The sequence below is a fragment of the Mobula birostris genome, chromosome 29, assembly GCF_030028105.1.
Source record: "Mobula birostris isolate sMobBir1 chromosome 29, sMobBir1.hap1, whole genome shotgun sequence".
NCBI lineage: Eukaryota > Metazoa > Chordata > Chondrichthyes > Myliobatiformes > Myliobatidae > Mobula > Mobula birostris.
This window is the reverse complement of record NC_092398.1, coordinates 29,954,656-30,025,574: the sequence shown is the minus strand read 5'-3', so window position 1 is coordinate 30,025,574 and position 70,919 is coordinate 29,954,656. Positions and strand designations below refer to the sequence as shown.

At 47.0% G+C, this 70,919-nt stretch overlaps 1 protein-coding gene across 2 annotated transcripts; it reads right to left on the bottom strand.

Moving 5' to 3' along the window:
- Positions 1–12,375: 12,375 nt before the first annotated feature.
- rhoaa (ras homolog gene family, member Aa) lies at positions 12,376–39,958 on the bottom strand. Of its 2 annotated transcripts, none has more exons than XM_072246742.1 (5): positions 39,850–39,958; positions 36,124–36,286; positions 17,770–17,890; positions 15,708–15,838; positions 12,376–14,755 (listed from the first exon to the last, which is right to left on the bottom strand). In XM_072246742.1, exons 2-5 carry the CDS (start codon positions 36,277–36,279, stop codon positions 14,582–14,584), a joined length of 582 nt encoding a protein of 193 aa, XP_072102843.1. In that variant the 5' UTR covers positions 36,280–36,286; positions 39,850–39,958; the 3' UTR covers positions 12,376–14,581. The 2 variants fall into 2 exon arrangements, with proteins under 2 accessions (XP_072102843.1, XP_072102844.1); XM_072246743.1 differs by having other exon boundaries at positions 36,124–36,281; positions 39,850–39,957.
- Positions 39,959–70,919: the final 30,961 nt, after the last annotated feature.

Below are 70,919 nucleotides of genomic sequence, written 5' to 3'. Positions count from 1 at the left end.
ATCTCCGGAGGGGAAGGCCCCGAGTCCTCGGCTTTACTTGTTGTTCGGCGTCCGGGGCAGGGTCGAAGCGCTCAGCAGAGGATGGTGCTCAAAGAGGCTGTATCGGAGGGGCTGGTCAGAGGCTTGAAGTTTTCAGACGGACTCAGGGTCCACTGTGGTCGGGTGCTTCCAATGGTGCTGCATCAGCAAGTTGGCAGCGCTTGGAGGTTCATAGCGGGGAAAGTTCCTCCCTTCTGCCACCTGCGTGGGATGATGAGTCTATCGGGACTTTGAGACTTTTTTTTACCGTGCCCATAGTCTGCTCTTTATCAAATTATGGTATTGATTTGCACTGTTGTAACTATATGTTATAATTATGTGGTTTTGTCAGTTTTAGTCTTGGTTTGTCCTGTTTTTTTTGTGATATCATTCTGGAGGAACATTGTATCATTTTTAATGCATGCATTTCTAAATGACATTAAATGAGGACTGAGTGTCCTCATAATCTAATCTAATCTAATACCCTTTGATACCCTGGCTAATCAAGAACCTATCTATCTCTACCTTGAATACACCCAATAACTTGGCCTCCACAGCCACTCATGGCAACAAATTCCACAGATTTACCACCCTTTGACAATTTCTCTGCATCTCGGTTCTAAATTGATGTCTTTCAGTCCTGAATTCATGCCCTCTTGTCCTAGAATCCCCTACCATGGGAAATAACTTTGCCATATCTAATCTGTTCAGGCCTTTTAATATTTAGAATGTTTCTTTGATATCCCCCCTCATTCTCCAGAACTCCAGGGAATACAGCCCAAGAGTTGCCAGACGTTCCTCATACGGCAACCCTTTCATTCCTGGAATCATTGTTGTGATTCTTCTCTGAACCCTCTCCAATGGCAGTATATCCTTTCTAAAATAAGAAGCCCAAAACTGCACACAATACTCCAAGTGTGGTCTCATGAGTGCCTTATAGAGCTTCAACATCACATCCCTGCTCTTATATTCTATACCTCTAGAAATGAATGCCAACATTGCATTCGCCTTCTTCACCACCAACTCAACTTGGTGGTTAACCTTTAGGGTATCCTGCACAAGGACTCCCAAATCCCTTTCCATCTCTGCATTTTGAATTCTCTCCCCATCTAAATAATAATCTGCCCGTTTATTTCTTCCACCAAAGTGCATGGCCATACACTTTCCAACATTGTATTTCATTTGCCACTTCTTTTGCCCATTCCCCTAAACTATCTAAATCTCTCTGCAGGCTGTTCATTTCTTCAACACTACCCGCTCCTCCACCTATCTTTGTATCATCAGTAAACTTAGCCACAAATCCATTAATCCAAATCATTGACATACATCGTAAAAAGCAGCGGTCAAAACACCGTCCCCTGTGGAACTCCGCTGGTAACTGGCAGCCAGCCAGAATAGGATCCCTTTATTCCCACACTCTGTTTTCTGCCGACCAGCCAATGCTCCACCCATGCTAGTAACTCCTCTGTAATTCCATGCATTCTTATATTGTTAAGCAGCCTCATGTGCGGCACCTTGTCAAGGGCCTTCTGAAAATCCAAGTACACCACGTCTACTGCATCTCCTTTGTCTACCCTGCTTGTATTTTCCTCAAAAAATTACAGTAGGTATGTCAGGCAGGATCTTCCTTCCAGGAAAACATGCTGGCTTTGGCCTATCTTGTCATGTGCCTCCAGGTATTCTGTAATCTCATCCCTAACTATCGATTCCAACAACCTCCCAACCACTGATGTCAGGCTAACAGGTCTATAGTTTCCTTTCTGTTGTCTCCCACTCTTCTTAAATAGCGGAGTAACATTTGCAATTTTCCAGTCATCCAGTACAATGCCAGAATCTATCGATTCTTGAAAGATCATTACTAATGCCTCTGCAATCTCTCCAGCTACTTCCTTCAGAACCCAAGGGTGCATTCCATCAGGTCCAGAAGATTTCTCCACCCTCAGACCATTAAGCTTACTGAGCGCCTTCTCAGTCGTAATTCTTGAATGTCCAGGAAACTGCAGACATCTTCCACTGTGAAGACCGATGCAAAATATGCATTCAGTTCTTCTGCCATCTCTGCGTCTCTCATTACAATATCTCCAGCGTCATTTTCTATTGGTCCTATATCTACCCTCAACTCTCTTTCACCCTTTATATACTTAACAAAGCTTTTAGTATCTTCTTTGATATTAGTTGCCAGCTTCCTTTCATAATTCATCTTTTCCTTCCTAATGTCCCTCTTAGTTTCCTTCTGCAAGTTTTAAAAGCTTCCCAATCCTCTATCTTCCCACGAGCTTTGGCTTCCTTGTATGCCCTCTCTTTTATTTTGGCTCTGACTTCACTTGTCAGCCACAATAGTGTTCTTCTTCCACTCGAAAATTTCTTCTTATTTGGAATATAGCTGTCCCTTTCCAGTCAACCTTGGCCAGTTCCCCTCTTATGCCATTGTAATTTCCTTTATTCCACTGAAATACGGACACATTGGAATTTAGTTTCTCCTTCTCAAATTTCAAAGTGAAATCGATCATATTGTGATCACTGTTCCTTAAGCTCCCTTATCATCTCCGGATCATTGCACAACACATAATCCAGCACAGTCAATTCCCTAATGGGCTCAACAACAAGCTGTACTAAAAAGCCATCCCTTAGACATTCTACAAATTCTCTCTCTTAAGGTCCAGTACTGACCTGCTTTTTCCCAATCCACTTTCATGTTAAAATCCCCAACGATTATCATGCCATTGCCCTTCTGACACACCATTTTCTGCTGTAATTTGTAATCCACATCCCAGTTGCTGTTTGGAGGCCTGTATACAACTGCCATTAGGGTCTGTACACCCTTGCCATTTCTTAATTCAACCCATAGAGACTCTACACCTTCCAATCCTATGTCATCCTTTTCTAATGATTTAATATTATTTCTTATACACAGAGCCACACCACCTCCTCTACCGACTAACCTATCTTTCCGATACATCGTATATCCTTGGACGTTCAGCTCCCAATGGCAGCCATCCTTTCGCCAAGTTTCAGAGATGGCCACAATGTCATGCTTGCCAATCTGTAGCTGAACTTCGAGATCGTCCATTTTATTTCTTATGCTGCGTGCATTTAAATACAACACCTTCAGTCCAATGACTTGGCCTCCACAGCTATCTGTGGCAAAGAATTCCACAGATTCACTTCCCTTTAGCTAAAGGATTTCTTCCTAATTTCTGCTCTAAATGGATGTCCTTGTATTCTGAGGCTAAGCTCTCTGGTCCTAGACACTACCCCACTATTGGAAACATAATCTCCACGTCCACTCTATCTACGCTTTTCAACATTCAATAGGTTTCAATGAGACCCCGCCCCCAATCTTCTAAACACCAGCAAGTACAGGCCCAGAGTCAGCAAACATTCCTCATATATTAATCCTTTCGTTTCTGATCATCATTGAGCAGGAACTCACGAGAGCACCACTTCAGATGCCATGGCTACAGCTGAAAGATTAGGTGTTTTGTGTCGAGTGCCTCAACTCCCAATATCTCAGAGCCAATCAACCATCTACAAGGTATAAGTCAAGTGTGTGATGGGACTCTGCCCACTTGCCCAGGTGGAGTTAGTCCATACACTCCACATCCACCACATTATCTTCCCCCTGTCTACGTCATGAGAATTGACAGGAAACTCCCACTTTCCCAGGTGGGGTTAGTCCATACACTCCACATCTGCCACATTACCTCTCCCCATTCTACAAGTCAGGTGTGTAATGGGACTCTCCCCACTTGTCCAGGTGCAGTTAATCCATACACTCCACATCCGCCTCATTACCTTCCCACTGTCTACGTCAGGAGAGTGACAGGAAACTCCCCACTTGTCCAGGTGGAGATAGCCCATACACTCTACATCCACCATCTATAAATCAGGAGAGTGATGGGACACACCCCACTTGTCTGGATGAATGCAGCCCTCAAGGACGCCCAAGAATCTCGACAGCATCCTGGACAAAACAGACTGTCATGTTGCCACCCCATTGTTCAAACCACCGATAGCCTGGCAGGCTCAGATACAGCATGGTATCAGGTCTCTCCGGCCCAATTACACCCACGTCACTCATTAACCTAATAACCCATACATCTTTGTAATGTGGCCACATGGAAAGCGTACAAACTCCTTACAGACAGCAATTGAACTGAACCCAAGTTACTTGTGCTGTAATGCTATGTGGCACCCCTATGTGCCAGTATCTGTCGGCAGGAGAAGATGGCAGCGCGACACATCCCGCGGCAGCCACTCCAGTGGTGATGTCTGTTATTTGTCAAGCAGGGTGCTGTGCACAATCCTGATTTGATGGAGATGGACGTGAGAGTACGGAGGAACATCTGGTGAAACTTCTGAAATACCTGCTTCGCTGCTGCTGCTACTGTGTGATCCAGAACCTCCAGAGGAGAAGGCACCAAGTCCTCGGCTTTGCTTGTTGCTTGGCGGCCGGGGTGGGGTCAAAGCGCTCGGCAGAGGATGGTGCTCAGAGAGGCTGTGTCAGAGGGGTTGGTCGGAGGCTCGAAATTTTTGGACAGACTCAGAGTCCGCTATGGTCGGGGGCTTCCAACGGTGCTGCATCGGCAAGTTGGCGGCACTTGGAGGTTCATGGCAGGGAGAGCTTCTCCCTTCTGCCGCCTGTGTGGGGTGATGAGTATTTTTTTACCGTGCCCATGGTCTGCTCTTTATCAAATTATGGTATTGCTTTGGACTGTTGTAACTATATGTTATAATTATATGGTTTTGTCAGTTTTAGTCTTGCTTTGCCCTGTGTTTTCTTGTGATATCATTCTGGAGGGACGTTGCATCATTTTTTAATGCATACATTTCTAAATGACAATAAACGAGGACTGAATGTCCTCATAATCTAATCCAATCTAATCTCTGTTTAGAAGTTTAAAGAGATTTGGTAGGTTGTCAAGGACTCTGACAAACTTCTACAGATTGTACGGTGGAAAGTATTTTACTGGTGTATCACGGCCTGGTACGGAACCTCCAACACAAGAGGCCATGGAGAGCTGCAGACTCAGAACTATCACCGTCCCCACCATCAACATCTACATGAGGCAAGGAGGAAGGCAAAGTCCAGCATCGGGGACTCCCACTTCCTATGGAGCAAGAAGACGGGACAATGTCCTAGTCAATATGCCAGGATAGCTATCCACGGGTCCTGTAGACAGGCAGCAGAGTGTTCCACCCCGGCTGATGGCCGGGTGACGTTCCAGGGGCCCGGTAACAGAGGAGAAGGAAATACACATACCAGGATCGTCGGGCTCCACAGGAATTCCCAGAGAGGAATGGGAAAGTATTAATCACTGTTATTGCCTCTCGGCTTGTTGTACTGCAGAATTATAATTTACACTAAAAGTGTTTTGTAATTTCAAAAACAATCAGGCTGTGCTCTCTTCTTGCTGTTGCCATTAGGGAAGAGGCACAGACCCCTTTAAGTCCCACACCACCAAGTTCAGGAACAGTTCTTCAACAATCAGGCTCCTGAACCAGTGTGGATAACTTCATTCAGCTCAACACTGAACTGATTCCACAACCTTTCAACAGCTCAAAGTCTCAATATTAGTTACAATTTATTTATTATTTTAATCTTTTTTTTTTGTATTTGCAGTTTGTCGTTTGCACATCAGTTGTTTGTGTGTGTGTGTGTGTGTGTGTGTGTGTGTGTGTTGTCTTTCATTAATCCTATATCTTTTCTGCTGCGAATGCCTGCAAGGAAATGAATCTCAGGGTAGTACATGGTGACCAACTCGTACTTTGACAATAAATTTACTTCGGAGTGATTTGAACTTTGAAACATCAACACATACAGTGAAATGCATAGTTTGCATCAATGGCCAACACCGTTGAGCTGGGAGGCAGCCCATGGACTTCTGACCCACTTTCAAGGACTCCTTACAACTCTCATTCTCAGCACTATGTTTTATTTGCAGTTTGCCCTCTTTTTCACATTGGTTGTCTGTCAGCCCTCGTCCTTTTATCTATTCTGATATCGTCATGGCGGTGAGCAAGAGGCAGGTAATTAGCGGCAAACACTCAGTGCCCTCCGCATTCGCCTTGATGTTTCAGCCTTCCTCAATGTCTTAATTGGCAAGAAATGGAGTCAATCGTGGCCCTGCACCCCTTCTCTGAGCTTCTTCGCCTTGAAGCACTTTGTGCTCGCACTCCCCTCCTGGAATCTCCTCGGAATCAGCAAAGTGCCAGATCACTCAACTGATCTCCAAACTGTAAGTCACATGTTCCAACAGTTCCAGAAGCACATTGAAGAGAAGAAGACGACGTAGAAAGAGTGAAATAAAGTTTTGTGGACTATCTGGCAGGCGTCACCTGAGGAAGCACTGAGCACTTGCGCTGTCTTGACCGGAGTCTCCCCAACTTGTTGAGAACTGACAGGATAACGTGACAGTCAGCGTAACACTGTTACAGCGACAGTGCCCGTGATTCCATTCCTGCTGCTCTCAGTAAGGAGTTTGTACGTTCTCCCCATGACCACGTAGGTTTCCCCCGGGTGCTCCGGTTTCCACCCACAGTCCAAAGACATACTGGTTGGGGTTAGTAAGTTGTAAGCATGCTGTGTTGGTGCTGGATAAGTGGCAACACTTGCGGGCATCTCCGGACTGTGTTGGCCATTGATGGCAAACAACTCATTTTACTGTGTAACCCTCTCTCTGTAGGCTTGTAATCATGAGCCATTATTGTGAATGCACACTAACTGTAACATAATTCCACAAAGCATTGAAATAATGATGAAAAGGCCATTACCAGTACATAAACAGGTCTAGGATGGATATGGATTTGGAAAACCACAAAAACATAAAAGTTTGAATGTTTCTTCTAAGGGAAAAGTAAAACAATTTACTGCACGAATACTGACACACCCATGCAAATTTACTGTTTGCCTGGAAGCAATGATTCAATTCATACCAGTCTCAACTTAGATTGAAATTGTATTGACAAAATATTTTAAACTATTACAAACTTACAAAAAGGGCTCATCACCTATACTGTACATCAGCCCATAGACCACACACAATAGTTGGAGATCATTGTTGCGTAATCAATCCAGTGTGCTTCACTTTGTTTACTCACAATACCGAAACAGTTCAGCCCAAAAAAAAAATGCAAGTGAAACCTAAATAAGTGTCCAAGCAACACCTACAGAAAGGCGCCAATCATCCTCCAATGGCGTGTGCTATCTGGCTAACCAAAAGTTATCTGCACACTCTCCACGCCAAAGTCTGCATGAGGATATTCCGACATCTGCACCTGTCTTTCCAAATTGGGTTCTTCCACTATATTCTTTCCTTCATCTTGCTCCTTCTTTCTAGAAACTTAGTTGACCCCTTGCTCTCTAGAAAATGGCATCATATTGGCCAAAATGTTAACTAAACAAATCCTATTAGCTAATGCAGAGATCCTAACTCACTAACCAATCGTTTTTTTTAATTTTAGGCTTAAATTTTACTTTAAAGAGCACAGGAAAAAGTTTGGAATACTTCCTTCCAATATTTTTCAAGATTTGGGCATATCCAAAACATATGAATAAATGAAGCTTCTCCATTGTTACACCAATCACAGTAGGGAGATATAGCCATATAAAAACAAGATAACTTATCCTTGGTCATATAAGCCCTATGGACCACTTTAAATTGTAGGAGGGAATGGCGATGACATAACGATGAAGTATTAACCAACTTAAAAATTTAATTCCAAGTTTCTTCAGAAATTGAAGTCTGTAAATCTTGTTCCCAAAGGTTTTTGATTTTGTCTAAAGAATCATTTCTCATTCCCATCAACATATCATAAGTATTGGATATTGAACCATTATAAAAAGATTTCATATTAAGAATTTCATCTCATAAATTCTTATCAGGACTATTAGAAAATGTATATAATTGAGATTGCAGAAAGTCTCTAATTTGTAAGTACCGAAAAAAATGGGTTTTTGGTAAACTATATTCAGTTGACAGTTGTTCGAAGGAAGAAAGACTTCCTCCTACAAACAGATCCTGGAAACATGTAATACCCATGTATTTCTTGTATTTTCTCAATGTATTTCAATGTATTACAATGTATTCATTGTACTTCAATGAAGAAATAGCCGAGGCTGTACGCTCACTGCATTCAGGGAAAGCTCCAGGTCCTGATGGATTTTCTGGAGAATTTTATAAGGCTTTTTCTTCTTTGCTTGTACCTCGTTTATATTCAGTTTTTTTTTTCAGATTCTTTTAAGTCAGGTAGGTTGCCACAATCTTTTTATGAAGCTTCTATTTCACTTATCCTTAAAAAAAATAAGAACCCAATTGAATGTTCTTCATATAGACCAATTTCCTTACTTAATGTTGATGCTAAAATCCTATCTAAAGTTCTGGTCCATAGGATTGAAAATATCTTACCATTTATAATTTCTGACAATGAGACTGGTTTTATTAAAAATCAATATTCCTATTTTAGTATTTGCCGGTTATTAAATGTTATCTATTCTCCTTCTAAAGAGATATCAGAATGTGTGATATCCTTAGAAGCTGAAAAGGCTTTTGATTTTGTTGAATGGCATTATTTATTTAAAATTCTAGAAAAATTTAATTTTGAGTCCAACTTTATTCAATGGATTAAATTACTGTATTTATCTCCTTCTGCTGGGGTTCTTACTAATTCTCAGAATTTTAAACCATTTAAACTTCAACCTGGAACCAGACAAGGTTGCCCTTTGAGTCCTTTGCTCTTTGACCTGACCTTAGAACCTTTAGCTATTGCTTTTCGAGAACCTAATGATATCATTGGTATTTTACGGAAGGGTACTACCCGCAATGTTTCACTGTATGTGGATGACTTATTGCATTACATTTCTAATGTCGAAACTTCTTTACCTTCTGTCCTTTCTTTACTCTCTTGTTTTAGTCAGATTTCTGGATATAAATTGAACCTACACAAGAGTGAACTTTTTCCTTTGAATAATTTGGTATTAACCTTCCTTTTAAAATTGTAAGAAACCAATTTTTTATTTAAACAAAATAAAATACCCAATGAAATTGTTTATTATGAGGTATACAGTGTAATTAAAGGAAAACTCTATATATATATATAGATTTGCATTTTGAGGAGATCTGCAAAAACAAAATTGTGTTAATAAAATAACACATGGTCTTAAACCAGGGTATTAATACAGTCTGCGGCAATGTTTCAAAGTTCAAAAGTTCAAAATACTTCAAAGTAAATTTATTGTCAAAGTAGATATGTGTCACCATACACGACCCTGAGATTCATTTTCTTGTGGGCATTTACAGTAGAAAGATGTATGTTCAAAGAAAAGCTACACACAAAGCTGGACAAATAACAAATGTGTGAAAAAGACAAACCGTGCAAATTCAAAAGCAAATAAAAATAATAAATTAATTAATTATAAATAATTAACTGAGAAGATGGGTAGTTCAGTCCTTGAGAGTGAGTCCACAGGTTGTGGAACCAGTTCAGTGTTGAGGTGAGTGACGCTATCCTCACTGGTTCAGGAGCCTGATGGTTGAAGGGTAATAACTGTTCCTGAACCCAGTGGGGTGGGACCCGAGACTCTTGGACCTCCCACCCATAGGAGCAGCAAGAAGAGAACATGGTCTGGATGGTGGGAATTCTTGATAATGGATGGAACTTTCTTGTGGCACTGCTTTGTGTAGGTGTGCTCAATAGTGCTTCTCCTGTGATAGACTGGGTTGTATCCACAACTTCTGTTCATGGGCATCGGGTGTTTCTATGTCGATGTACGTGAGACAAATGCAGTTAATCTTCCTACTTGTGGATATGATAATAAACTCGACTTTGACTCCGTAACACCCTGGTGCCTCCCAGCACACATGCCCAAAATGTTGACTTCACTCTTTTTCCATAGATGCTGCCTGGCCTGCTGGTCACTTTGCATCTTCTGTTGCTGCGGTTTCACCTATTTATCCCACGGCCTATTTCATTATAATTAGTGCCAGTAACATGATGGCTCTTAAGGATGTCCTAGCCGGAAAGGGTGGAGGAGGGGTGGTGGTTAGTGGCGATAAGCTCTTACTACCTATTAAATGCTCCCACTGGCTTATGTCTCGAATGGCCTCTAACTACCAAGTTCAGCTCTTGATCTTCACGCGTGGCTTCGTTACTAAGCACGACAGAACTGTTTCTGCTGACAGAAGAGGCAAAGGCATGTTACTAGCACCTTAAAACCAGCGGCTTCCCGCGGATGGGGCTCATCATCTGTGAGAAGGAAACAGCCACTGCCTTGCAGCTATATCCACTCATGAAAAGGGTTTCAGGAGTAAACCAAGGGAAAAATCCAAAGCCAGATTCCCTAAGGCAGTCCTATGTTGAGTTTAAAGTTGACCGGCAACTCCTGCAACAGGGCTGGTGCCAAACTGAATTGGTTTCTGTCATTTGTCAGCTGTGTGGAGAGGGGAAGCCTCCTACATGGGCACCAGCTTGCTCTCTATATCGTACTGCCCTGGCTTGCATATCACATTAACAGCAGGATGCAACATCCATGGGCAATCTTGACCAATGGAGGACATCTCTCAGTGACATTATGCTGTCTCAGATAAACATACACCTTGCACTTGATGCTAACCTCTCAATCTTTAGGCCATGTCACTCACCAACTTCTGCTAATGTTAGTTTGTGCTGTGTATGACTATATGTATTGCGTTTTGTACCTTTGTCTCAGAAGAACAATGTTTAGTTTAGCCTTATACAATTGAACAACTAAACTTGAACATAGACTACCCCCAGCAGTTTGTTCTTTGGCCCAAGTTCCAGGATCCACAGCCCCTCGAGATTCCCACCTCACCAACAGTACAGAACCTGCTCTGAAGGTAGCGCCATTGGTGGAAACATACTAATTCACAACCAGCGACATTGAGTTGTGGTTTCGCTTTAAGAGGCTGGTTCGACCTGATGATATAATTACATGCGTTTTTTAAAACCACTCTTTGTGTTCAGTACTTGAGTAGAAAAATGAGTTCTGATGGCTTTCCTTAAAGATAAAATGCTTCTACCATTTCTTATTTCCCATCCCTAGCCCCAAACAATCTTCCTAGAGAATGAGTCAGACACCAATATAATGAAAGTGATTTCTGATCTGTTGGATCCAAATGTTTGCTATTTTATTTGCAGTTTAACAATTGTCTATTTGTATTTGAGGTACTTTTTATATACAAGTAAATGCGTAGTATGCTTTCTAGTGGTCAGTGTGTATATACAGGTGTTTAGTGTGCCCCCTAGTGGTTACACTGGTATGGTTCAGGAGACTTCTCTTGGTACTGTCTTATCTGAATAGGAGCTTTCTGGCCGGGTCAGCCTTATCCACAAATTTGAATAGAATTACTCTTACTACAGTGTTGTGCAAAAGTCTTAGGCTCATGGCCTTTTACTGCAGTATAGTGCATTTTATGTATTGTACTTTACTGCTGTCACACAGAAAAAACAAATTTCATGACTTATGTGGGTGATGATCTATCGTGGACTGAGATTAGGAAGGGGGCAGACAGAGGGGAATCATGGTTGGGCAAAGGGGGAGAGTAGAGGGAGCTGGAAAACACCAAAGAGACATTCTGTGCTGATCAATAAACCAAATCTTAGGAATCAAGTGACCTCAGCTGGTGTCTCAGGGCTGGGTATGTCTGCACACTCACCACCTGTCCCACACCCCTCCCACTACACTCCACCTCCCATTCCCAAAATCCTTCACTCCCATCAGATTTACAAATTCATTCTGGTCCACATTGACAAATACAATACTCTGCAGAAGCCTTAGGGACCCTAACTGTACATATGTGAGCCTAAGACTTTTGCAAAGTACTGTAAACTCCGTAGACAGCGACAGGAATTGAACCCAGAACTTCTGATTAGTGGTGCTGTAGACCTTGCGCCTGTGCAAGGCCCTGGCAGAGTGTGAGGTCAAGAATATGTTAATACATCAGTACATTGCAGTAGAGCAAAAGGAAAACTGATTGCAGAATAAAGTAGAACAGCTGCAGAGAAAGTGCAGTGCAGGCAGAGAATAAGGTAACAAGAGTCCACCTAGTCGTACTATGAAACCGTTCAATAACTGCAGGGAAGAAGTTATCCTTGGGCCTAGTGCTACGTGCTTTAGGGCTTTTGTACCCGAGCTTTTGTGTCTGAGAGTTACACACAGTACAGTACTGAATAAAAAGAGTCGCCCCATGCTGGGCACCATCTTTAAGTCTTTCTTCTGCCTTTCACTCCTTACTGTCTGTTTTCAATTTGCTTTGTTCTATCAACGGCTAATAAAACTCTTCCCTAACTCCTGAAAGAACTAGGTTTAAAACATCAGAATCCAACAAATCTGTCCTGTTTAGTATACTGCCATCTCTTTTATTTCTGTAATAATACAAATGCACACACACTTCTCCTTCTGAAATTTACAAAGATATTCCAAATGATACTTCTTTTTATTAAATGAATAAATTACAGTTCAGTAACAATTGAATGAGAGTATAAACATTGGGAAAGAGGACAGGTAGCTCTCCCTGGACTGCTACACCGAGTTGCTGGTGGTAGAGCTGGTGGGGGGAGGGATAGGGGGTAAAGGGGTTCACCTCCTTCGTGCAAGGGAAGGGACAATCCGCCCTCTCAGGCGTCATACAGCGTCCGCTTCCCGCAGGCGGGCATTGTGTTTCCGCGTGGCGCTAACTGTGGAGGAGGGGTAAGGGGTGGGAAAGAGCTGCCAGTCCTGGAAAGGGAGGAGACAAGTGTTGGCATTGCCTGAGGGACAGAATAAAACAAAGCAACTAATACTGAGAGTAAACATTTCGAATAGAAAGCTCCAGGTGCACCCACACAAACACACACCCCCAAAAGTATCCCCTCCCCTTTCAGAAACTGGGATCCCACAGACCAGGCACAAGAACTTTTACTTCACTTTTGTAGTGGGGGGTGGATGTGAAACACTTTGAAGTGCAAAAGTACACAGGTTTAAAACTTTACCAGTGAATATTAAACCAGCCCCTGTCTCTCCCCCAGCTCAGTAAGATCTGGCAGGGATTTGAAGCCCTGAAACAGTAAGGACTGATCCTTAGCTGGCCTCCCTCCCCACCGTCCCATCACACACTCCTGAGATCAGACACAGAGTGAAGCTCCCTCCACACTGTGCCATCACACACTCCCAGGGTCAGACACAGAGAGAAGCTCCCTCCACACTGTGCCATCACACACTCCCGGGGTCAGACACAGAGTGAAACTCCCTCTACGCTGTCCCATCACCCAGGGATGTTTCCCTCTTCACGGGCAGTGTAGGTTTAATACCATTCCCTAAACAATCCAGGGTGGCTGTGGGGTGGGGCGGGGCGGGGCAATGGCTACTCTTAAGGCAGGTTCTGATAGACTGGTATAAAAAGGCAGTGGTCAGGCACTGGGGCTTCAATTATCTCCCATTACGCTGGGCGTACACCGACCACCCTGTGACTGCCTGCTATGGAGTGTGGCACACGTGGAGTGAAAGGGCCCTGTCTTTGTCACATCATGGAGGTGACAGAAAGGGAGCCAGACACACTCCTTTCAACTCCTAGCCTGTCCGTGCACAAGGGCTACAAAGCTCTGGTGGGTGGGGGAAGTGGGGAGTGACAGGCGTCCCAGACGCACAGGCAAACTGGGAGGGAAGGATCTTGGTTCCAAACCTGCTCTGGTGGGGGGGGGGGGGGTGTATTGGAGCCCGAGCGAGAAGACAGGCATTTGGCGAGGCACCATACGGTGAGTGGCACACTGCAATCCCAGCCGGGAACTGTGGGAGCCCAGCAGGGCACAGGGAACCTGCCAGCAGTCCTGAGGACTTGTCCACAGAAGTTCCGTCCTTCCCCCACCCCCTTCCGATAAGGCAGTGGCAGAAATAAAGAGATATCCACCCCGTCTTTCCCCGAGTGTCTATTCAGTCAGCTGCGGTTCTGAACAGAGCCCTGATCGAGGAGATGGGCAGGCACAGACAAGAAGCACATGCTTCTTTTGCTCGTGAGGAAGGGCCTCGAGGAGGCAGAGTTTCAACTACCAGTGCCCAGCTGAATGGGGGGGGGTTGGAGAGAGGCAGCTCGATTCCTGGGCTCGGCTGTACCTGAACCACTGATCCGTGAGCTAGTGGTCCAGGGGAAGGGAGAGGGGGCTGGGGTCCAACAGGATTGCCGGAAAACCAAGGAACTCAAATGAAAGGAACATTTAAAAAGAAAATTCCTTCACTAATTCGGTGGGAGGCAGGACACAAGTGTAGATAATTAAAATCTGGTGAAAGATGGGGGGGTGAAAGATAGGAGAATGCCGGTAGTGGGTGGGAAGGGAGTGAAGGGGGAGGAAGAACAGGAAGAGATACAAGATGAAGAGGAAGGCAAGGAGATAAGATAAAAGGAGGGGGAGAGAAAAAGACGAGAGAAAGAGGGAAGGGGGAGAGAGTGAGAGTGAAAGACGGTGAATACAGAGAGAGAGAGAGAGGAAGAAGGAAGAGACACAGAAAGACGGTGGGTACGGGGGGGGGGGTTCAGGATGCTGGTAGATCCCTCTCAGTGCTGCAGCAACTTCACAGCAACAGGCACGGGCTCCTGCTTTTGGTCTTCTTGGCTTGCAGGGCTGCGCGTGTGGCCAGCTCGAAGACCTCACGCACCCCCTCTTTCGTCTTGGCAGAACACTCCAGGTAGCCAAAGGCGTTGATCCGGCTCCCTATGTCCTTCGCTTCGTCTGGCTTCACGGGCTCCTGCAGGAGGCGAGGGGGGGGTAGAGTGAGGGGTGAGAACCCTTGCTGCCGCCCGAGGGAACCTCCAGTTAGCCGGTGTCAGGGGGAGGTGGGACTGAGATGCAGAATCGAGAGGCTGTGGGAAGTAGGACACCACCAAGGTGGGAAATGGGGAGTGGGGATGAGGAACAAGCTGCCTGAGGGAGTGGTTGGGGCCAGTACAATAGGATCTTTGAAGAAGCAGCTGGACAGGAACACAGAGTGATATTGGCCGAAGGCGGGAAATTGGGACTTACGGCTGGGCACTGCGGTCAGCACGGAGCAGATGAGTCAAAAGGCCTGCATCCGAGCTGAGTTGCTCTCTGACCCAGCGTGGAGTGAGGGTGGATCAGGGGGCCAGGGGCGCGAGGTGGGACAAGCAACAGGACAAGATAACAGCAAATCTGTTATCCACAAGACATTGGAGGAGAAATAGGCCATTCAGCCCATCTACACTGATCTGTCATTTGATTATGGCTGACCTATTACTCCCCCCAACCCCATCCTCCTGACTTCTCCCTGTAACCTCTGACGCTCAGAGTAATCAAGAACCTATGACCCTTTCACTTTAAATATACCCAACAACTTGCCTTGACAGATGATCGTGGCTTCCACAGGTTCACCACTTTCCGGCTGAATAAATTCCTCCTCATCTCTGTCCTAATGGACGTCCCTCTTCCGATCTGTGCCCTCTAGTCCTAGACTCCCCCACTATAGGAAACACCCTCTCCACAGCCATTCTGTCTAGGCCTTTCAGTATTCGGTAGGCTTCAATGACATCCCCCCCGCAGTGAGCACAGGCCGAGAGCCATCAATTAACCCTTTCACTCCCAGGATCATTCTCGTGGACCTCCTCCGGACCCTCTCCTAACCACTCCCCGCCCATGGCCACAGAACAAACCTCTCCCCCACCTCCTCTTCCCTTGCTGCTCACCTGCTTCATCTTGGCCAGCTCCCTTCGTGTGTGCTCGTCCCCCCGCAGGTCCTTCTTGTTCCCCACCAGGATGATGGGGATGTTGGGGCAGAAGTGCTTCACCTCCGGGGTCCACTTCTCCGGAATGTTCTCTGCCCAGGATGAGACAGACAGTGGCAAGTGTTAGTTAGGTCACAAGGGTGGCAGGGAACTGGTATGTCTGGAAGTGCAGGAGGTTATAATCAGCAAAGACTAAAAAAATATATTAACCGCGGGTGTCGGAAAACTAAAATTATCACCAGGATAGGCTGTTGAACAGGGTGTCTGCTCACCAATCGGGTCAGTTATGGAACTGAAGGCTCCAATGCACAGGATCGCAACAGGGTCGTAGATCAACCAGCCCTATCACCATTGAGGGCATCTTCAAAAATCCACTCTCAATAATTCAGGAACAGCTTCTTCCCCTCCGCCATGAGATCTATGAACACTACCTCACTACTCCTCTTTTGCACTCTTTTTTGTAACTTATACAATTTGTATGTCTCATACTGTGCGGCTGACGCAAAAGACAAATGCAATGTTAGCATTTATTTCGAGAGGACTAGAACCTAAGAGCAAGGATGTGATGCTGAGGTTTTGCCAAGGCACTGTTCAGACTATACTTGGAGTACTGAGAGCAGCTTTGGGCCTCTCATCTAAGAAAGGATGTGCTGGTCTTGGATGGTCCAGAGAAAGTTCACAAGAGTGATCCCAGGAATGAAAGGATTAATGTATGAGGAGCTTTGGGCCTGTACCTGCTGGAGTTTAGAAGAACTTTGGATCTCATTGTAACCTACCAAATATTGAAAACCTAGTAGAGTGGATGTGGAGAGGATGTTTCCTACAGCACAGGAGTTGAGAACCTGAGAGCACAGCCTCAGAATGGAGGGACGTCCCTAATGAACAGAAATGAAGAATTTCTTTACCCAGAAGGTGGTGAATCTGTGGAATTCATTGCTAAGGACGGCTGCAGAGACCAAGTCATTGGATATATTTAAAGTAGAGATTGATTATTAAATTCTTGATTAGTCAGCGTGTCAAAGGTTACGGGGAGAGGGCAGAAGAGCAGGGTTGAGAGCGAGGAGTAGACTCAATGGGCTGAATGGCGCAATTTTGCTCGATGTCTAGAGTCTTCAGCTCCCTTTTATTTCACACAGTGGTAGGTGCCTGAAACTGGTTGCCAGTAGAGGTGGTGGAAACAGATATGACAGTGTTTAAGAGAAAGGCTTGTGAACAGGAAGGATATGGATTATGTGCAAGGAAATGGGATTAGTTAGATTGAAATTGTGGGCCAAAACGACCTATTCCTACGCTGGACCTTTCTACGTTGTCAAGAACAGGGAGCAGGAATTGAGCTGGAAGGATGCCACAATTCCTCCTGAAGCCACTTGGCCCATTGAGACTACGCCCAGTTCACAGAGCAATCCAAACAATCCCTTCTCCTCTCACTGCCATGAAATACATCTGCCCCCCCCACCCCAAATTACCCCCTCACCCAAACACAATTAAAAATACTAAAGTCAGCTTTATTGGTCATGTGTATATTGAAACATCGTTTGCATCGGCCACAAGTCCAAAAGGTGCCCACAACCTACTAACATTAACCCGCATGCCATTGGGATGTGGGAGAAAACAAAAATAGCTGGAGGAAACCCACGTGGTCACAGGGAGAACACACGAACTCCTTACGAACTGAACCCCGGTCGCCGAGCGCGGGCTGAGTAAAGCTTTGCACTAACTGCTACTCATTTTGCCACCTGAGAACATCACCCGGATGTGGGGGGAAAATGGCGCCCATCTGGGTGGAGGGCGTAACCCATACGGACACAGCAGGACATGCAAACTCCACACAGACAATACTCTGCAAGGCACCACTTACCGCATTCTAGAAACCTACCACAACTTTACGCTTTTGCCAGTCCTCCTCCCAAACTTCCTGCAGGTTCCTCCCCCAACCAGCGAAGGCCCCACATCCGGGCACATGATGCCCACTAGAAACCTGGCAGTGTGTGAAGCTCGAGAGGATAATAAAGATGATGCTTACCTAAACTGTCAGGGCTGTCAATGGAAAAGCACATCAAAATCACATCTGTGTCAGGGTAGGAGAGAGGCCGCAAGCGGTCGTAGTCTTCCTGGCCAGCTGTGTCCCAGAGGGCCAATTCCACCTGAAGAGGTACACAAGACATGAGTTGTTACAGGCTCTAAAACCCAATACCACTGCAGTCAGAGAATTCAGAGGCTTCTAATCAGGTGCCAATCGAGGTGGTGAACAAGAGTCTCTGTGTGGGGCTTGTGTGCACTTTGACAAGGTTTGTATTAATCCCGAGCACAAGGTGGACACAGCCCTCTCCACCACTGACAGCATCTACAGCACCCTCAAGAATATGGCATCTTTCATCCAGGATCCTGTCGACTTAGACTGCATAACTGTAATTCTCTTTGCAGTTTAACAATTTATGTCTGTTAGTATTTAATACACCCACCTATATACATAACTGTTTAGTATGCAGTATGTATATGCAATCGTTCAGTGTCTACCCTAGAGGCTAATATCTCTTGTACGACCTAGAAACTTCTTGGTTCGCCATATTTGAAGAGGGGATATCTGATTGGTTAACTCTTATCTACAAATTTGTACTATATGTTTCTTATTGGTGGTATAAGGGTCAATACATTGGTTCATCCTTTTCTTCTTTCGGTAATTTTCTGTTCTTTGCACTTAGACTTTTGCATCTCTACGCCTCCAATTTCTTTGTTCTATTAGCACTTCATAAAACATCGAAAAGTTTTACGCCTCTTCCTTGACTTAGAACCATAGAAACTACAGCACAGAAACAGGCCCTTTGGCCCTTCTTGGCTGTGCCGAACCATTTTCTGCCTAGTCCCACTGACCTGCACACAGACCATATCCCTCCATACACCTCCCATCCATGTACCTGTCCAATTTATTCTTAAATGTTAAAAAAAGAACCCGCATTTACCACCTCGTCTGGCAGCTCATTCCATAGTCCCACCACTCTCTGTGTGAAGAAGCCCCCCCCTAATGTTCCCTTTGAACTTTTCCCCCCTCACCCTTAACCCATGTCCTCTGGTTTTTTTCTCCCCTTGCCTCAGTGGAAAAAGCCTGCTTGCATTCACTCTATCTATACCCATCATAATTTTATATACCTCTATCAAATCTCCCCTCATTCTTCTACGCTCCAGGGAATAAAGTCCTAACCTATTCAACCTTTCTCTGTAACTGAGTTTCTCAAGTCCTGGCAACATCCTTGTAAACCTTCTCTGCACTCTTTCAACCTTATTTATATCCTTCCTGTAATTTGGTGACTAAAACTGAACACAATACTCCAGATTCGGCCTCACCAATGCCTTATACAGCCTCATCATAACATTCCAGCTCTTATACTCAGTACTTTGATTAATAAAGGCCAATGTACCAAAAGCTCTCTTTACGACCCTATCTACCTGTGACGACACTTTTAGGGAATTTTGTATCTGTATTCCCAGATCCCTCTGTTCCACTGCACTCCTCAGTGCCTTACCATTAACCCTGTATGTTCTAAGTTGGTTTGTCCTTCCAACGTGCAATACCTCACACTTGTCAGTATTAAACTCCATCTGCCACCTTTCAGCCCATTTCTCCAGATGGTCCAAGTCCCTCTGCAGGCTCTGAAAAACTTCCTCACTGTCTACTACACCTCCAATCTTTGTATCATCAGCAAACTTGCTGATCCAATTTACCACATTATCATCCAGATCATTGATATAGATGACAAATAACAATGGACCCAGCACCGATCCCTGCGGCATACCACTAGTCACTGGCCTCCACTCAGAGAAGCAATTCTCTACCACCACTCTCTGGCTCCTTCCATCGAGCCAATGTCTAATCCAATTTACCACCTCTCCATGTATACCTAGCGACTGAATTTTCCTAACTAACCTCCCATGCGGGACCTTGTCAAAGGCCTTACTGAAGTCCGTGTGGACAATATCCACTGCCTTCCCTTCATCCACTTTCCTGGTAACCTCCTCAAAAAACTCCAACAGATTGGTCAAACATGACCTACCACGCACAAAGCCATGTTGACTCTCCAAAGAAATTTGGATCAAAAGCACCAGAATGCATCGATCTCCAGCACCTGAGTCGGACCCTCTTCACGTCGGGCAGGATGTACAGGACCCCAAAGTTTTATTCCAGCAGGTTCACTAACAGCTACTTTCCCCGACCTCCAGGGTCTTAAGCCCACCCGCGTGACCTAACCCACCTCAGCGATGGAACAACTTGGGAGCACCGCTTGCACTACCTTGGACTTGCCTTTGTGTTTACTCCCTGCAGTAAAGTGAGGGGGGGGGCACACCTTTTTATGAGAGCATGAGCCTAAACTGGCGAAAATCTAAAACATTTCTCTCACGTGCCACGGTCATTTTGAGCAGAGATTATCACTGACTAGAGAGTCAAGGACAAGAGGGCACAGCCTGGGAATACAAGGATGTGCCTTTAGAACGGAGATGAGGAAATACGCAGTACTGTATTTGTCAACGGGGAGCAGAGAGCCAGTTTGTAAACCTGGCAGGAGCAAAGGATAATGGGAATGGCGAGGGTGGAGCGCCATGGATGGAATGTGGGACAGCTGGCAGAGATGGAGTGCCAGGGCGGGGGTGCAGACCACCAGGCAAAGTTCATTTGATTCCAAACAAGTGACTTATTGATCATTACAGAATGTCTCTCTGGTGCTTCCCGCTCCCTCCCCTCTCCCTTCCCCTTTTGCCACCCACGATTCCCTCTCCCTGCCCACTTCCCACTCTCAGTCCACAAGAGAGACCCATATCAGAATCAGGTTTATCATCACTCAGATGTCATTACTACAGTATTGAGCAAGCGGAGATAGATCAAAATAAATGAAACATTTTAGAAAATCTATTAAAAATTAATATTAACCTTTAAAGAGACAATTGAAAAATAACGTTTTCTGAAGACTGGGTCTTGTTGTTCCTCATAAATAAGCAATGTGAAGATGAAATTATAACCTTTGGTGCATTTTCACGACAGATGGGAAAATGGCCACGCTTTGACACTGTACTCATGATGACAAAAGCTCTGTACCTGGCTTGTATTGGCATGTTGGAGAAGTGTGCACATAGCAGTAGTTCCGTTATCAAGTCTACGCCTCCTGTTCCAGACAAAATGCATCATCCAATGTCATATGTTCTCACAATTGTCTAGCTGGCGCCAAGCCTGCATGCGAGGTTTCCTGTGGAAACATCTCACTGGCCTCAGGTTGTCTCTCTGGTCATTTGCTGCTTTATTTGGCATTAAGGATAATCATTATGTACATTTTTATTATTGGCTGGCTCCATTGAGGGGCAGCGTTGCTTGCCACATGCCAACAAAAACTTTGCGCGTGCTGTCTTGAGCACACGTGCCAGAGTTTTGCTAATCCTGCACCAAGGTCACTTTTTTGTAGTCTCTTTAAAGATTAAAGGTAAAGATGAGGTTTTTTTGTCACATGTACATCGAAACATACAGAAAAGCGCTGTTTGCGAAGGGTATGCTGGCTTCCTACGCCAACACAGCACGCCCACCACCTACTAACCCTAACCTGTACATCAATGGAATGTGTATCATTCATCTATTGAGATACCGCGTGGAGAAGGCCTTTCCGGCCCTTCAAGCTGTGCCGCCCAGCAACCCGGCTTAACCCTCGGCTAATCACAGGGCTAATTCACAATGACCAATTAACATACAAAGTGATGTATCTTTGGACTGTGGGAGGAAACTGGAGAAGCCGGAGGAAACCCAAGCGGTCACAGGGAGACCGTGCAAACTCCTTACAGACAGCGGCGGAAATGTGGGAGGAAACCGGAGAAGCCGGAGGAAACCCAAGCAGACACGGGGAGACCGTGCAAACTCCTTACAGACAGCGGCGGGAATGTGGGAGGAAACCCAAGCAGACACGGGGAGACCGTGCAAATTCCTCACTGCGAGTGAGAACTGAACCGCAATCGCTGATAGCCAGCGCTGTAAAGTCTTATGCTAACGGCTCACTACACCTCTCATTTGTCAGTCTCTTCAAAATAAATTTATCACAGTACGTATACCACCCTCAGATCCATCCTGTTGCAGGCATCCACAGTAGAACACAAGAAAACACAATCTTTGAAAACTTACACAGAAAGACTGACAAAAACTACTGTGCAAATGAAAAGAAACTGTACTCGTACAAAAACAAATAATAATAAATAATACTGAGAACATGAGTCGTGGAGACGTTGAAAGTGAGCCCATAGGTGAGAGAAGTTATCCACACTGGTTCAGGAGCCTGATGGTTGAGGGGTAATAACAGTTCCTGAACCTGGTAATGTGGGACCTGAGGCTCTACTACCTCCTTTGCCAGAAGAGCACGGTCTGTATGGTGGGGGTCTTGACGATGGACGCTGCTCTCTTGTGACATTGTTTCTTGTAGATGTGCTCGGTGGTGAAGAGGGTTTTGACAGTGATGGATTGGGCTGTATGACAACTTTTTGTAAGGCTTTTCCGATCTTGGCCACTGGTCTTTCCATACCCGGCTGTGATGCAATCAGGACTGTGCATCAATAAGTTTGGTAAAGTTTTAGATGACATGCCAGACCTGCGTAAGCTTCTAAGAAAGACGCTACCATGTCTTCTTTGTAATACGGCACTTACGCGCCGGTGACAGGACAGGATCCGCTGGCATGATAATGCCAAGGGATTGAAAGTTACCGACTCTCTCCAGCTCGGATTCCCTGATGAGGCCTGGCTCCTGGACCTTGGGTTTCCTCCTCCTGTAGTCAACAACAAGCACGTCAGTTCAGCTGACGCAGAGTGAGAGGCTGTTGTACGTGGCTTTGTACAGTTTAGATTCTGCGTGCTGTCTGTACCTACACACCAGTAATGCTGCTAAGTTTTAACACCGCACCCTCGCTTCACCGTAATTGTGAACACAATAAAAAAACAACCCAACAACCTCCTGCAGGATTGTGGCCACGGCAGGGACCAATGTCGAGTTCGCAGAGGCCCGCTGAGCCAGTTACCCATCCACCAGGGTTTACTGGTTCTGGTCACCAGGATCGACCTCGCTGTCGGGAGCCAACAGCAGCGGTCACTCTCTGACCAGTTCCAACACCGGGACTCAGGATTACACCCAGTACCATGAGTACCACCACCTCTCGTCTGTCACAGCCACGCAAGCCCTGTCAACTGAGAAGAGCAATAAGCCTTCAGCCGACTGTGTTTGTACTGAACTCGATCCACCTCCCTCCATTCTCTTCATATTTAAAGATTAGCTTTATTTGCAACACGGACATTTAAACGTACAGTGAAATGCATTGTTTGCATCAACAAGCAACACGCCCACAAGTGTCACCACACATTCCAGCATCAACGTAGCATGCCCACAATGTTCAATATAACAATATCATAACACATCCGCGACCAGCAGAACAAACCCCTTTCACACCCTCCCAAATCTTTACACACAGGTCTCCAACACCCTCAGGCCTCCAACCTCCAGTCTCTGGCCAGACTCACCCACTACTTTCAGGCTTAATGACTCTGTTCACTAACCTATCATCGAGTTTCCCACCTGCAGTCTCTGCACAGACTCACACACAACCCCCAGGCACACAGTCTCTGCCCGGACTCACACACAACCCCCAGGCACACACTCTCTGCACAGACTCACACACTACCCCCAGGCACACAGTCTCTGCCCGGACTCACACACAATCCCCAGGCACACACTCTCTGCACAGACTCACACACTACCCCCAGGCACACAGTCTCTGCCCGGACTCACACACTACCCCCAGGCACACAGTCTCTGCACAGACTCACACACTACCCCTGGCACACAGTCTCTGCCCGAACTCACACACTACCCCCAGGCACACAGTCTCTGCCCGGACTCACACACTACCCCCAGGCACACAGTCTCTGCACAGACTCACACACTACCCCCAGGCACACAGTCTCTTCCCGGACTCACACACTACCCCCAGGCACACAGTCTCTGCACAGACTCACACATTACCCCCACACACACAGTCTCTGCACGGACTCACCCAGTACCTGTAGGCACACAGTCTCTGCACAGACTCACACACTACCCCCAGGCACACAGTCTCTGCACAACCTCACACACTACCCCCAGGCACACAGTCTCTGCCCTAACTCACACACTATCCCCAGGCACACAGTCCCTGCACAGACTCACACACTACCCCCAGGCACACAGTCTCTGCACAACCTCACACACTACCCCCAGGCACACAGTCTCTGCCCTAACTCACACACTATCCCCAGGCACACAGTCTCTGCACAGACTCACACACTACCCCCAGGCACACAGTCTCTGCACAGACTCACACACTACCCCCAGGCACACAGTCTCTGCCTGGGCTCACACACTACCCCCAGGCACACAGTCTCTGCCCGGACTCACACACTACCCTCAGGCTTACTGACAGACTTGCGCTTTATACCTCTGCACTTCACCGACCATATGGACTCACACACTTCTAACTCATCAACAATCTATCAACCTCCATCTTAAATACCCCCACCACCGCCTGGAGCAACGGACTCCACAGATTCACTACCCTCTGGCTAAAGAATTCCTCATCTGTTCTAAATGGACGTCCCTCTAATCTGAGGCTGTGTCCTCGATTCCAAGTATCCCCCACCATAGGAAACATCCTCTCCACATTCATTCTATCTAGGCCTTTTGACCCAAGTCTTGTCCAACACCCGCTCAAACTCCACATGATATCGAGCAGTGGTCGAAGGCACTGGATACCGCGAAGGCTGTGGGCCCAGACAAATTCCCAGCAATAGTCTTGAAGACTTGTGCTCCAGAACTTGCCACACCACTAGCCAAGCTGTTCCAGTACAGCCACACCACCAGCATCTACCCAGCAATGTGGGAAATTGCCAGGGTATGTCTGGTACACAGGAAACAGGCCACGTCCAACACACTCAACTACCGCTCTATCAGCCTACCCTCAATCATCAGCAAAGTAAAGGAAGTGCTATCACACAGCACCTCCTCGGCAATAACCTGCTCATGGATGCTTAGTCTGGGTTCCATCAAGGCCACTCAGCTCCTGACCTCATCACCTCCTTGGGCCAAACATGGACCAAACAGCTCAATACCAGAGGTGAGGTGAGAGGGACAACCCTCAACATCAAGGCAGCATTTGGCTGAGTACGGCATCATGGTGCCCTAGCTAAAACCGAATCAATGGGAATTAGGGGAGAAACCCTCCACTGGTTGGTGTCATACCTGATACAGAGGAAAATAGTTGTAGTGGTTGGAGGTCAAACATCTCATCCTCAGGACATCACTGCAGGAGTTCCTCAGGAAAGTGTCCTAGGACCAAGCATCTTCAGCTGCTTCACCAATAACTTTCCTTCTACAACAAGGTCAGAAGTGGGGGTGCTCGCAGATGACTGCACAATGTTCTGCACCATTTGTGACTCCTCAAACAGTGAAGCAGTTCATACCCAAATGCAGCAGGTCCTGGACAATATCCAGACTTGGGCTGACAAGTGGCAAGTAACGTTCGAGCCAAGCAAGTGCCAGGCAATGACCATCTCCAACAAGAGAGGCTCTAACCATTGTCCCTTGACATTCAGAGGCATCACCATCACTGAATCCTCCACTCTTTACATCCTGGGGGTTACCATTGACAGGAAACTGAACTGGTCTAGCCACATAAACACCATGGCTACCAGAGCAGGTCAAAGGCTAGGACTCCTGTGGCGTGTAACTCACCTCCTGACTCCCGGAAGCCAGTCCACCATCTAACAGGGCTCAGGTCAGGAGTGTACTCGTCTGGGGGAGTGCAGCTCCATCAAAACGCGAGAAGCTTGACACTACCCAGTATAAGGCAGCCCACTTGATTGGTACCCCTTCCACAAGCATCCAATCCCTCCACCATCGACAGACAGTTGCAGCAGTGTGTACTATCTACAAGATGCACTGAAACAACACATCAAAGTTCCTGAGGCAGCATGTTCCAGACCCACAACCATCTAGAAGGACAAGAACAGCAGATACCTGGGAACACCACCACTTGGAAATCTCCAGTCATTCACCATGCTGACTTAGAAACATATCGCCGTTCCTTCATTGTCGCTGGGTCAAAATCATGGAACTCCCTCCCTAACAGCACTGTGGGTGTACCTACACCTCAGGGACTGCAGTGGTTCAAGAAGGCAGCTCATGGGCAACTAGGGATGGGCATTAAATGCTGGCTTGGCTGGCAACGCCCACATCCTGTAAATGAATAAATTTTTAATAAGACTGCTGAGGTTGCTGGTCCTATAAATAGGTTAGAAATGCACCCTGCAAAAGCTCCCGAACGATGTGATTGTGACTGAGGCACTGGAGAAACTGAAAGACTGGCCGATGAAATATTTAAATTCATCACGCCACAAGAAAGCAGCACTTGTCATCGAGGACCCCCACAATCCAGGCCATGCTCTCTTCTCATGACTGCTATTGTGGAGGAGATACAGGAGCCTCAGGCCCCACACCACGAGGTTCAGGAACAGTTATCACCCTCTAACCTTCAGGCTCCCAAACGAGCGTGGCTAACTTCACTCAACTCAACACTGAACTGACTCCACAACCTATAGACTTGCTTTCAAGGACTCTCCCACTCATTCTCAGTATTATTGTTTACTTTGTACTTGCAGTTTGTCTTCCTTCGCACATTGATTGTTTGCCCATTTTGTGTGCATTTTTCATCAATTATATTGTATTTCCATGTTCTATTGTGAATGCCTTCAAGAAAGGAATCTCCAGGTAGCATATAGTGACGTACACTCAGTGGCCACTTTATTCGATACCAAAATGCAACCCAGTGAGGTCTTCTGCTGCTGAGAGACACAAGTCAATGTACCTACCTCCCCTGAGAGGGAGAGGCTACTGAGTACAGGAGTGGAACCTGGTGTGGCCTTCTGCTGCGGTCGCCCATCCACTTCAAGGTTCAACATGTTTCGTGCGTGCAGAGATGCTCTTCTGCGCATCACTGTTGTAATATGTGGTCATTTGAGTTATTGTCATCCTCCCGTCAGTTTGATCCAGTCTGGCCATTCTCCTCTGTCCGCTCTCATTAACGAGGCGTTTTCACCCGCAGAACTGCTGCTCACCGGATATTTCGTGTTTGAGTTTTTTGCACCATCTTCTGAAAACTCTGCAGACTGTTGTGCGTGAAAATCCCAGTTTCAGATCAGCGGTTTCTGAGATACTCAAATCACCCATCTGGCACCAAAGTTCAAAGTAAATTTATCATCAAAGTACATGTATGACATCACATACAAACATGGGATTAATTTTCTTGCAGGCAAGCTCAATAAACACATAATAGAATGAATGAAAGACTGCATCAACTTGGGCATTCAACCAATGTGCAAAAGACCACAAACTGCCCAAATACAGAAATAAACAATAATAAATAAATAGGCAATAAATAGAGAACATGAGATTAACAGTCCTTAACAGTGAGTCCCCACTGGTTGTGGGAACATTCCAATGTTGGGATGTGTGAAGTTGAGTAAAGTTATCCCCTCTGGTACAAGAGCCAGATGGTTGAGGGGTAATACCTGTTCCTGAACCTGGTGGTGTGTGTCCTGAGGCTCCTGTATCTTCTTCCTGATGGCAGCAGTGAGAAGAGAGCATGTCCTGGGTAGTGGGGGTCCCTGATGATGGATGCTGCTTTCCTGCAACAGCGTTTCATGTAGATCAATCATTGCACGGTCAAGGTCACTTAGAGCAGATTTCTTCCCCGTTCTGATGTTAACTCTGAACCTCTTGACCATATCTGCATGCTTTGATGCATTGAGTTGATTTATGACTGGATGATTAATGAGGTGTAAAGGTGTACCGAATAAAGTGGCAACATGCTTGGAAAGTAAATTCACTTTGACCTTTAATCACAAGAAGCAGACATCCTCTTGAAGACACTCTCAGAGTCATTCATCTGGAGAATTCACCAGGATGGGACACGACTGAAGGGCTTGAGTTAAGAGGGTTGGGAGCTGGGAAAGGAGGCTGCGGGGTAACATTATAGAGGTGTACAAATCCCAGAGAGGCGGAGAAACGTGAATAGCCACAGTGCTTTATCCTCCTCTCCGAGTTCAGGAAATCGGGAACTAGAGGGCACAAATTTAAGGTGAGGGGGCGAGATTTAAGAGGACCCTGAGGTAGGATCCATTATTAAGGATCTCTATGAGCCAGGTGGTGGGGTGGAGATACATCTCTACCAAAGGAGGTATAAGGCGCTCCTTCCCTCCACTAGCCTGCAGATCACCCCTGGGCAGGGTGTAGCACCTGCTTAAACCCCCCCACCCCCCCAATTAGGTTCATGTAAAGCCATGGGAGCAGGTGATGGCCAGTCGTATGAGCAGCCGACACATATCACAAGTCCTGGTTATGTGACCGCTGATGCCAGAAAGACTATCTTTGAAGAATGTTGGTAATGGCTGGGGTCACCCGCCTGGTAAAGACACTGCCCAGAAGCAGGCAATGGCAAACCACTTCTGTAGAAAAATTTGCCAAAAACAATCATGGTCATGAGACCAGAATAGCCCACATCACACAACACAGCACATAATGATCAGCCAGGACCTACTCTCTTCTCGTCACTACCATAGAAGTGGAGGATACATGAGCCCGAACACTCAGTGTTTTAGCAACACCTTCTTTCCTCCACCATCAGATTTCTGAACGGACGAATAACTAACCTGTGAACATGAGCGCACTAACTTTGCTCTCATTTTGGACAACTTACTCAATTTAACATCATTTGAATATTTCTTAATGAAATTTAGACCATCAAAGGAGCAGAACCAGGCCATTTGGTCCATTGATTTTATACTGCCATTTCATCATGGCTGATTAATTTCCTTCAACCCCATAACCTTTCAATCCTTGACTAAACAAGAACCTACCAACCTCTGCCTCAAATACAACCAATGATTTGGCCTTCACAGCCGCCCATGGCAACAACTTCCACAGATTCACCACTCCCTGGCTGAAGAAAATTCCTCCTCAACTCTGTTCTAAATGGACGGCCCTCTACTCTGAGGCTCCCCACAATAGGAAACATCTGCTCTATCTAATTCATAGTACTGCAATGTACAGTGGCCCTAAAACAACAAATTTGATGCCATACGTTAGGTCAGTGATAATAAACCTGATTCTGAGCAAGTTTTTCCACCCAGAGGGTGGTCGGTGAATGGAATGAGCTGCCACAGGAAGTGATTAAGGCAGGTACCTTAACAATGTCGATAAGTTACTGGGTAAGTGCATGGACAGGAAAGGTTTAGAGCAGGGGTTCCTAACCAGAGGTCCATGGATAATGATATTGGTCCATGGCATAAAAAAAAGGTTGGGTAGCGCTGGGTTGGAGGGATACGGGCCAAACATAGGCAAATGGACCATGCTCAGACAGGGACTTGGTTGGCAGGGATGAGTTGGGCTGAAGAGCTCGTTTCCGGCTGAGTGAGTCTTTGTATAGCAGAATATCACGCGCTTCACAGGAGTGGCACGCAAGTACCAGTTCAGGCTCAGAGTCACAGAATCTGACAGCAGGGAATCGGGCCAACTAATCTATGCTGACCACCTTATCTGCCCAACCAACTCCACTTCCCCATTTGTAGTTAGCACTTTGCTTTACAGTGCCAGCGACCTGCAAGAAGTCTGTGTGTTCTCCAGTGACCTCCAGTTTCCTCCGGGTGCTCCGGCCCACATTCCGAAAAGTTAGCTAGGTGAGGGTTAGTAAGTTGTGGGCATGCAATGGAAAGCATAGCAGCACTTGTAGCTGCCCCCAGCACCAGCCCTACTGATTTGATCTGACGCAATCACTCATTTCACTGTATGTTTTCATGTACATGTGACAAATAAAGCTAATCTGTCTTTATCTTCAAGCTCACTCTTCCTTCAGTTAGTCCTGACGAAGGGTCTCGGCCTGAAACGTCAACTGCACCTCTTCCTACAGATGCTGCCTGGCCTGCTGCGTTCACCAGCAACTTTGATGTGTGTTGCTTGAATTTCCAGCATCTGCAGAATTCCTGTTGTTTACCTTCAAGCTTCTCAACGTCTATCACTTTCTTGAAGGAGGGGAAGTAACAACCAACGTGCGGGAGGGGATTCCAAACCAGATGCTTAGACACTAATAGGTTGACTGAGAAAGCAGGAGAGGAGGAATCTGTGATGTACAAGGTGGGGGGGTATAGAGACCGATGCCAGAGGCAACCCCGCAGTGGCTGACATCAGGGATTTTCCAAGCACCGAGTGTCAGGAACAGGAGCTTTAGCCCCAACACCACCAAACCCAGCTGAAGGCAGACTCCACATCCCGGTGTTATACAGTGACAGACCATTCCCCACTGGTAATGTACCCCAGTGTTATAGTGACAGACCCGTCCCCACCGGTACCATAACCCGGTGTTACACAGTGACAGACCTGTCCCCACTGGTACCGTACCCCGGTGTTACACAGTTACAGACCCGTCCCCACTGGTGCTGTACCCCGGTGTTACACAGTGACAGACCCGTCCCCACCGGTACCGTACCCCACTGTTACACAGTGACAGACCCATCCCCACCGGTACCGCACCCCGGTGTTACACAGTGACAGACCCATCCCCACCGGTACCGTATCCCGGTGTTACACAGTGACAGACACGTCCCCACCGGTACCGTATCCCGGTGTTGTACAGTGACAGAGCCATCCCCACTGGTACTATAACCTAATGTTATAGTGACTGATCCATCCCCTGGAGAGGATTCCTAATGATAGTACGTTGAGTTATCAAACACTACACACATACAATCTTCCAATCCTGACAACCTATTTTCTGGCCTAGTCCCAGCGACCTGGCCCAGGACCACAGCCTTTCATACCCTCCCATCCACAGACCTATCCAAGAGTCTCCTAAATGTTACAGTTCAACCTGCATTTGCCACTTCCTCTGGTAACTCATTCCACACTCACACTACCCTCTGAGCAAAGAAATTCCTTCCCATGATCTCCCTAAACATTTCGCCTTTTACCTTTAACCTATGACCTCTTGTCAGCACAGTGCTGAGTCATACAAAAGGACTGATGGATTGGGGAAAAAAGCATTCCCTCTGCCCAGCCCACACCATAACCCACATCCTGACATCCGTTAACAGCCTGGAAAACCCTGCTGCTCTGGGGTACCGGTGAACAATTCAAATTCAGCCAGCTCACCCCAGGGCAGGCCCGTCCACTCCTCAAACACACGATGGCAAACCATCTGCAGGATACTCTTGCCGTGCTCTCTTTCTTACCGTACCTTGCTGAACCTAACACTGCCCCGAGACCAGCCTTGCAAACACACTCTTCGGCCGAACTCCAGAGTCCAAGGGAACGTAGCGATTAGTGCAGTGCTATTACGGTTTGGGGCAGAATTCCATCCCGGCACCGTCCCTACATCCCCCACCATGGAATGCTCTGGTTTTCCACCATAGTCCAAAGACTTACTGGGTGGGTTAATTGGTCATGGCGTTTTGTCCCTTGGTTAATCTAGGGTTAAATCAGAGGTTGCTGGGCAATGTGGCTCAGTGGGCCAGAAGGGGCGATTCTGCGCTCTATCGCTACATAACGGGGGCTGTCATGGCAATACGCATCTACACAAGGTGGTGTAATACGCCCCTTCACTCCATTAGCCTTGGGTCACCCTTGGGCAAGGTATAGCACCTGCTTAGTCCGCCCCCACCCCATTCAGGGTCAGAAGCCACAGGAGCAGGTGGTGGATGGTCAGATGCTACTGGTGCACATCACAGGTCCTAGTTATACTATCACTGACTCCAGACAGACAACCTCTGAAGAGTGCTGATAATGGCTGGGGTCACCCGTCTTGAAAAGACACTGTCCAGAGGGGGCAATGACAAAGCACTTCTGTCAAGTTGCCAAGAACAATCATGGTCAACCGCCTACATCATATGACAAGGCACCTAATGGTGATCACTATTAGAGTAAAAATAAAAATACTGCTGCCTTGTGGCTATTGTGTGGGAGGAGACTGGCAGTTAAAGCAGGCAGCAAGCGTAGGCACCTCCCCTCTCCGAGCACACAAGATTGCTTGGCTAAACACGGCTCCGACGTCAATTACAAATTAGCCAACAACACCACTGTTGATGGGCTAACCAGAAGTGGAGATGAGTCAGCGCACAGGAACAAGAGGGGACACCTTTGAATGGAGCCACAACAACAACCTCTCACTCAGAGTCAGTAAAAATGAGACGAGAATTATTGACTTCAGGAAGGGGAAGGAGGGTGAACGTGTGCTAGCCTACGTGGGGGGGGAGAAGAGAGGAAATCGGTGGTGGAAAGAATCAGCAGAATTGTTGAGTGTTAAAACATCAGCTGATCTGTCTTGGGGCCAGCACATAGATGCAATCACAAGGAAGGCACGCTGGCATTTTTACTTCCTTTGGACGTTAGGAGGTTCAGCTCGTCACTCAACACTAAAAACCTTCTATCGATGTACTGCTCAAGAAGGCAGCATCCAAAGACCCACATCATCTGGGCCATGCCATCTTCTCGCTGCTCCCAGAGGCCATAGTCTGGCCATTCTCCTCTGACCTCGCTCATTAACCAGGTGTTTTCACCCACAGACAGACCCGTCCCCACTGGTACCGTACTGTACCCCGGTGTTACACAGTGACAGACCCGTCCCCACCGGTACCGTACCCCGGTGTTATACACTGACAGACCCGCCCCCACCTGTACCGTACCCCGCTGTTACACACTGACAGACCCGCCCCCACCGGTACCGTACCCCGCTGTTACACAGTGACAGACCCGTCCCCACCGGTACCGTACCCCGCTGTTACACACTGACAGACCCGCCCCCACCGGTACCGTACCCCGCTGTTACACACTGACAGACCCGTCCCCACCGGTACCGTACCCCGGTGTTACACACTGACAGACCCGCCCCCACCGGTACCGTACCCCGGTGTTACACAGTGACAGACCCATCCCCACCGGTACCGTACCCCGCTGTTACACAGTGACAGACCCGTCCCCACCGGTACCGTACCCCGGTGTTACACAGTGACAGACCCGTCCCCACCGGTACCGTACCCCGCTGTTACACACTGACAGACCCGTCCCCACCGGTAACGTACCCCGGTGTTACACAGTGACAGACCCGTCCCCACCGGTACCGTACCCCGCTGTTACACACTGACAGACCCGTCCCCACCGGTACCGTACCCCAGTGTTACACAGTGACAGACCCGTCCCCACCAGTACCGTACCCCGGTGTTACACAGTGACAGACCCGTCCCCACCGGTACCGTACCCCGCTGTTACACAGTGACAGACCCGTCCCCACCGGTACCGTACCCCGGTGTTACACACTGACAGACCCGCCCCCACCGGTACCGTACCCCACGGCCACTCACTGGATCTTTTTTGTTTTTCATACCATTCTAGGGCAGGGGTTTCCAACTTGGGATGCGCAGGTTAAATCAGTCCATAGTGTTGGTCCATGGCATAAAAAAGGTTGGGAATCCCTGCTCTAGAGACTGTTGTGTGAAAATCACAGGAGATCAGCAGTTTCTGAGATACTCAAACACCGACAATCATTCCACAGTCAAAGTCACCTGGATCACATTTCTTCCCCCAGTCTGATGTTCGGTCTGAACAACAACTGAACCTCTGGACCATGCCTGCATGCTTTGATGCATTGAGTCGCTGCCACGTGATTGGCTGGTGAGAAATTTGCAGTAACCAGGTGTACCTAATAAAGTGGCTATTGAACGTATGCTTCTCTTATGAATGTTCTCTCTCTGATGCTATGTGCCTACTGTGCTGCTGCAAGTAAGTTCTTCGTTCTACCTGCGCAGGCACGCAGTTGCACGTGTAACAATGAAGTCCGCTTTGATTTTGTTGACAGTTAATCCATCGTAGAACACTACAGCACTGGAAAAAGGCGTTTTGCCAAGTTAATTATGCTAATGACAACTAATTCCTTGTGGCCACATGCCATACGCACCCATCCATTCTCTACATACTCGTGTCAGTCTGAAAGCCTCTGTTAACTGCCTCTACCACCGCCCATTCCAGGCACCCACCACTGTTTAACATAAAAACTTGCCCCTTCCACACATTTTCTCAAGCTTGCCCCTCTCGACACCCTCTACTACAAGACATTTCAACCTGGGGGGGGGCAGGGGGAGTTGACCGTTTATTCCCATTCCTAGGTGCTGCCTGACCTGCCGAGTTCCTCCAGTATTGCGTAGGTGTTGCTCTGGGTTACCAGCATCTCTTGAGCTTAGGGCTCTGTACTCCCCCGCAGCCTCTGCTGTTCCCCAGAAAACAACCCAAGCTTGCCCAACTTCCCCTCGCTGCTCATGCTCTGTAATCCGGGCAGCACCCTGGTGAACCTCTACATCACCCTTCCTGGCAGGGGTGACCAGAACAGCACACAATACTCCAAGTACAGCCTAATCAAGGTTTTATACAGCTCCAACATGACTTCCTGATGCTTACAACGCTGGACAACAAAGATTTGGCTTCCTCAATACTTTTGGGTGTATCTTATGGACTTTGGGCTGCCCATCATGAAAATCACGATGAAACTTCCCTATCACACAGTTAGCACTTTATTTTCTAAAAAAAAAAATCACCGATACTTGTGATTTCAATTCATAATTCAAGTCGATTAAGGAAGGCATCTTTGTTGGGCTGCAAATCAAACAGTTCAGCAACAAAAGGCAGTTTGAAGAACGTCCAGTGAGACTGGAAGACATTCAAGGCTGCTGTTGAACAATTTTCTTGGCACCAGGCTATGTACAGCTGGCCGACAACATGCTTCAAGCATACAAAACCATGAAGTGCAACATGTCATTAAAGATTCATTTTCTGCATTCCCACTTTGACTTCTTCCCTGCAAATCTTGGCGCTGTCAGTGACCAGCATGGTGAAGGGTTTCACCAGGACATTGCGGTCACGGAGAAACGGTATCAGGGCAACTGCAATCCATCAGTGCTGGCTGACTATTGTTGAGAAGCCTCAGACACTGAGTACAAACGAGAACCATCAAAATACTTTAGCTGAGTTTCAAAGTGTCAGCACCATTATGCAATTAAACGCATTATATTCATTAAAAGTTAATTTCTTGTTTCTCCAAATTCCTACATGGTACAAGTAGTCTGAAATTATATTTGTGTTCAGCTTCAAGTGGTGTATCGTAAACAAAAAAATTCTGAGGAAGCAGCACTTCTGAAGGAATTTGTTGTCCAGCATAATCAATGCCCCAACTGATGAAAGCAAGCACTGTATACCTATTTCAACACCTTATCTACTCGCGTGTCCACTTCCAAGGAAGTAATGCTGCCACAGACTCGACTGTCCACTCTTATCTGAATTTTACAATCTTCAGCCAGCTCCACCCTCAGCCTCCGCCATTCCTGAGAAAACAACCCACGTTTGTCCAACCTCTTCCTGCAACACGTACCCTGTGAATTCAGGCAGCCTTAATTGAATGCAAAACTCCAGAGGCAGCCCAAGCAGAGTTTTATGAAGCTGCTCACCTCTTCTTTGAGATTCACTTTGGAAGGTCAGAATTGAAGGCATTTTAACGGTAGTTAATGGCAGGATTCTTGGCAGTGTGGAGGGACAGAGGGATCTTGGGGTCCATGTCCATAGATCCCACAAAGCTTTCCTGCAAGTTTATAGGGTGGTTACGTTGGCGTATGGTGTGCTGGACTTCATTAGCTGGGGAAATCGAGTTCAAAAACCGTGAGGTAACGTTGCAGTTCTGTAAAACTCTGGTTAGACTACACTTGGGAATATCATCTTGGCTGCCTCATGATAGGAAGGTTGTGGAAGCTTTAGAGAGGGTGCACAGGAGATTTACCAGGATGTTGCCTGGATTAAAGAACATGTCCTATTAGGATCGGTTGAGTGAGCTTGGATTTTTCTCTTTGGAGCAAAGGAGAATGAGACGCGACTTGATAGAGGCGCATAAGGGAAGGGGCACAGATGGAGTGGACAGCCAAAGACCTTTTCCCAAAGTGGAAATGGCTAGTATGGGGGGGGGGGGGGGGGGGAAGTATAATTTTAGGGAAATTATATTGGAGGAAAGTGTAGAAAGATTGGAGAGTGGTCGTAGAGGCAGATACATTCGGGACACCTAAGAAACTCTTAGGTGGAGGTCACTGTAAGACAGAAAGGTTTCATTGATGGCGGAGTAGGTTCAAAGGTCAGCAGAAATTGGCTGAAGGGCCTATACTGTGCTGTTCTATGTTCTTGAAATCAGTGCCTCGATTAACAAGGGGAAAGAAGCCACGTGCCTTCTCCACCATCCGTGGAGCTCAACCACACACCTGCTTCCCGTCCACTTCAATGTCCGCCACGTAGTTCTCGAAGACGGTGGGCACATACACCTCTGGGAACTGGTCCTTGCTGAAGACGATCAGGAGGCAGGTCTTGCCACAGGCTCCATCCCCTACGATCACCAGTTTCTTACGGATGGCTGCCATTGCTGTGCTGAAAGCCGGGGGGGAGAAAGAGAGGAACAGTGAGCCCAGGAAGGGTTGGAAAACTACTCCAAACCAAGTTCCAGACACCCCACCCTACCCGCCTGGGATAACAGCGAGCTGACATTGTGATGGTGAGTATTAAAAGGATTAAGGATCAGGTTTATTCGCCATATATGCTTGCACGTTAGGAATTTGCTGTGGACAGGGCAACTCCCCTATGGACAGTCCCATCCGGTAAAAACCGAGAGCTACAGAAAAGCCAACTGAAGCTCCAAAAACTTCATCCTTGGGAGAGGGAGGATCTTCACCTCCAAGACACCACGATGCATTTCACCTGGGCCCAACTTGAAAGACTGGCCCAGGACAGATGACTCTGGCGAGCTGTTGTTAGCAGCCTTTGCCCCGGTAGGGGTGATGAACTTAAGGAAGGTCGGGCGAGGGAAAAAAAAATAATAATAATTAAGAATAAAGAATTATGCACAGTAAAAGTTAAAGGTTACAGTATGAGACTCTGCATACAGAAATACCAGCACGTATTTACAATGTAAACAAGCTTATAAAAAGTGGCGTAAAGTGTTTACAGTGTAATGATAGAAGGGGCGGGGAAGGTAACTAAAATGGTTGATCAGATTAACTACCCGAGGAGGGAGAAACTTAAGATAGCGTGAAGTTTTTGTCTTAATAGCCCTATAGGACCTTCCGGAAGGCGACACACACAAAATACTGGAGGAACTCAGCAGGTCAGGCAGCGTCTACGGAAAAGAATAACCAGTCGACATTTCGGGCCGAGCCCCTTCACTGGGTAGGTGGTGTCGACAATGATTTTTCCCGCTCTGGTCACATACAAGCCCTGCAGTGGTGGTGAACTGTGGGGTCCTAGATTGGCTGTTCAATCTATTGCTTCATTGCAAATCCCACGTCAGTTCTAAGACTAAGGAATTGATCTGGACTTCAGGAAAGGGGATTTGGCAGAACACAAAAGACTTTGAGATTTGGTATGTCACTAAAGACTCCAGCAAATGTCTACAAATGTCCTGTGAAGAACACGCTGACTGAAGTGTTTTGAGCAGGTGGTCATTTAACATTGAACAGCACAGGACAGGCCCTTTGGCCCGGGGAAAAAGACACGACGCCTGAGGAGTGACCTGGATCCGCTCCCATTTACCTCCCAGATCGACAGCAAGTGGCACTTCACTGGCTCTTCACTCAGCCCTGGGTGTGGGGAGGAAGGGCAACCAGCAGGCGGGTGTTGTACAGAGATAGCCTTGGTATCTTGTCAGAGAACGTCAAGGGAGAGAGACAGGCAAACAGGGTAGAGGATTAGGAAGATGTACTTAAGCCAGTTGGTGAGACACTGAAATCGAGATCTGTTGAAGGGTCTTGACCTGAAACAACAGCTCTTGACTCCCCTCCATAGATGCTGCCTGACCTGCTGAGTTCCTCCAGCATTCTGTTTGTGTTACTCAGACTGCAGAGACTGGTGGATCAGGTTTGTGCAGCGGTACAGAAGCCTGGCGCTAAATGGTGCCTCTTTGGAGCTGGCAGACGCTGAAGGCAACGCCATTTTTTAGCGCCAGGCTTCTCGAAACAACTCCTCAACCCCACTCCGACATCTGGTGCCACCACACCACTGCAGCTGTACAATCTCCCCCAAATCTCAGACCACGCATCTCTGCCAACACCAGCCCCGCCCCTAACTCCACAGAGCACCGCCACCCACCAGCCGTGCCTCTCTGCCAATCCTGAAACCCAGAGATGTCCTTCTGATCAACCAACGTCCCCCTGACACAGGAAGATGCACCCAGATCTGCTCCACAGTCCACCCCACTGACCCCAACCCCAACATCCCCAGGACCACTGTTCCCCACAGCTGTATCCCATAATCCCACACTCCGTCCCCAAGCTGTTTGGGAAGGGTTAGGCTGGAAGGGTCACAGGACTAGAGGGAACTATGGGACTAGGAGGTAGCAATTCCCTCCTCCCCATGGCTCTTCTGCTCCATCTCCACTCCCACCCAGAATCCTTCTCCAACCCCATCTCTCCGATCCTCTCCTGTTGGCCCCATGGCCAGCTCCTTCCTGCACCCCCCTCCACTTGTCCGTCCCTGGCTCACTAGCTTACCCCTCCCCTTCCTTTCCCAACCCACTACTCCTACCCTCCCCTTACCCCCACCTCCAGTCACACCACCACAAACCCTTACACTCACAGCTTTATCCTTTACCCCTCCAGATCCAAACCTTCTCTCCACTAATCTCTTCCCCCTCCTGTCCCTCGACCATTCCTCCTGTTTCTCCCCGCTCTCTCTCCCCAAGCTGACTCTTGCCCCAACACTCTTATGGACCAATTCAATTTAGTTGCCCACCCGATCCCCCTATCTTTATTCCCACACTCTCCTTGTCCCCTCAAACCTATTCTCCTTTCCACACCCTCTCATCCATTGTACTCACCTGCACCTGACCAACTCCACTCCCACTATTCCCCATCTCCTTCCCCAGCACCCCTTTCCCTTGCCTTCCCTTCCTCTAGCCCCTCAACCTCCTCCATGCTCTCCCCATTCCCTCACCTCTCCCCTACACCTTTCTTGATCCCCTTCCTCTCCTCATGCTATCCCTTATTCTTTACATCCTCACTCTCCCTCCCACTTTCCCCACATCCCCATGGCCGCTCTGCCCACCACCAGCCACTATCCCCTCCGCCATTAATGGCAAACGCCTTTACCTCCCCCAACTCCCTCCCTGTCTCATCTCCATTCTGTGTCCACCCAACTACTCACCGTCATCACCACCCACAAACCACTCCCAAGCCTCCCCATCAACACTAGCCCAATCCCTCCTCTCATTCCTCTCCCCTCCATCACTCCTTTGCCCCACCCTCCCTCTCCATCCACTCTCCTCTTCCCCGTCCCCCACTCACTCATTCCCATCCCCTCTCCCTTCCCCCACTCTCCCCCTCCCCTGTCCCCAACTCTCCCCCTTCCTTCCCCCGTCTCCCACCCTTCACCTCTCCCTCCCCATCCCCCTCTCACACCCTCCCTTCCCCTCTCCCTCCCCCCTCACACCCTCCCTCCCCCTCTCACACCCTCCCTTCCCCTCTCCCTCCCCCTCACACCCTCTCTCCCCCTCTCCCTCCCCCTCACACCCTCCCTCCCCCTCTCACACCCTCCCTCCCCCTCTCACACCCTCCCTTCCCCTCTCCCTCCCCCCCTCACACCCTCCCTCCACTCTCCCTCCCCCTCACACCCTCTGTCCCCCTCTCCCTCCCCCTCACACCCTCCCTCCCCCTCACACCCTCCCTCCCCCTCTCACACCCTCCCTCCCCCTCTCACACCCTCCCTTCCCCTCTCCCTCCCCCCTCACACCCTCCCTCCACTCTCCTATGCCCACTCCTTTCCTCTCCCTCCTCACACTCCCACACCTCCCCTCCCCCTCCCCCACGGTCTTCTTCCTCCTTCATCAGCCTCCCCCTCCCTTTCTGCCACCCCTCCGCGGGCCCTGTGCCACACCCCGCCCGCACCGACCTACTCCCTAGGAGTCGGCAGCCCCCTCGCCCGCCGTTCCCCCTCGGCCTCACCTCCCCTACGCCAATTCTCGATCTTTCCTCAAACTTTCTCTTCAAGGGCCGCCACCAGCCTCAACCGGCCTTCCTCCGCCCGACTTGGATTGACGCGGCCGCCGGGCCAATGGGCGACCGGCGCGCCCGCGGCTCCTCCAATGACGCGCAGCGACGGTGGGGAGCTGGGCGGGACGTCCGGCAACGGCGCGCGTCAAGCTTGGTTGCGGCTCAGCCACGCCTTGAGGAAGTGGTGAGGAGTCGGAGAAAGGGGGAAGGGGGTAGAGGAAATGGTGCAATTGTCTGACCCCCCCTCCGTACCACCACCACCGACCAATCAGTGGGCACCACTTCCTCCTCCGCGCCTGCAGAGGGCGCGCTGCGCTGGAAGTGGCGCCGAACTCCCGCTGCAGCCAATGGGACAAAGACAGGCGTAGCGTACGATCCCTCTTAAAGTTTATTCTTACATTTATGCATCCAGTTTAATGCAAAATTTACACGCAGCATGTAAACAGGAATCAGGTTTAATATGCGCGGCATCCCATGCGGGCATGTCATGACGTTTGTTGTTTTGTAGCATCAGTACTGTACAATACATAATACAAAACTCTTAAGTTACAAAAATAAATATATACAGGACTGTGTATATTCATAGCTAGGGTGCCTTAGACTTTTGCTTAGTAGAGTCATAGAGTACAGCACAGAAACAGGCCCTTCAGCCCATCTAGTCCTTGTTGAACCACTTAACTGTTTACTCCAATCAACCTGCACTGGGACCATAGCCCTCCATACCCCTCCCATCCATATATCTTTCCAAACTTCTCTTAAACATTAAAATCACGCTTGCATGCATCTCTTGTGCTGGCAGCTCGTCCCACACTCTCATGTCACACTGAGTGAAGAAGTTCCCCCCTAGTGTTCCCCTTAAACTTTTCAGCTTTCACCGTTAAGCCACTGTGTCAGGCCTACCCTAGCTGGTCCTACCAAAGTGCAACAACTTGCACTTGTCTGCATTAAGTTCCATCTGCATTTTTCAGCCCCTTTGTTCCAGCAGGTTCAGATCCATGAAGCCATGGTAGCCTTCCCCTTGGTGTCATGCGCAAATTTGCTGATCCCGTAACCACATTTTCATCCAGATCATTGATATAGATGGCAAACAATGACAGGCTCAGCGCCATTTCCTCTGGCACTCCACTGGTCAGAGGCCTCCAGCCAGAGAGGCAACCATCTACCACCACTCCCTGGCTTCTCCCACAAAGCCAATTTACTACCTCATGCTGAATGCTAAGCGACTGAACCTTCTTGACCAAACTCTCATGCGGGACCTTGTCAAATGCCTTGCTAACATCCACTGCCTTGGCTTCATCGACTTTCCTGGTAACTTCCTCGAAAAACTCTACAACTGGTTGGACTCGACCTACCATGCTGACTATCCCTAATCAGTCCATGTCTATCCAAAATCTTGCATATACCCAGTCCCTCAGAATACCTTCCAATATCTTTCCCACTACTATAGACCATAAAACCATGAGATATAGGAGCAGAAGTAGGCCATTCGGCCCATTGAGACTGCTCTGCCATTCAATCATGGGCTGATCCAATTCTTCCAGTCATTCCCACTCTCCTGCCTTCTCCCCACACCCTTTGATGCTCTGGCTAATCAAGATCCTATCTATCTCTGCCCTAAATGCACCCAATGACTTGGCCTCCACAGCCGCTCGTGGCAACAAATTCCACAGATTTGCCACCCTCTGACTAAAGTAATTTCCCCACACCACTGTTCTAAATGGACATCCTTCAATCCTGAAGTAGTGCCCTCCTGTCCTGGACTCCCCTACCATGGGAAATAACTTTGCCATATCTAATCTGTTCAGGCCTTTTGACATTCGGAATGTTTCTATGAGATCCTCCCCTCATTCTCCTGAACTCCAGAGAATATAGTCCAAGAGCTGCCAGACGCTCCTCGTTTCTGATGTCAGGCTTATCCGCATACACCGCAGTGATTTTACGTATTGCACTGTACTGCTGCCGCAGTAACAAACAAATTTCATCACATATGTGAGTGATCATCAACCTGATTCTGATATTCTGATCCTGTTGTGGACCGATAGTGGGAAGGGGACAGGGAGAGGGGAATCATAGTTGGGAAAAGGAGAACGGAGCGGGGAGGGAGTGAGAAACACCAGGGAGACATTCTGTAGTAATAATAATACTAAAAAATACCTTATTGATCCCGAGTGGGAAATGATTTTGTTACAGCAGCACATTTAAAAACACACTTAGCAGACTTAACTAATAATGAAGTAATTTACCTATGTGCAATAATAATATAGGAAAGAATAAAACAGAGTCTATTGTACTACGATGTGTGTTCTCCTGTCGCACAGAGATGAACTGTTGTATTTGCTTATTGAATTTGGGAGGAAAGATCTTCTGTAATGAACCTTGTGACAGGGAGCTGAATGAATCTGTTCGAAAGGGTGCTCTGCTGTTTCTTCAGTAGGTCATGGGGAGGATGTGCCAGATTGTCCATGATGGATAACAGTTTGTGTCGCCTCTCTGCCACTAGCTCAAAAGAGTCCGGGTTGCAGCCAAGGGCGGATGCAGCCTTTTTAATGATCGATAAAACAATTGTTCGGAATCAAATGACCTTGCCTGGTGTCTCAGGCACTGGGTCTGTCTGCCTCCTCCCTCCCGCGTTACCCCCCCCCTGCCCTGGCATTCCTTCTCCGCCACCTGTCTCACACCCCTCCTGTGGCGATCCAGCCTCACCATTCCTAACATCCTTTGCTCCCGCCAGACAGATTTACAAACTCTCCCTCCTCTCCACATTGACAAACACCGCACTGTGCACCCCGGCTATTTATTATATGTCTGAGGAGACTTTTACACAGTACTGTATATAACAATAAATTAATTAATTTTGTCTATAGCAAAAATAGTGTAGTGCTCATTGTCCATTCATAAATGGTGGGGGGGGAGGGGTGTGATTATGATAAACCGAAGTCATTTTGTGGATGCTGGAAATCCAGAGTAACACACACAAAATACTGGAGGTCAGGCAGAAGGTCAGGCAGCATCCATGGGGAGGAATGAATAGTCGGCGTTTCGGGCTGAGACCCTTTTTTTTGCAGCCATACATGTTGTGAAATCTGTTGTTTCGTGGCAGGACGTTCCGTGCTGACCGCTGCCTGATGAGCGAGTGGACAAAGGTCGCGGAGTGGTCAAAGGTGACTGGGACGTTGCCTGGCAACGGGGCCAGACCCATCCGTCGCATCACTGTGGACAGATAGTGTGGAACCTTGGCATGTTAGTGCCCACGTACTTCGGTTCCACGTTGAGTCACGCACGAAGGTTGTCATCAAGGAGAGGGCAACATTGGGTGGCGGCTGGCGGCATCGCAGCCTGGTACGGGAACACTAATGCCTTTGAGCAGAAAATCTTACAAAAAGTAGTGGATTCAGCCCAGTACATCTGGGAAACGCCTGCCGCTGTGCCCGGAGAATGTTTCACAGATTTTCTGCATTCTGGATGTGGACTTGGACTTTAGGCCTTTTTTCAGTTTTACAGTTTTTTTTTATTTTCTGTGTTTTTAACCTGATCTTCTTTGTTTTTTTTTTGTGTCGGGGAAGGGGATTTGGGTGTTGATGTGTCTGTTCTGTTTTAGGTCATTTTTTGTGCGGGGTGGAGGAACTTGGGGGTTGACGATCGTGCTGCCGTTCTTTTCTTTCTTGGTTTTGTGGCCGTCTGGAGAAGAAGAGTTTCAGAGTTGTATACTTTGATGATAGATGAATCTTTGAACCTTTGGGTAAAGCCCTCCCAACCATTGAGCACATCTACGTGAAACACTATCGTATGAAAGCATCATCCATTTTCAGAGATATTCTGCACCCAGGCCACGCTCCTTTCTTGCTGTTGCCATTGGGTAGAAGAAGAACTCGGCAGTGGAGTTGTCGGGGCACCATCTTTTGACGGTGTTTCCGTAGCAAGCTATTCTTGTTCTTACAAGGCCGAGTTGCTAGCTCTGCGCTCAATCCAACGTGGATTCGAACTCGGGAACCTTTGCTCTGGAGTCCAGCGCTGATATTATCGCACCACCAAGCGGGACTATTTGGTAGAAAGTACAGGTAAAGTGCTAGTGAGGCCTCACTTGGAGTATTGTGAGCAGTTTTGGGCCCCTTATCTAAAAAAAGATGTGCTGACATTGGGGAGGGTTCGAAGAAGGTTCACAAAAATGGTTCCTGGATTTAAAGGCTTGTCATATTAGGAGCATTTGATGGCTGCAGACCTCTACTCACTGGAGGAGTGAGCTCATTGAAATCTATCGAATGTTGAAAGGCCTCGACAGAGTGCATGTGGAGAGGATGTCTCCTGTGGCGGGGGAGTATAAGACCACAGCCTCAGAGTAGAGGGGCGTTCTTTTAGAACGGAGATGAGGAGGAATTTCTTCAGCCAGGGGGTGCTGAATCTGTGGAATTCTTTGCCACAGGCAGCTGTGGAGGCCAAGTCTTTATGTATATTTAAGGCAGAGGTTGATAGATTCTTGATTGGTCAGGGTATGAAGGGATCCGGGGAGAAGGCCGGAGATCAGACATGATGAAATAGCAGAGCAGACTCAATGGGCCGAATTCAGCTCCAATATTTTATGGTCTTAGTGTCTAATAACAGGCCTAAAACTGTTCACAATACTCCAATTGTGGATTGATCAATACCTTATAAAGCCTTGGTTTTACATCCTAGCTTTTATATTCTAGTCCTCGTGAAATGATTGCTAACATTCCATTTCCCTTTCTCACCACTGACTCAACCTGCAAACTAACCTTTAGGGAATCCTGCACGAGCACTCCCAGGTCCCTTTGCACCTCTGACTTCTGAATTTTCTTGCTATTTAGAAAATAGTCTCTGCTTTTATTCCTTCTACCAAAGTGCATGACCATACACTTCCCAACACTGCATTCCATCTGCCACGTCTTTGGCCATTCTCCTCATCTGCCTAAAGCCCCTCTGCTTCCTCAACACTACCTGCCCTCCTCCATCATCACTTTGTCTGCAAGACATTCAATTCCATCATTCAAATCATTGACATATAATGTGAAAAAAAACAGTCCCAACACAGCCCCTGTGGAACATCACTAGTCACCGGCAGCCATCGAGAAAAGGCCTCCTTTATTCCCACTCTTTGCCTCCTGCACCTCAGCCAATCTTCTAGTATTTTTCCTGTAACATTTCTTTTTAAGCAGCCTCACGTGTGGCACCTTGTCAAAGGCCTTCTGAAAATCCAAGTACACAACATCAACTGATTCTCCTTTGTCTATCCTGCTTGTTATTTCCTCCTTTTCCAATAGATTTGTCAGGCAAGAATTTCCCTGAAGGAAACCATGCTGACTTTGGCCTATTTTGCCTGCAAGCACCCCGAAACCTCATCCTTAATAATCGACTCTAACATCTTCCCAACCACTGAAGTCAGACTAACTGGCTTAAAATTTCCTGTCTTTTGCCTCTCTCTCTCTTAAAGAGTAGAGTGACATTTACTCATAGTCATAGTCATACTTTATTGATCCCGGGGGAAATTGGTTTTCATTACAGTTGCACCATAAATAATAAATAGTAATAAAACCATAAATAGTTAAATAGTAATATGTAAATTATGCCAGTAAATTATGAAATAAGTCCAGGACCAGCCTATTGGCTCAGGGTGTCTGACCCTCCAAGGGAGGAGTTGTAAAGTTTGATGGCCACAGGCAGGAATGACTTCCTATGACACTCTGTGCTGCATCTCGGTGGAATGAGTCTCTGGTTGAATGTACTCCTGTGCCCAACCAGTACATTGTGTAGTGGAAGGGAGACATTGTCCAAGATGGCATGCAACTTAGACAGCATCCTCTTTTCAGACACCACCGTCAGAGAGTCCAGTTCCATCCCCACAACATCACTGGCCTTACGAATGAGTCTGTTGATTCTGTTGGTGTCTGCTACCCTCAGCCTGCTGCCCCAGCACACAACAGCAAACATGATAGCACTGGCCACCACAGACTCGTAGAACATCCTCAGCATTGTCCGGCAGATGTTAAAGGACCGCAGTCTCCTCAGGAAATAGAGATGGCTCTGGCCCTTCTTGTAGACAGCCTCAGTGTTCTTTGACCAGTCCAATTTATTGTCAATTCGTATCCCCAGGTATTTGTAATCCTCCATGTCCACACTGACCCCCTAGATGGAAACAGGGGTCACCGGTGCCTTAGCCCTCCTCACATCTACCACCAGCTCCTTAGTCTTTTTCACATTAAGCTGCAGATAATTCTGCTCACACCATGTGAGAAAGTTTCCTACCGTCACCCTGTACTCAGCCTCATCTCCCTTGCTGATGCACCCAACTATGGCAGAGTCATCAGAAAACTTCTGAAGATGACAAGACTCTGTGCAGTAGTTGAAGTCTGAGGTGTAAATGGTGAAGAGAAAGGGAGACAAGACAGTCCCCTGTGGAGCCCCAGTGCTGCTGATCACTCTGTCGGACACACAGTGTTGCAAGCACACACATTGTGGTCTGCCAGTCAGGTAGTCAAGAATCCATGACACCAGGGAAGCATCCACCTGCATCGCTGTCAGCTTCTCCCCCAGCAGAGCAGGGCAGATGGTGTTGAACGCACTGGAAAAGTCAAAAAACATGACCCTCACAGTGCTCGCTGGCTTGTCCAGGCAGACGTAGACACGGTTCAGCAGGTAGACGATGGCATCCTCAACTCCTAGTCGGGGCTGGTAGGCGAACTGGAGGGGACCATAGGCCGGAGCACCTCCAGAACAAGTCTTTCCAGGGTCTTCATGATTTACAAATTTCTGGTCCTCTGGAACCATTCCAGAACCTAGTGATTCTTGAAAGATCGTTACTAATGCTTTTCCTCTACAATCTCTTCAGCCACCTCTTTCAGAACTCTGGGGTGTAGTCCATCTAGTCCAGGTGACTGATCTACTAACTTCAGTCCTATCAGCTTCCCGAGCACCTTCTCCCTAGTCGTAGCAACTGCACTCACCTCTGCCCTAACACTCTCCCTGAAACCAGGCCCTGGTTACTTTAAAAAGAGCGGGGTATGGGGTCCCGATAGGTCTCAAGGGAGCAGGAAATGAGGTCCCAGTGTGTTTAAAGGGAGTGGGAAATGGGGTCCCGGTGGGGTTAAACGTACTCTGGGAAAGAGTGGAACCATAAATAATTAGATTGTGGATTTTTGGCCTTTTACTGATATCTCTCTCTTACTCCCATGAATATCATCCTGTGCCCTCTTAACCTAGGTCATACGTCAGTACTGAGCTCCGTTACCTACTCTCGTGCAGTCTGACGCATTGGACAAGTTTCATCGGGGATCCGCTTGTGCTGGGGAACAGTACTTCCCAGGGTCAGGCTGTTCGGCCCATGGTGTGTCTGCCGGCCATGATACCAATCCAAACTAATCCCATCTGCCTGAACATGATCTATATTCCACCATACCCTGCGTCTTCACGTGCCCAACTAAAAACTTCCTAAATACGTCTATCATATCTACCCCCCCCCACCTCCCCTGTCAACACACTCCTGGCACCTGCCTCTCTCTGCGTAAAAGCCCTTGTCCCACACATCTCCTTTAAATGCTTCCCCCAATGCCCTGACTTTAAATACACGTCCTCTGGGTGGTTGATATCCAAGTGGATGCAGTGTGAAGTGAGACTGTGAGGAAGGGTAGGTAGTCGATAGGGCAAAATCGCATTCAGTGGGATGATTTGAATTTGTCTGTAAACTAAGGAGCAGGTTCAACAGTCTGGAAGAATGAGGGTAAAGCAAACGAGAAGGAGAGTGCAGGAAAGTCTCCAGAATAAATTTTAAAAAGACGAAAAGGTTAGAAAGGGATAAGAATCTGATTTCTAGTCACAGGGGGACGAAATTGAAAAGGGTGACGAATACAGGACTGAAGGAGCTATATTTGAATGCAAGCAGTATACAGAATAAAGTGGATGATCTTGTAGCGCAGTTAGAGACTGGCAGGTATGACGTTGTGGGCTCACTGAGTCGAGGCCGAGAGAAGATTTTAGTTGGGAGCTTAACATCCAGGGATACACGTTGTATCGAAAGGACAGGGAGGAAGGCAGAGGGGAGTGGTGTTGCTCTGTTGGTAAAAAATGAAAATCAAACTCTTAGTGTACCATATAGCCTACATTATAATAAGGGACTACTTTATGTTTTAGTAACACGTTGTTGCATGTGCTTTTAGGCATGTATTGATCTGTATGTTTGTGTCAAGTTCGGACTCTACCAGTAAAGAACCATGAAACGTAGTTCCCGTCTTCAGCGTTTTTATTAATAACGTAGTTGTGTAAACAGGCCACATACACAACACTTAGAAAGAGGTGACATAGCATCAGAAGGTGTAGAACCCGCATGGGTAGAGTTAAGAAACTGAAAGGGTATAAAGATCCCTGTTGGGAGTTAGATACAGGCCTCTGAACAGTAGCCAGGATGTGGGCTACAAATTACAACAGGAGATAGAAAAGGCATGTAAAAAGGGTCATCATTATTCCTAAAATAATAGGGAGATTTCAATATGAAGATAGATTGGAAAAATTAGGGTGAAGCTGGACTCGAGAGAGAATTTCTATAAAGCGTCTCAGATGGCCTTTTAAAGCAGGTTTCGGCTGAGCCCACTAGGGAATCAGCTACTCGGCATTGGGTATTATGTGATGAACCAAATTTGATTTTGGAACTTAAGGTTACGGAACCCTTAGGAGGTAATGATCATAATATGATCGAATTCACCCTGCAGTTTGAGAGGGAGAAGCAAATGTCAGGTGTATCAGTATTACAGACAATTACAGAGGCATGGGAGAGGAGCTGGCCAAAGTTGTTGGAAGGGGACACTAGCAGGGATGACGGCAGAACAGAAATGGCTGGAGTTTCTGGGAACAATTCAGAAGGCACAGGATAAATACATCCCAGAGATGAAGAAGTAATATTCTGAAGGGAGGAGGATGGATACCGTGGCTGACAAGGGAAGTCAATGATAGCATAAAAGCAAAAGAGAGAGCGTATAATATGGCAAAAATTAATGGGAAGCTTTTAAAACCAACAAAGGGCAACTAACAAAACAATATGTGAGAAAAGATGAAATATGAAGCTGGCCAATAACATAAAAGAATACTAGAAGTTTTTTTTCCAGATATCTAAAGAGAGAAAAAAGGCAAGAGTGGATGTCGAACTACAGGAAAATGACAATGGAGAGGGAGTAATGGGGTCAAAGAAATAGTGGGTGAATTCAATAAGTATTCTGCATCAGTCTTCACTGTAGAAGACAACAGCAGTTTGCTAGAAATTCAGAAGTGTCGGGGTCAGAACTGGGTGTAGTTGCTATTACTAAGGAGAAGGTGCTTAGAAAGCTGAAAGGTAAATAAGTCACTTGGACAGATGAACTATACCCCAGGGTTCTGAAAGTGGTTGTGGAGGCATTAGTAGCGATTTTTCAAGAATTACCAGGTTCTGGAATGGTTCTGGAGGACTGGGAAATTGCAAGTGTCACTCCACTCTTTCGGAAGGGAGGGTGGCAAAACCACAGGAAGCTATAAGCCAGTTAGCCTCAGTGGTTGGGAAGATGCTGGAGTCCACTATTAAGGATGTGCGTTCAGAGTACTCTGAGGCACATGTTAAGATAGTCTGCAGCAGCACGGCTTAGGGAAAATCTTGCCTGACAAATCTGTTGGAATTCTTTGAGAAAATAACAGGTAGGATAGGCAACGGAGAATCAGTGGATCTTGTTCACTTGGATCGAGATCTCCAGAGGGAAGGCCAAATCCTCGGCCTTGCCTATTGCCTGTTGCCGGGACCAGGGTCGAAGCGCTCGGCAGAGATGGTGCTCATTGCATTGGTGTCAGAGAACTGGTCGGAGGCTCGGAGTTTTCGGACGGACTCGGAGCCGGACTGTGGCCGGATGCTTCCGGGATGCTGCATCGGCAAGTTGGTGGCACTGAAGGTTCACTGTCTGCGTGAGACGATGGGACTTTCGAGAGACTTTGAGACTTTTACCGTGTCCATGGTCTGCTTTTATCAAATTACGGTATTGCTTTGCACTGTTGTAACTATATGTTATAATTATGTGGTTTTTGTCCGTTGTTCAGCTTGGTTTGTCATGTGTTTTCTGTGATATCATCCTGGAAAAACATTGTATCATTTCTTAATGCATGCATTACTAAGTGACAATAAAAGAGGACTGCGTGTCCTCATAATCTATATATTAAAAAAATTTCAGAAGTCCGTTGACAAGATGCCTCACATAATAACAAGGTAAGAACCTGTGGCGTTACAGGAAAGATAATTAGCATGGATAGGAGATTGGTTGATTGGCAGGAGCAAAAGCATAGGAATAAGGGAGGGGGGTCTTTACTGGCTGGTGGTGGTACACAGAAGTTGGTGCTGGGACCACTTTGTGCCTGAGTTTGCAAACGATACAAAGATAGGCAGAGGGGCAGGTAGTTTGAGGAAGCAGGGTATCCTAACTATGACCTAGTGATGCCCACAATGTCATACCTGCCAATCTCTAACTGAGCTACGAGATCACCTATTTTATCCCGTTAACTGCGCCCTTTCAAATATCACACTTCCAGTCATCCTTTTCAATTTTGTCTCCAGTTAATTTCTTATTCCCCTTTCTAAACTGTTTGTGTTATTGTTTACTCTGGAGACTTCAGTTACCTCCCCTGCTCTCTCCTTCCCTCACCACGGCTGAAAGGCCAGCACAACATTGTGGGCCGAAGGGTCTGTCCCGTGCTGTAATGCTCCACGCTTCACTTTTTAATTTATCTGCACTTTTCCAGAAGACCATAAAACACAGGAGCAGAATTAGTCCATTCAGCCCATCGATACTGTTCCGCCATTCTATTATGGCTGATTCATTATCACTCTCAACCCCATTCTCCTGCCTCTCCCCGTAACCTTCAATGTCCTTATCAACTTTTGATTTAAATATACCCAGTGACTTTTCCTCCACAGACGTCGGGGGAAATGAATTCCACAGATTCACCACCCCTTGGCTGAAGAAATTCCTCGTCTTCTCCATTCTAACTAGCCATCCTGCTATTCTGAAGTCATAAACTCCCCACCCTAAACATCCATTCTATTTAGGATTTTCAATATTCGTTAGGTTTCAATGAAATCCCCCTCCCCTCATTCTTCTAAACTCCAGTGAGTACGGGCCCCAGAGCTTTTCCAAGTTGTTGAATCCACTCCTGTACGATTTAGCCTAAAGCCCTACCCATAGCCCTGGGTATGTGATTTGTTAGTCATTTAACAGCGAAGTGTAACGTTCCCTTTTACTGGGTGGCGTGGGGGGTTTGGACCGCAATTTTTACCACGCTGTAGCGAACCGCGTCCAGGGTGCCCCCCCCAATTTAATCCTAGCCTAATCACAATTTACAGTGACCAATTAACCTACCAACCTCTTTGGACTGTGGGAGGAAACTGGAGCACCCGGAGGAAACCCATGCAGTTGTGAGGAGAACGTACAAACTCCTTACAGGCAGCAGCGGGAATTGAACCTGGGTCGCCTGTATTGTAAACCGTTGTGCTAACCACTACACTACCTTGCTGCCCCCATTTTCCTGTATGGGACTCACAGTAGAACAAGGAACCACAGCAGAATCGATGAAAAAGGACACACAAACAAAGACTGACAAATGCAAAAGAAGTCGATCTGTGCAAATACAACACAAACAAGTCGTTATAATAGATAAACAGTAATTAAATAATATTTAGAACGAGTTGCAGAGTCCTTGAAAGTGAGCCCATAGGTTGTGGAATCGGTTCAGAGTTGGGGCGGGTGAGGTTTTCCCACACCGGTTCAGGAGCCTGATGGCTGACGAGTGATAACTGTTCCTGAGCCTGCTGGTGTGCGACTTCAGGCAGCCGTGCCTCCTCCCCAGCAGCAGCGGCGAGAAGACAGCGTGGCCTGGATGCTGGGGGGTCTTGATAATGGATAGTGCTTTCTTGTGGTGGTGCTCCTTGTAGGTGTGCTCAGTGCTTGGGGGAGGGCTTGAACAGTAATGGACTGGGCTGTATCCGCTACTTTTTGTAGGATTTTCCATTCCAGGGCAATGATGTTTCTGTACCACTCAATCAGTGATGCAGTCAGCCACTGTGCATCTATAGAAGTCAGTCAAAGTTTTCCAAATCTGCGCAAACTTCTAAGAAAGTGCACGCACGCCCTCTCTTTCCAAGAAAGGAGAGGGCACCAGACCAACACTCCCTGCCCTGAGGCTCCAAGCTCACTCAAGCACAAACTCAAGCCAGCAGCAGGCTATCAGAGCTGCAAATCAGTTCATTGTTGTCATTCATATCAAGGAACAGTGAAAAACCTGCTTAGCAGAATGTTTCTCATTACACAGTGCGTCGAGGCACAATTCACTGTCTGCTTCCATTGGATAGCAGAGTATACACAGCATACAGCCTGAAATTCTTACTCTTCACAGACATCCACGACACAGAGACAAAATGCCCAAAGAATAAATGACAGAAAATGTTAGGACCCTAAAGCTCCTCCTTCCCCCTCCCGCGCCCATGCAGCATCAAACTGTTTGTCAGATTGGAGGCCGGTGACTAGTGGTGTGCCTCAGGGATCTGTACTGGGTTCAATGTTGTTTGTCATATACATTAATGATCTGGATGATGGGGTGGTAAATTGGATTAGTAAATTTGCAGATGATACTAAGATAGGTGGCGTTGTGGATAATGGTGTAGGTTTTCAAAGCTTGCAGAGAGATTTAGGCCGGTTAGAAGAGTGGGCTGAAAGATGGCAGATGGAGTTTAATGCTGATAAATGTGAGGTGCTACATTTTGGGACTAATCAAAATAGGACATACATGGTAAATGGTAGGGCATTGAAGAATGCAGTAGAACAGAGGGATCGAGGAATAATGGTGCATAGTTCCCTGAAGGTGGAATCTCATGTGGATAGGGTGGTGAAGAAAGCTTTTGGTACACTGGCCTTTATAAATCAGAGCATCGAGTATAGGAGTTGGGACGTACTGTTAAAATTGTACAAGGCATTGGTAAGGCCAAATTTGGAGTATTGTGTACAGTTCTGGTCACTGAATTATAGGAAAGATGTCAACAAAATTGAGAGAGTACAGAGAAGATTTTCTAGAATGTTACCTGGGTTTCAGCACCTAAGTTACAGAGAAAGGTTGAACAAGTTGGGTCTTTATTCTTTGGAGCGTAGAAGGTTGAGGGGGGAATTAATAGAGGTATTTAAAATTATGAGGGGGATAGATAGAGTTGACGTGGATAGGCTTTTTCCATTGAGAGTAGGGGAGATTCAAACAAGAGGACATGAGTTGAGAGTTAGAGGACAAAAGTTTAGGGGTAACATCAGGGGGAACTTCTTTACTCAGAGAGGGTAGCTGTGTGGAACGAGCTTCCAGCAGAAGTGGTAAAGGCAGGTTCGGTGTTGTCATTTAAAGTAAAATAGGATAGATGTATGGACAGGAAAGGAATGGAGGGTTATGGGCTGAGTGCATGTCAGTGGGACTGGGTGAGAGTAAGCGTTCGGTATGGACTAAAAGGGCCGAGATGGCCTGTTTCCGTGCTGTAATTGTTATATGGTTAAAAGTATTGACCCTCTCCCTCCCCCACTTGTTCCAGCAAAAGCATCATCTCCCGCCCCAACACCACCCACCATGCAACAGCAAAGCCTCCAGGGACCATGGTCCAGACTGAGGATTAAGGTCTGTCACAAGCCTTGTGGCCTATCAGGCTGGTGCTTAAGCCAATTTCCGTGGCGTGAAGCGACTGAGAGTACGAGACTTCCACCACCTCCGCCCCCGCCCCTGCGGACAGGACGCCAGTCTTTCGCGAGGTTAACCCCCCCCAGCATTTACCGGTACCCATTCTCAGCTGGGTAGACTGGAGGAGCACTGTGTGGTTAAATGCCTTGCTCAAGGACACACACACTGCCTCGGCCGAGGCTCGAACCCACGACCTTCAGATCGCTAGTCCAACGCCCTAACCACTTTGGTACACGCCACACCATGATCCAGAGTTCCTCGAAAACTATTGTCCATCCCAACACGTTGACGTCTCAGATAGGCTCCCTCTCTCTCTCATTAACAAGAGATATCACACCAGCAGCAGCAAGGTGTGACAATACACATGTGACAAATAATATTTAATACTTAAGAGGGGTCTCAGCCCACAGTGTCAACTGACTGGCTGGGTTTATCTATCTATCTATTAGGTGCGATAGTGGAAACGTGTGCATGGAGCTGGAGGAGGTGGCGGAGGTAGTTAATGAATACTTTGCTTCAATATTCACCGGGGAAAAGGACCTTGGCGATTGTGGGGATATTTTACAGTGGACTGAAACTCTCGAGCATATAGACATTAAGAAAGAGGATGTGCTGGAGCTTTTGAAAAGCATTACGTTAGATAAGTCGCCGGGACCGGATGAGGTATACCCGAGGCTACTGTGGGAAGTGAGGGAGGAGACTCCTGAGCCTCTGGCGATGATCTTTGTGTCATCAATAGGGACGGGAGAAGTACCAGAGGATTGAGGGTTGCAAATGTTGTTCCCTTGTTCAGGAAAGGGAGTGGAGATAACAGGAAATTATAGACCAGTGAGTCTGACTTCAGTGGTGGTTAAGTTGTTGGAGAAGATCCTGAGAGGCAGAATTTATGAGCAGTTGGAGACATAATCTGATTAGGGATAGTCAACATGGCTTTGTCAAGGGCAGGTTGTGCCTTACGAGCCTGATTGAATTCTTTGAGGATGTAACAAAACACATTGATGAAGGTAGAGCAGTGGATGTAGCGTATATGGATTTCAGTAAGGCATTTGATAAGGTGCCCCATGCCAGGCTCCTTCAGAAAGTAATGAGGCATGGGATCCAAGACCTTGTTTTGTGGATCCGGAATTGGCTTGCCCACAGAAGGCAAAGGGTGGTTGTGGATGGTTCTTATTCTGCATGGAGGTTGGTGACCAGTGGTGTTCCACAGAGATCTGTTCTGGGACCCCTCTTTGTGACTTTTATAAATGACCTGGATGAAGAAGTAGAAGAGTGGGTTAGTAAGTTTGCTGATGACACAAAGGTTGGGGGTGTTGTGGATAGTCTGGAGGGTTGTCAGAGGTTACAGTGAGATATCGATAGGATGCAGAACTAGGCTGAGAAGTGGCAGATGGACTTCAACCCAGATAAGTGTGAAGTGGTTCATTTTGGTAGGTCCAATTTGAAAACAGAATATAATATAAATGGTGAGATTCTTGCAGCGTGGAGGATCTGAGAGATCTTGGGGTCTGTGTCGACAGGACGCTCAAAGCTGCTGCGCCGATTGACAGCGTTGTTAAGAAAGCGTATGGTGTGTTGGCCTTCATCAACCGTGGGATTGAGTTCAAGAGCCGTGAGGTGATGTTACATCTATATAAGGTCTTGGTCAGACCCCACTTGAAGTACTGTGTTCGGTTCTGGTCACCTCACTACAGGAAGGATGTGGATACTATAGAGAGAGTGCAGAGGAGATTCACAAGGATGTTGCCTGGATTGGAGTGAACTTGGCCTTTTCTCCTTGGAGCCACGGAGGATGAGAGGGACCTGATAGAGGTGTATAAGATGATGAGAAGCATTGATCATGTGGATAGTCAGAGGCTTTTTCCCAGGGCTGAAATGGCTAACACAAGGGGGTGTAGTTTTAAGGTGCTTGGAAATAGGTACTGAGGGGATGTCAGGGGTAAATTTTTCACACAGAGTGTGGTGCGTGGAATGCACTGCTGGCGGCAGTGGTGGAGGTGGATAAAAAAGGGTCTTTTAAGAGCCTCTTAGACAGATACATGGAGCTTAGTAAAATAGAGCGCTATGCGTTAGGTAAATTCTAGACAGATTCTAGAGTAGGTTACATGGTCGGCACAATGTTGTGGGCCAAAGGGCCTGTAATGTGCTGTAAATTTCTATGTTCTATATTCTATCTATCCATCTAACTATTTATTGATTGATTGATGTATTTTGCTATTTGTTTATTTATTTATCTGTTCAATATTTATTTATTCATTCATTCAGAAAAGCAACCTATTATCTATGAAAGCACTGATTTAACCCTAGCCTAATCACAGGACAATTTACAACACCAGTTAACTTACTAAATGCTATGGATTTGGACTGTGGGAGGAAACCGGAGCACCGGGAGGAAACTCACGCGGTCACGGGGAGAACGCACAAACTCCTTACGGACGGTGCCAGCATTTCGCGGGTGATCCACAAGGTCTCCCGCCTCCGCAGCGTCTCTTGTGTTTAAGTTGGGTCTTCGGGCTCCCGCACTTCCTGTCCGATGGTGGTAATGAGAAGAGGGCACGTCCCGGGTGGTGAGGGCCCTCGGTGGCAGGCGCCACCGGTTTTTGAAGTATCGCCTCTTGAAGACTGACACACACGAAACGCTGGAGGAACTCAGCAGGACAGGCAGTAGCTACGGAGGGGAATAAAAAGTCGGTTTTGGGCCGAGACCCTCCTCAGGATTAGGAGGGGGTGAGGGATTGCGGAGGGAGGGGGATAAATGAGACCAGGCGAGGTGGAAGGTGGGTTGGTGGGGCGGGGGGGAATGAAGTAAGAAGCTGGGAGTTGATTGGTGGAGGTGGCAAAGGGCTGAAGAAGAAGGAATCTGATAGGACAGGAGAGTGGACCATGAGGGAAAGACGAGGGGCACCAAGGGGAGTTGATGGACAGCTGAGGAAAGGACAAGATGGGAACTGAAAAAGAGAGAGGGAGAGAGGAAGGAGAAATTACCTGAAATTAGAGTAGTCAATCTTCACGCCATGAGATCTGACTCAGATTTATTTATCACACGTACGGCGAAACAGCCAGTGAAATGTGTCACTCGTCAACAATCAGTGGCCCTAGCAGAGATGTTTAAAACATCCTTAACCACGGGGTACTGGAGGATTGGCAGACAGCCAATGTCGTTCCCTTGATTAAGAAAGGCTCTAAGAATAAACCAGGAAATTACAGGCCGGTGGATGGACGGGGGCTGATTAAGGATAGTCAGCACGGCTTTGTGTGTGGCTGATCATGTCTGACCAATCTTACAGGGTTCTTTGAGGAAGTTACCAGGAGTGCTATCTGTTGTGCTAGTGGTAGGAAGATCATACAGTTTAACATGCAGCTGAGGAGATATCCAGGGAGGGCTTCAGATCATTGGGCTCTCTTCCAGGGACGGTGGAACATGTACAGAAAGGTCAGTTTACACCTGAGCTGGAGGGGGACTAATATCCAAGTGAGAAGGTTTACTAGTGTTGCACGGGGGTGGTGAGGGGGGGTGTTTGAACTAGAGCTGCAGGGAGATGGAACCAGAGCACCAGAACAGATAGTGGAGAGGTTATGGAGAAAGCCTGCATTCAAAATCAGGAACCAAAAGGTGGAACTAATATTCTGAGCTGCGTATATTTATACTTTACACCGCACGCTGTCGGGGCAGTGCTGCCAGGATAATCAAGGACACAACCCACATTGCCAACACACTTTTCGTCCCGCTTCCCTCCAGGAGAAAGTTCAGGAGCTTGAAGACTGGTACGGCCAGATTTGGGAACAGCTTCTTTCCAACTGTGATAAGACTGAACGGATCCTGACCTGGATCTGGGCCGTACCCTCCAAATATCCGGACCTGCCTCTCGGGTTTTTTTGCACTACCTTACTTCCCATTTTTCTATTTTCTATTTATGATTTATAATTTAATTTTTTAATATTTACTAATTTTTACTAATCATATTTTTAATATTTAATTTTTGTAATCTAGGGAGCGGGAAGCACAGAATCAAATATCGCTGTGATGATTGTACGTTCTAGTATCAATTGTTTGGCGACAATGAAGTATAAAGTATATTTCAATTGTAGGAAAGGCGGATGAATTTAGATTGCATGAGGAATTATGACGTTGTAGCCCTTAGTGAGACTTGGTTGCAGGAGGGGCCAGGTCTGGCAGCTCAATATTCCAGGGCTCAGTTGTTTTACAATGAGCAGGAGGGATTCAAGGCAGGGTATTGTCGTTACTACTCAGGGAAAATGTCCCAGCAGTGCTCAGTCAGGACAGATTGGAGAACTCATCTAGTGAGACTTTATGGGTACAACTGAGGAAGAAGAAAGGTATGATCATATTAATGGGATTATATTATAGACTACCCAACAGTCTGTGGGATTTAGAGGAGCAAATTTGCAGAGAGATTGCAGACTGCTGCAAGAAACATAAAGTTGTTATAGCAGGTGATTTTAACTCTCCACATGTTGACTAGGACTCCCATACTGTAAAAGGGCTGGGTGGGATAGAATTTGTCAAATGCGTTCGGGAGAGTTTCCTTAATCAATACATCAGGGTCCCAACTAGACAGAGTGCGATACTGGATCTCCAATTAGGGAATGAAACAGGGCAGGTGACAGAAGTTTGTGTAGGGCATCACTTTGTATCTACTGATCATAATGCCATTGGTTTCAAGATAATTATGGAAAAGGACGGGTCTGGTCCAATTTGAGATTCTAAATTGCAAAAAGGCCAATTTGGATGGTATCCGAAAGGGTCAGGCAAGTGTGGACCGGGACAGGTTGGCTTCTGGCAAAGGTGTACTTGGTAAGTGGGAGGCCTTCAAAAGTGAAATTTTGAGAGTGCACATCTTGTATGTTCCTATCAGCATCTGTCCGTGACAATAAATTTATGATTGTGATTCATACATTGCTCAGTACCCAGAGAAATCAAAATCTGAACTTGCTCCCCAATCCGAAAATAGCCTTTGTTCCTTCTACTAAAACTGCATGACCAGACACTTTCCGAAGCTGTATTCCATCTGCCCCTTCTCCTCATCTGTCTTAAGTCCTTCTATAGACTCCCTGCTTCCTCTACACCACCTGTCTACTCCCCCCCCCGACCTATCTTTGCATTGTCTACAAACTTGGCTAGTAAGCCATCAATTCAAGCAGTCCCAACGCCAACCCCTGCAGCACACCACTAGTCACTGACAGTCTCCCTGTATTCTCACTCTTTGCTCCTGGCCAATCAGCCACTGTTATATCCATGCTAGTAATTTTCCTGTATATCCACGGGCTCTTACAGTATCTTGTTAAATAGTTTTATGTGTGGCACCTTGTTAAACGCTTTCTGAAGATCCAAATGACCAGCATCTATTTACTCTCCTTTGTCAATCCTACCTGTTATTTCCTCAAAATATCCTGAGAGATTTGTTAGGCAAGATTTCCCCTTAAGGAAACCATGCTAACTTCACCCTAACTTATCATGTGCCTGCAAGTACCCTGAAACTACGTAGATAGATAGATAGATATACTTTATTGTTCCGGAGGGAAATTGGGTTTTGTTACAGCCGCACCAACCAAGAATAGAGCGTAAATATAGCAATACAAAAACCACAAACAATCAAACAACAATATGCAAACTATGCCAGATGGAAAAATGTCCAGGACCAGCCTATTGGCTCAGGGTGTCTGACCCTCCACGGGAGGAGCTGCAATGTTCGATGGCCAGAGGCAGGAACAACCTCCCATGACACCCAGTGTGGTATCTCAGTGGAATATGGCCGGAGTCCAACAGCAAAAAGTTCAATATCCGGGTTACAAACACGTTCCTCGATCGTAATATGACCAGGATTGCACCATCCGTTGTTAACCAGAACAGTAACTCCTTTACGCTTATCGCTGTCGGTGCACTTCCGGTCAGCTCAAACGGTCTGGAAGCCATCCATGGAAAAGTTTTGATCGGGTATGTCCTCATGCAGCCCCGTTCAGTGAAACACATCACACTGCTCTCACGAAACGTTCTCTGACGCCTGGCTAGCGCAGTGAACTCGTCCATTCTATTACCCACAGAACTCCTCTTCTCCATACGTCTCTGTTGTCTCGACCCGGTCCTCTTTCCTCGCCTTTGTGATCCCCTTCTGCATCCTCTGTGTGTTTTCCTCCAGATTTCAGCAGGGGTGTCTGCCGCTCTGCTCGCTAAACCGGCCGGCATTAGCGCAAACAGCTGGTCCCTGGAATAAACAATGCGACCATGCTCTGTCCCACTAATGAGATGTGTCAGAATGTAACTATTTCCAGCGCTAAAAACTCAAATAAAACTCTCTCTACCAGCATGTTAGAGAGGGTGCAGCTTCGACGTGTTACCGCGAAAAAAACGTGTTTCCTGTCTTTTACCTCCATCCCTTCTTGAGGAGTGGAGTGACATTTGCAGTCCTCCAGAATCATACCAGAATCTCAATAGGTTCAATAGGTACATTTAATGTCAGAGAAATGTACACAATATACATCCTGAAATTCTTCTTCTTCACAAGCATCCAGGAAAACAGAGGAGTACCCCAAAGAACGAATTACAGTTAAATGTTAGAACCCCAAAGACCCCCAGCTTCCCCCTCCCAAGCACTAGTAGCAACAAGGCAATGACCCCTCCCCACCCCCACCAACAAAAACCATCAGCGCTGCACTCAGTCATGCAGCAAAACATCAATAAAGACACAGACTTGCAGTACCCCAAAGATTACTCATTCAACCAGTAATTTGACATACCACAGGCTCTCTCTCTCTCCCTAATGAGGGAAAAGAGGTGTCCCTGTTTTACAATGAGAGGAGAAACATAACAAAAAGCTCACTGATTTACGGTGTCAAAAGTCTGTTGCGTTGCTTTTTCCGAGCTCTGTGCTCAGTGAGTCGACACCAAAAAGGCGCAGCCATCCAGACACAAAACCTCCCAGCAGCTAACCCGTTGCTCCCGATGTTCCTGTTCTCCTGCGACGCTTCAGTCAGGGGCACTGGGCTAGAATCAGCCTGTCTCCAGAGCCACAAAATCCCGGAACCCTGAAGATGTGCTTGTCTCCAGGCCATGTCCTTGGGATATCAAAAAGCAGCTGGTCGTGAGGTCCTGAGAGCGGGTCCCATTCCTGCAAAGAACTGAAGTCAGACTGGTCTAGAGATTCTTGAAAGATTATTACTAATGCTCCCACAATCGTTCAGCTACCACCTTCAGAACCCTGGGGTGTAGTCCACCTGGTCCAGGTGACTTAACTACCTTCAGACCTTTCAGCTTCCCGAGAACCTTCTCCTTAGTAATAGCAATTACAGTTACTCTGTCCCTTGACACTTCCAAATTTCTGGCACACTGCCAGGGTCTTCCACAGTGAAGACCGACACAAAATACTTATTAAGTTCATCTGCTATTCATTGTTCCCCGTTACTAGCTCTCCAGTGTCAGTTCCTGCAGTCCGATATCCACTCTTGCCTCTTTTTTATTCTTTAAACATCTGAAAACACTTTTAGAGTTCTTTTTAATATTGTTGGTTAGCTTACCTTCATATTTCATCTTGACTCTCCTTATTGCTTTTTAGTTGCCTTTTGTTGTTTTTCAAAAGCTTCCTAATCCTCTAGCTTCCCACTAGTTCTTGCTCTATTATATGCCCTCTCTTTTGCTTTTTTACTGTCTTTGACTTCCCTTGTCAGCCACTCTCCCTTTAGAATCCTTAATCTTTGGGATGTATTTATCTTGCGCCTTCTAAGTTGCTCCCAGAAACTCCAGCCATTTCTGTTCTGCTGTCATCCCTGCTAGTGTCCCCTTGCAATAAATTTGGGCAGCTCCTCTCTCATGTCTCTGTAATTCCCTTTACTCCACTGTAATATTAATACATCTGACTTCAGCGTCTCCCTCTCAAACTCCAGGGCGACATCTATCATATTATGATCCTTGTCCCCTAAGGGTCTCTTTACCTTAAGCTCCCTCAACAAATCTGGTTAATTACACAACACCCAAATCCAAAATTGCCTTCCCACCAGAGGGCTCACCCATTTTACTGGATCACCCACCTTCATCCCTGTACTGTAGGCATTCAGATATAACACCTTTAGTCACCCTCTTCAATTTTGTCCCCATGTTACTGGAAGTTAAATTCTTACCCCAATCTAAACTTTTTGTCTTTTTATTTACTCTGGAGACTTCCTTGCACTCTCCTTCCCTTTTACTTTATCCTCACTTTTCCAAACTGTTGAACCCAGTACTCAGTTCGCAGACAGACTGCAACCCACCCAACTGACTGCGATTTTGACCTATCAACTGCCTGTCCTTCCTCACAGTTTCACTACACACTGCGTCTTCTTGTATACCGACCGCCCAGAGCTCACGTATTTAAAGTCGGGGGGGGGGAATATCTAAAGGAGATGTGTGGGACACAGAGAGCGGTGGGTGCCTGGAACGCACTGCCCTGGGGTGGGGGTGTTGGGGGTATTTAGGAAAAGCATGTAAACAGACACAGGAAGAGGCAGGGAATGGAGGGACATAGATTGTGTGAAAGCAGATGGGTTAGTTTGGATTGGCATCGTGGGTAGCAGACATGCCTTAGGCCAAAGGGCCTTTTCCTGTGCAGTGCAGTTAACTCGCGCAGATTGTCCGACATGTCAGAGCCCATGAGACTGCGTAATGGGGTTCAGTACTGACATACAACCAGGGTTAATGATATTTATAGGAGAGAATGAGAGTGTGAGGGATGGAGGGAAGGGAAGAGAGGAGAGGAAGGAAGGGGAGAGGAGAGGGCGGGGAGAGAGGGAGGGGAGAAAAATGAAATAAAAAAACATACTTTTAATTTTATTTATTAATTGAAGGGTATAATTAAAATACAGTACAATAAAAGAAAATCCTTCATGTTTTGTCAAACATTTCCCATCCTTTTTTAAAATTACAAATCCATTGTCTGTAAACACTATCCAGATTAATTTCACACTCTGATGAAAAGTACGTCTTAATCCTCATCAGATCATCCAAATGTTCCACTTCTCGTCTATTTCTGGATTTACATTTGATTGAGTTCATACGACCGAATCCAAGTTGGCAGCCAGCACGGGAAGTTTGAAATGCTGCAACTGATGTCAACAATGACTAACAGTTCTTCCAATGCAGTTCAACATATTAGTGAAAGTCTTAATTGAATCAGCCTTTTCTTTCTACTGGGCCTAAGGTTCATTAACAAAGAGCTACCGACTTCCATTCTGTGTTTATTCTTACAATTTGTAAGTGTTGTAACTTGAAATGCTGACAATGTAAATATGTTGAAGCTCTAAGGTATTTTAAAGTTAAGGTTGGTGTGTTTATTATTTAGAAAATATATGGATTATGTTTGTTAACATAATTAATTACAGGGTATTTCACAATTGTATTAACATAATTTCAAATTTATATAAAAGAAAATTCCAGCCGCACAGCATCAACGGCTATGTTCATGGGAGCATTTCAGTTACTGTGCGGAGCACGCCTGCGGTTTAGACAGAACAGTGCGTTAATCCCACCAGCATCCCGTTTCCCGCTGCCCTTATACAGTGAAACCTGTCTCCTGCTCCCTTTAGACCACCAGGATCCTGTTTCCAGCTTCCTTTAAACCCATGAGGACCCCGTCTTCCGCTCCCTTGTGAAGACTGATGTAAAATACACATTCAGTTCCACTGCCATCTCCGCGTCTCTCCTTACAGAATCTCCAGCGTCATTTTCTATTGGTCCTATATCTACCCTCAACTCTCCTTTTACCCTTTATATACTTAAAAATGCTTTTATTTTAGATTATGAGAACACTCAGTCCTCTTTTATTGTCATTTAGAAATGCATTCATGCATTAAGAAATGATACAATGTTTCTCCGGAGTGATATCACAGAAAACAGGACAAACCAAAGACTAACACTAACAGAACCACATAATTATAACATATAGTTACAGCAGTGCAAAGCAATACCATCATTTGATGAAGAACAAACCATGGGCACGGTAAATAAAGTCTCAAAAGTCCCTGAGTCAATCGACTCCCAAGTCCCCGATAGCAGGTGGCAAAAGGGAGAAACTCCCTGCCATAAACCTCCAGGCACCGTCAACTTGCCGATGCCTTGGAAGCAGCCGACCACAGCCGACACTGAGTCCGTCTGTCTGAAAACTTCGAGCCTCCGACCAGCCCCTCTGATACAGCCTCCCGAGCGCCATCCTCTGCCGAGCACCTCTGACCTCACCCCGGCTGCTGAAACACACAAAGCCAAGGATTTCGGGGCCTTCTGGCTCCGGAGATTCCAGTTACCACACAGTAGCAGTGACAGCGAAGCGGGCATTTCAGAAGTTTTCCAGATGTTCCTCCGTACTCTCAAGTCTGTCTCCATCAAATCAGAATTGTGCACGGCACCCTACTTGACAGATAACAGACATCACCACCGAAGTGGCCGCGTGCGCTGCCATGTTCTCCTCCTCCTCCTGCTGTTTTAGTATCTTCTTTGATATTAGTCACCAGCTTCTTTTCATAATTCATCTTTTCCTTCCTAATGACCTTCTTAGTTTCCTTCTGTAAGTTTTTAAAAGCTTCCCAATCCTCTATCTTTCCACTAGCTTTGGCTTCCTTGTATGCCCTCTCTTTTGCTTTTTCTTTGGCTCTGACTTCACTTCTCAGCCACAGTGGTATCCCCCTTCCATTGGAAAATTTCTTATTTGGGATATATCTGTCTTGCACTTCCCTCATTTATCGCAGAAACTCCAACCATTGCTGCTCTGCTGTCCTTCCTGCTAGTGTCTCTTTCCAGTCAACTTTGGCCAGTTCCCCTCTCATGCCATTGTAATTTCCTTTATTCCACTGAAATACCGACACATTGGAATTTAGTTTCTCCTTCTCCAATTTCAAAGTGAACTTGATCATATTCTGATCACTGTTCCCTAAGGATTCCTTAACCTCAAGCTCTCTTATCACCTCCAGATCATTGCACAACATCCAATCCAGCACAGCCGATCCCCTAGTGGGCTCAAAAACAAGCTGTTCTAAAAAGCCATCCCTTAGACATTCTACAAATTCTCCCTCTTGAGGTTCAGTACTGGCCTGGTTTTCCCAATCTACTTTCACGTTAAAATCCCCAACGATTATCATGACATTGCCCTTCTGATACGCCTTTTCCATCTCCTGCTGTAATTTGTAATCCACATCTCGGCTCCTGTTTGGAGGCCAGTATACAACTGCCATTAGGATCCTCCTACCCTTGCCATTTCTTAACTCAACCCATAGAGACTCTACACCTTCCGATCCTGTGTCATCACTTTCTAACGTTTTAATTTTATTTCTTATACACAGGGCCACACCACCCCCTCTGCCTACTAACCTATCTTTCGGATACACCGCATATCCTTGGACGTTCAGCAGGGTAGCCAAGTTTCAGAAGTGGCCACAGTGTCATACTTGCGAACCTGTAGCTGAATTTCTAGATTATCCATTTTATTCCTTATGCTTGCGTGCATTCAAACATAACACTTCCAGTCCAGTATTTGTTGGTTTCTTTCTTTAACCGCACCACGCCTCTGTTGCCCTGTAACTCATCCCACTGGCTGTCATTATGTCTCATTTCCTGCCTGTCCTTTCTATCATCTCTGTTGCTCGCTATCTTTGATTTATTTCTGTTTTCCCTTTCCTCAGCCCTATCACTCCAGTTCCCATCCCCCTGCCAAATTAGTTTAAACCCTCCCTAACAGCTCTATTAAACCTGCCTGCTGGGATATTGGACCCCTTTGGGTTCAGGTGTAATCCGGACTTTAAACCCACCGCGCCCTGGTCCCGCGCTGCCTTTAAACCCACCAGGACCCCATCCCCACTATCTTTCGATCCCGAATCCGTGATTCTTTGAAATAACCATCTGATTGGGAAAGTTTATTAGCTCTGCACCGTGTAAACTTTTAAAAGAAGTGAATTAAAATTGCGTTGGAATATTAAATGCAGCGACAGCCTGTAAACTCGGCCAGCCTGCGTTCTGAGAGCATTAGGGTTATCAGTTAAACTATCGTGTCTGCCAGACCTGTAAACATACAAAGCTCAATATTCCAGCGTCAATGGGTACAGCTGGGTATTAATTAGCAAAGGTCAGTATTAGTCCATTATTACTCTCCGAGGATCGCCGCCTTGCCGAGAGCGATGCTTTGGGAGGGAAAATGGAAGAACAAATTATTATTTAAATGGAAATAGACTGCGGCATGCTGCCGTGCAGAGGGACTTAGGAGTGCTTCTGCGTGAATCGCAAAAGGTTGGTTTGCAGGTGCAGCAGGCGATCAAGAAGGCAAATAGAACTTTGGCCCTCATTGCTAGAGGGATTGAATTTAAAAGCAGGGAGATTACGCTGCAACTGTACAGGGTACTGGCGAGGCCACACTTGGAGTACTGTGTGCAGTTCTGGTCTCCTTACTTGAGGAAGGATATATTGGCTTTGGAGGCGGTGCAGAGGAGGTTCACCAGGTTGATTCCAGAGATGAGGGGGTTAGACTCTGAGGAAAGATTGAGTCGCCTGGGACTGGACTCCCTGGAATTCAGAAGGATGAGAGGAAATCTTATAAAACATACAAAATCATACAAATAGAGGCAGGAAAATTGCTTCCACTGGTAGGTGAGACTAGAAATAAGCGACATAGCTTCAAGATTCGGGGGAGTAAATTTAGCGCGGAGATGAAGAGGAACTGCTTTTCCCAGAGAGTGGTGGATATGTGGAATTCTCTGCCCAATGAAGCAGTGGAGGCTACCTCAGTAAATATATTTAAGAGATAGTAGGGAATTAAGGGTTATGGGGAAAAGGCAGGTAGGTGGAGATGAGTCCATGGTCTTATTGAATGGCGGGGCAGGCTCGACGGGCCAGGTGGCCGACTCCTGCTCCTATTTCTTGAGTTCTTGTGCTGTCTGGAGCTTGGCTCCTGGTGGGGTCACCCATGGTGGCAAGGTTATAGACAAAGGGCGTCACGACCAAGACCTCAGCGGTGGAGCTGGTGAAGATGACGACGCGGTGAAGGCGGAGGACGGGGTCGTCTTACATTCCACGCCACTGGTCCTCAACCCCGAGCTGTGACGGCTGCCCATGCATCAGCCTCCCCGCCTTCGACAGAGTCTCTCTCCGGCGTTCTCCGTTAAACCCTTAGGAGAACATCGTGACTCCAATGAGCGCGGTTCCGCTACTGATTGTGGTAAAATTGTGAGCGCGCATGGTGAACGCGGCGAGACCGTCCGCGTGAGTGGGTTAACCGGTGCCCATTATGAACGAACCAAAAGCGTTCGGAACCACCGCCAGCCCCAAGGCTCTCTGCCCTGCACCATCACAGCTAAGTGACCCCAGCCCTCCTCTCCTGCACCAGTTCCCCGCGGCCCTCGGTTCCGCCAGCGCCCCCAAGCAGCGAGAGCCCGCTGCAGGTGTATAGATGTCTCTGCCCCGGAGAAGGCGTGTTGTCCGGGAAGGGAGTAGTGAAGCGGGCAGGTCCCCGCAGGGCAATGAGACGGGGTGGAGGAAGGGGAGCGGCTGATGTTTCTCGACTCCAACCCTCCCCGGCCCTCTCGATGGCCCTCCGAAGCAAGGGAGGAGCTTATCTGCTGGAAACCTGCCCCTCCTAGTACCAGAAAGAGCCGGGGGGGGGGCAGGGGCGTGCCCAAGAGAGGGAGGGAGGAAGGAGGAGAGAGGGAGGAAGGGAGGAAGAAGGAGGAAAGGAGGGAGCGATGAGACAACATCACCAACTCATCCTGGTTCAGCCACATAGACACTACGCCCAAGAAAGCTCACCAAAGCCCCCAGCTCCTCAGGAGGCCAAGAAAACTTGGCCACGGTCACTTCCAGCCCTCACCTGATGTTACCGATGCCCCAGAGAGAGCATCCTCCCCCGCTCGGTACGGCGCTGGACTGCTCGAGGCCACAAGAAACCGCAGAGTTGCGGACACAGCTCGGCACGTCACGGGAACCAGCGTCCCCTCCCTGGACTCTGTCTGCGCTTCCCGCTGCCTCGGTAAAGCAGCCAGCAGAATTAACCACCGCACCCACCCCGAACATTCTCTCTTCTCTCTTGTGATATCAGTCTGGAGGAACGCTGTATCATTTTTTAATGCATGCATTTCCTAATGACAATAAACGAGGACTGAGTGTCCTCCTAATCTAATCTATTCTCCCCTCTCCCATCTCGGGCAGTGATCAGCGTTTTCAATAACATGGACTCTGGGCCTCGTTACTGTCTACCTGCTCGCCACTTCCTCTGGATCTGTAACGCTTTATTCTGCGATCAGTTTCCATTTGTTTGACCGCAATGTGCTGAATGACGAGTGAACGGACTCCGAGTACAACAGGACAGATTCTGGACCTCGCACTCTGCCCGGGTGGCACAATAGTTTACGCTGCCAGTGCGATTCCCCCCACTTCTGCAAGGAGTCGGCACAGTTCTGTGCCAAAGTCCCAGGCACGTACAGACACCACTAGGTGCCCAAGGCTCCTGCACAGTTCTGTATTTGTCAACGGGGAGCAGAGAGCGAGTTTGTAACATCTGGTGGGGCAACGGTGAGGGTGGAGCTCCGTGGGAGGGGAATGGGATAGGTGACAGAGAAGGGGTGCCAGGGATGGGGGGGGGGGTGTGTGCGGTGAGTGTGCAGACACACCCACCCTTGAGACACCAGACAATGTCATCTGATTCCAAACAATCGGTTTATTGATCATTACAGAATGTCTCTCGAAGTCTTTCTTCATTTGAACAATTGTCAACAAAATATAGTTTACCAAAAAAACCATTTTTTTTCGATGCTTACAAATGAGAGATTTTCTGCGATCTCAATTATATACATTTCCTAATAGACCTGATAAGAACATATTAGATGAAATTCTTAATCTGAAACCATTTTATAACGGTTCAATATCCAATATTTATGATATGTTGTTGGGAATGAGAAATGATTCTTTAGACAAGATTAAAAATCTTTGGGAACAAGATTTATAGGCCTCAATTTCTGAAGAAACTTGGAATGAGATTTTTAAATTGGTTAATACTTCATCGCTATGCGCTCCTCATTCCCTCTGACATTTTAAAGCAGTTCATAGGGCTTATATGACCAAGGATAAATTATCGCGTTTTTATAGGGATATATCTCCCTATTGTGACAGGTGTAACAATGAGAAGCTTCACATATTCATATGTTTTGGACGTGCCCAAGTCTTGGAAAATATTGGAAGTATTCCAAACTTTTTCTGTACTCTTTAAAGTACATTTCAAACCTAATCCTTTGACTGCCCTATTTGGTATTGTTGGAAGGAAAGATATCATCTTGAAGACATCTGATCTGCAGATTCTGGGTTTTATCTCTCTTATGGCTAGAAGGGCGCTTCTGTTTAAATGGAAGGATGCTGTTCGGCCTCATCATGCTCGGTGGTTACGGGATGTTATGGCATGCTTAAATTTAGAAAAGATTCGTTGTTCAATTTCTGAATCTAACCAAGATTTTCAAAACTTGTGGGGCCCGTTTTTAAATTATTTTCATAATCTTTGACTTCTTGTTAAAGTACAGAAGTTGGCTAATAGGATCTTTTATTATCTGATAAGTTTCTTTTTTTTCCAAACAGCTTCGACTTTGGTAGTGGGTGTAGATCTTTTTTCTTAATAAAATTGTTTATTTTCTAATACACAAATTAATCTAATCCATATGAATATAGAGTAAGGAGTTCGTTAATGTGATTCAATATACTGTTTCTGGTTTTATTATATTTTTGTCTTTTGTTTTATAATATGTATTCTCTTGAACCCTGTATTCTTCTATATAGAAATCAAAAAAATATTGAAAAAGAAAAATGCCTTGCTGGTGCTTCCCTTTTTCTCAACCACGATTCCCCTCTCTCTGTCCCCTTCCCACTCTCAGTCCACAAGAGACTCAGCTCAGAATCAGGTTTATCATCACTCACATGTCAAGATTTGTTGTAGCGGATCTACAGTGCAATACATAAAATTACCACAGTACTGGGCAAAAAGTCTTAGGCTCCCTATCTATCTGTACAACCGATGCTCAAGACTTCTGCACAGAGTGCCGTACATTCTCTGTGTTCACATGCTTAGTTAGTTACGAGCACGCAATAAGACAGAAAGACATAGGAGCAGAATTCGGCCATTCAGCCCATCGAGTCTGCTCCGCCCTTTGACCATTTGCCTCTCAGGCCCATTCTCCTGCCTCCGCCCCTTAACCCTTCACACCCCGACTCATCAGGAACCGATCGGGCCTCCGCTCATGTTGGCACCGGAAGCCTGGCGACACTCGCGGGCTGTCCCCAGCGCGTCCCCGAAAGGCGTGGACACAAGCCACTCATTTTACCGCACGTCTTGACGTACAGCTGACAGACAAAGCCAACCTTAACAGATCTCTCTCTTTAGTAAGACAGACTTAACCTCAAAACGTATCCCATCGTGGGCCTTGCACAATGAGTTCCTGTATATTGAGAGCGAGTCTAACTGTCTGCCCACACTGCGCCTCCTCTGTAGCCGTGAACTTCATTCTGCATCTCCAGTTTCTCTGGAACAGAAGTGCTTTATTCTGTACTCTGTGTTTTACTACCTGAACAGAACGACCTGTTGGGACGGGCGGCCTGTGCACCAAAGCTTTTCACTGTATCTCAGTAGCGTGTTTAAATAATTACCAGCTCTGACACCTTGCTTCCCCCCAAAAAAAAATCCAAGCATCTTTTGGGTGGGAAATTCCAGGATAAACTTGCAGGATGCCCCGCCAACCCCCTCAACCTGAGACGAGTACAGGCTGCGAAAATCCAAACTGTAAGATAAATCCAAAATGTAAGATCTCACCAGGCGCTGGGAAGGTTCCTGGGTAGTGCACATCACAGGCGGTCCCAAGAAGCGACCTCACATCAGTAATGACAGAAGTTGACGAACGATAGGAAAACATTGCATAAAGTGAACAATGAAGATCTCGATTGTGTACTGAAAGAGTGGATTTGCCAGAGTCGGGGCAAACAGATGCTGATCATGAAACAAGGTCTACCTCAATGAACTTCCCCTCTGCCATCAGATCTCTGAACAATGTACCAACCCATTGTCACCACTGTACCTTGCATTTTTGCATTACACACTTACACAAATGAAGTTTGTGTTGGGTTATTGCCGGGGATGGTAATAGGGATAAGCTCCCACTCCCTCTTAAATGTTCCCAATGGCGTGCGCCTCAAACAGCCTCTGACTACCAAGTCCAGCTCCTGGCCTTCATGTGTGGCTTAGCTACTAAGCCCAGTGGAACCGTTTCACTGACAGGAGAAGGGGCAAAGTCGGGTTACTGGCGCCTTA

What these genes read in the sequence shown, in the direction of transcription:
- rhoaa (XM_072246742.1), bottom strand. Translation starts at nt 36,279, where the DNA reads ATGGCAGCCATCCGTAAGAAACTGGTGATCGTAGGGGATGGAGCCTGT. An exon ending in TGACAGCCCTGACAGTTTAG is followed by an intron (nt 15,839 to 17,769) that starts GTAAGCATCATC and finishes CATCCTGGGCAG; the next exon opens with AGAACATTCCGGAGAAGTGG. An exon ending in AGCTGGCCAAGATGAAGCAG is followed by an intron (nt 14,756 to 15,707) that starts GTGAGCAGCAAG and finishes CGCCTCCTGCAG; the next exon opens with GAGCCCGTGAAGCCAGACGA.